Below are 72,089 nucleotides of genomic sequence, written 5' to 3'. Positions count from 1 at the left end.
TTTTTTTCAATTCCTCAAAAACGATGAAAAACGGCGTGCTATAGTATGCCATACGATATGGGCTATAGCCCATGGTCAAAAATGATGAAAAACGAGGTTACTTTTTTTTTTTTTTTTTCAAAAAACGATGGGCTATAACCCATGTTTTTTTTTTTTTCAAAACCTCAAAAATGATGAAAAATGGCGTGCTATAATATGCCATACGATATGGGCTATAGCCCATGGTCAAAAATGATGAAAAACGAGGATTTTTTTTTCTTCAAAAATTCAAAAAACGATGGGCTATAACCCAACTTTTTGAAATTTTGAATTTTTTTCAAATCCTCAAAAATGATGAAAAACGGCGTGCTATAATATGCCATACGATATGGGCTATAGCCCATGGTCAAAAATGATGAAAAACGAGGATTTTTTCTTTTTTTAAATTCAAAAAACGATGGGCTATAACCCAACTTTTTGAAATTTTGAATTTTTTTCAAATCCTCAAAAATGATGAAAAACGGCCTGTTATAGTATGCTATACGATATGGGCTATAGCCCATGGTCAACAATGATGAAAAACGAGGATTTTTTTTTTCTTCAAAAATTCAAAAAACGATGGGCTATAACCCAACTTTTTGAAAAAAATATTTTTTTTCAATTCCTCAAAAACGATGAAAAACGGCGTGCTATAGTATGCCATACGATATGGGCTATAGCCCATGGTCAAAAATGATGAAAAACGAGGTTACTTTTTTTTTTTTTTTTTTCAAAAAACGATGGGCTATAACCCATGTTTTTTTTTTTTTTCAAAACCTCAAAAATGATGAAAAACGGCGTGCTATAATATGCCATACGATATGGGCTATAGCCCATGGTCAAAAATGATGAAAAACGAGGATTTTTTTTTCTTCAAAAATTCAAAAAACGATGGGCTATAACCCATGTTTTTGAAATTTTGAATTTTTTTCAAATCCTCAAAAATGATGAAAAACGGCGTGCTATAGTATGCCATACGATATGGGCTATAGCCCATGGTCAAAAATGATGAAAAACGAGGATAAAACAAAATTCAAAAATTCAAAAAACGATGGGCTATAACCCAACTTTTTGAAATTTTGAATTTTTTTCAAATCCTCAAAAATGATGAAAAACGGCGTGCTATAGTATGCCATACGATATGGGCTATAGCCCATGGTCAACAATGATGAAAAACGAGGATAATTTTTTTTTCAAAAATTCAAAAAACGATGGGCTATAACCCAACTTTTTGAAATTTTGAATTTTTTTCAAATCCTCAAAAATGATGAAAAACGGCGTGCTATAGTATGCCATACGATATGGGCTATAGCCCATGGTCAAAAATGATGAAAAACGAGGATAAAACAAAATTCAAAAATTCAAAAAACGATGGGCTATAACCCAACTTTTTGAAATTTTGAATTTTTTTCAAATCCTCAAAAACGATGAAAAACGGCGTGCTATAGTATGCCATACGATATGGGCTATAGCCCATGGTCAAAAATGATGAAAAACAAGGATAATTTGTTTTTCAAAAATTCAAAAAACGATGGGCTATAACCCAACTTTTTGAAATTTTGAATTTTTTTCAAATCCTCAAAAATGATGAAAAACGGCCTGCTATAGTATGCCATACGATATGGGCTATAGCCCATGGTCAAAAATGATGAAAAACAAGGATTTTTTTTTTCTTTCAAAATTTCAAAAAACGATGGGCTATAACCCAACTTTTTGAAATTTTGAATTTTTTTCAATTCCTCAAAAACGATGAAAAACGGCGTGCTATAGTATGCCATACGATATGGGCTATAGCCCATGGTCAAAAATGATGAAAAACGAGGTTACTTTTTCTTTTGTTTTTTTTTCAAAAAACGATGGGCTATAACCCATGTTTTTTTTTTTTTTTTCATTCTTTTCAAAACCGCAAAAATGATGAAAAACGGCGTGCTATAATATGCCGTATGGTATGGGCTATAGCAAATGGTCAAAAATGATGAAATATTTTATTTTTATTTTTTTTTCAAAAAACGATGGGCACCATGTTTTTTTTTTTTTTTTAACCTAAAAAATGATGAAAAACGGCGTGCTATAGTATGCCGTACGGTAGGGGCTATAGCCCATGGTTTTATAGTTTCATAGTATGCAAACACAGTAAAGAACCTGGGGGTTATCATCTATGACAAGGCAACAGAATGAGCAGAAAATAAAAATGAACCATGTAAATCCAACAAATTGAGCAGAGCACTGCAGGGAATCGAACCCCATTCCGGTAAACCAGAAGTACCAACAATGATGAAAAACGAGGATTTTTTTTTTCTTCAAAAATTCAAAAAACGATGGGCTATAACCCAACTTTTTGAAAAAAATATTTTTTTTCAATTCCTCAAAAACGATGAAAAACGGCGTGCTATAGTATGCCATACGATATGGGCTATAGCCCATGGTCAAAAATGATGAAAAACGAGGTTACTTTTTTTTTTTTTTTTTTCAAAAAACGATGGGCTATAACCCATGTTTTTTTTTTTTTTCAAAACCTCAAAAATGATGAAAAACGGCGTGCTATAATATGCCATACGATATGGGCTATAGCCCATGGTCAAAAATGATGAAAAACGAGGATTTTTTTTTCTTCAAAAATTCAAAAAACGATGGGCTATAACCCATGTTTTTGAAATTTTGAATTTTTTTCAAATCCTCAAAAATGATGAAAAACGGCCTGTTATAGTATGCTATACGATATGGGCTATAGCCCATGGTCAACAATGATGAAAAACGAGGATTTTCTTTTTCTTCAAAAATTCAAAAAACGATGGGCTATAACCCAACTTTTTGAAAAAAATATTTTTTTTCAATTCCTCAAAAACGATGAAAAACGGCGTGCTATAGTATGCCATACGATATGGGCTATAGCCCATGGTCAAAAATGATGAAAAACGAGGTTACTTTTTTTTTTTTTTTTTTCAAAAAACGATGGGCTATAACCCATGTTTTTTTTTTTTTTCAAAACCTCAAAAATGATGAAAAACGGCGTGCTATAATATGCCATACGATATGGGCTATAGCCCATGGTCAAAAATGATGAAAAACGAGGATTTTTTTTTCTTCAAAAATTCAAAAAACGATGGGCTATAACCCATGTTTTTGAAATTTTGAATTTTTTTCAAATCCTCAAAAATGATGAAAAACGGCGTGCTATAGTATGCCATACGATATGGGCTATAGCCCATGGTCAAAAATGATGAAAAACGAGGATAAAACAAAATTCAAAAATTCAAAAAACGATGGGCTATAACCCAACTTTTTGAAATTTTGAATTTTTTTCAAATCCTCAAAAACGATGAAAAACGGCGTGCTATAGTATGCCATACGATATGGGCTATAGCCCATGGTCAAAAATGATGAAAAACAAGGATAATTTGTTTTTCAAAAATTCAAAAAACGATGGGCTATAACCCAACTTTTTGAAATTTTGAATTTTTTTCAAATCCTCAAAAATGATGAAAAACGGCCTGCTATAGTATGCCATACGATATGGGCTATAGCCCATGGTCAAAAATGATGAAAAACAAGGATTTTTTTTTTCTTTCAAAATTTCAAAAAACGATGGGCTATAACCCAACTTTTTGAAATTTTGAATTTTTTTCAATTCCTCAAAAACGATGAAAAACGGCGTGCTATAGTATGCCATACGATATGGGCTATAGCCCATGGTCAAAAATGATGAAAAACGAGGTTACTTTTTTTTTTTTTTTTTTCAAAAAACGATGGGCTATAACCCATGTTTTTTTTTTTTTTCAAAACCTCAAAAATGATGAAAAACGGCGTGCTATAATATGCCATACGATATGGGCTATAGCCCATGGTCAAAAATGATGAAAAACGAGGATTTTTTTTTCTTCAAAAATTCAAAAAACGATGGGCTATAACCCATGTTTTTGAAATTTTGAATTTTTTTCAAATCCTCAAAAATGATGAAAAACGGCGTGCTATAGTATGCCATACGATATGGGCTATAGCCCATGGTCAAAAATGATGAAAAACGAGGATAAAACAAAATTCAAAAATTCAAAAAACGATGGGCTATAACCCAACTTTTTGAAATTTTGAATTTTTTTCAAATCCTCAAAAATGATGAAAAACGGCGTGCTATAGTATGCCATACGATATGGGCTATAGCCCATGGTCAACAATGATGAAAAACGAGGATAATTTTTTTTTCAAAAATTCAAAAAACGATGGGCTATAACCCAACTTTTTGAAATTTTGAATTTTTTTCAAATCCTCAAAAATGATGAAAAACGGCGTGCTATAGTATGCCATACGATATGGGCTATAGCCCATGGTCAAAAATGATGAAAAACGAGGATAAAACAAAATTCAAAAATTCAAAAAACGATGGGCTATAACCCAACTTTTTGAAATTTTGAATTTTTTTCAAATCCTCAAAAACGATGAAAAACGGCGTGCTATAGTATGCCATACGATATGGGCTATAGCCCATGGTCAAAAATGATGAAAAACAAGGATAATTTGTTTTTCAAAAATTCAAAAAACGATGGGCTATAACCCAACTTTTTGAAATTTTGAATTTTTTTCAAATCCTCAAAAATGATGAAAAACGGCCTGCTATAGTATGCCATACGATATGGGCTATAGCCCATGGTCAAAAATGATGAAAAACAAGGATTTTTTTTTTCTTTCAAAATTTCAAAAAACGATGGGCTATAACCCAACTTTTTGAAATTTTGAATTTTTTTCAATTCCTCAAAAACGATGAAAAACGGCGTGCTATAGTATGCCATACGATATGGGCTATAGCCCATGGTCAAAAATGATGAAAAACGAGGTTACTTTTTTTTTTTTTTTTTTCAAAAAACGATGGGCTATAACCCATGTTTTTTTTTTTTTTCAAAACCTCAAAAATGATGAAAAACGGCGTGCTATAATATGCCATACGATATGGGCTATAGCCCATGGTCAAAAATGATGAAAAACGAGGATTTTTTTTTCTTCAAAAATTCAAAAAACGATGGGCTATAACCCATGTTTTTGAAATTTTGAATTTTTTTCAAATCCTCAAAAATGATGAAAAACGGCGTGCTATAGTATGCCATACGATATGGGCTATAGCCCATGGTCAAAAATGATGAAAAACGAGGATAAAACAAAATTCAAAAATTCAAAAAACGATGGGCTATAACCCAACTTTTTGAAATTTTGAATTTTTTTCAAATCCTCAAAAATGATGAAAAACGGCGTGCTATAGTATGCCATACGATATGGGCTATAGCCCATGGTCAACAATGATGAAAAACGAGGATAATTTTTTTTTCAAAAATTCAAAAAACGATGGGCTATAACCCAACTTTTTGAAATTTTGAATTTTTTTCAAATCCTCAAAAATGATGAAAAACGGCGTGCTATAGTATGCCATACGATATGGGCTATAGCCCATGGTCAAAAATGATGAAAAACGAGGATAAAACAAAATTCAAAAATTCAAAAAACGATGGGCTATAACCCAACTTTTTGAAATTTTGAATTTTTTTCAAATCCTCAAAAACGATGAAAAACGGCGTGCTATAGTATGCCATACGATATGGGCTATAGCCCATGGTCAAAAATGATGAAAAACAAGGATAATTTGTTTTTCAAAAATTCAAAAAACGATGGGCTATAACCCAACTTTTTGAAATTTTGAATTTTTTTCAAATCCTCAAAAATGATGAAAAACGGCCTGCTATAGTATGCCATACGATATGGGCTATAGCCCATGGTCAAAAATGATGAAAAACAAGGATTTTTTTTTTCTTTCAAAATTTCAAAAAACGATGGGCTATAACCAAACTTTTTGAAATTTTGAATTTTTTTCAATTCCTCAAAAACGATGAAAAACGGCGTGCTATAGTATGCCATACGATATGGGCTATAGCCCATGGTCAAAAATGATGAAAAACGAGGTTACTTTTTCTTTTGTTTTTTTTTCAAAAAACGATGGGCTATAACCCATGTTTTTTTTTTTTTTTTCATTCTTTTCAAAACCGCAAAAATGATGAAAAACGGCGTGCTATAATATGCCGTATGGTATGGGCTATAGCAAATGGTCAAAAATGATGAAATATTTTATTTTTATTTTTTTTTCAAAAAACGATGGGCACCATGTTTTTTTTTTTTTTTTAACCTCAAAAATGATGAAAAACGGCGTGCTATAGTATGCCGTACGGTAGGGGCTATAGCCCATGGTTTTATAGTTTCATAGTATGCAAACACAGTAAAGAACCTGGGGGTTATCATCTATGACAAGGCAACAGAATGAGCAGAAAATAAAAATGAACCATGTAAATCCAACAAATTGAGCAGAGCACTGCAGGGAATCGAACCCCATTCCGGTAAACCAGAAGTACCACAACCAGTGCCTTAGTTTTTGTTTTGTTGTACGAGGTCCATTCGTTGAGATGTAAATTTTGCATTTCAACAGTAAAGTAATTTCACAATTTACATTGTAGGCAATAATTAATAACGGTATGGCACCAGGCCAAAGCCATGGGGAGAGTGTGTGTGAGTCAGTTTGTTAACAGCTAATCTCCAGCACCATTAACCCGGTCGATGCCAAATTTTGCACACGCACTCCCTGGATGCCAACGATGAACCTCTGCCCCAAATTTTCGAGAACGGCCTGTATAGCACCACACATTTTTTTATGCCCTCCGAGACTATGGAGCAGAATAAATGACCTTCAATAAGACTAGTAAATTACCTTGACCAGTATAAATTACCTTGACAAGTACAAATGACCGTGACCAGTATATGACTGACCAGTATAAATTACCTTCATGAGACTAGTAAATGACCTTGACCAGTATAAATGACCTTCATAAGACTAGTAAATGATCTTCACCAGTATAAATGACCTTGACCAATATTCGGTCCGTGACCATGGACTAAAGCCTTTTGCTTTTCCTTGATTTTCACCTTTTTTTTAAATCCTCAACAATGATGAAGAATCGCGCACTATAGTGCGCCGCTCAATGACCTGAGACCATGGACCAATGAATGAAATACACCACATTGAGCAGGGCACTGCAGGGAGTTGAACCCCGTTCCGGTAAACCAGAAGTCCGACACCAGTGCCTTAGTTTTTGTGTTGTTGTTCATTTACAGGTCCAGGTGTGCATACGCATGTGTGCCTGTGCGTGTGTAGGTGCATGTGTGCATGTGTGTGTGCACGCTTCAATGACCACTGTTGGACCCCATGGGGATCAAGGACCTCAGGGATCCACCCATAATTCACAACGGTCACAGCGAACTCTGTTGCATCACAACTGGTGGCCAACAGTCGTAACCAACACCGCCGCCGACCCACAGGAGAGTACCATCGCACAGTGGTATCAGACCAACCACAATCAGCCAGCCCTCAAACTAAACCCTTCGACCTAGAATAACTCAAAACTGCAATGGGAAAGTTGAAACCCGGAAAAGCAGCAGGGATTGATGACATACTGGAAGAAATGATACAGCACCTGGGACCTAACGCAAAGACCTGGCTCGTGGGGATGCTGAATACATGCATGGCACAGAAAACCATCCCTTCTGTCTGGAGAAAGGCCAAAGTGGTTGCAATCCCCAAACCTGGCAAAGACCCATCATCCCCAAAGAGCTACCGACCCATTTCCCTCCTCTGCATCACCTACAAGAGAGGCTGCTACTCCAACGCCTCATGCCACTCAGACACCAAGCTGACTAAAGACCAAGCTGGTTTCCGTCCCGGCCGCTCCTGTGCTGGACAGAGCTCAACCTCACCCAACACATTGAGGATGGGTTTGAGGGAAAACAAATAACTGGAGCAGCATTCAGAGATCTCTCTGCTGCCTACGACACTGTCCAACACCGCACAATGGTCAGCACAAGCCTCCTCAACAACAGGCGCTTCTATGTCCAGTTAAATGACCAGAGGAGTAAATAGAAAGCCCAAAAAGAACGGCCTCCCACAAGGTAGCGTGCTCGCCCCCCTCCTTTTCAATATCTACACAAACGTCCAGACACTACCCAAAGTAGTAGTACTGGAATGAAATGATAGAGAACACCTCACACACACATAGTTTCCTTTCGTGGCTGTTTACATTCGAGGGTCGCCGGTCCTCTCGAACGGAACAGTTTAACGTCATGCCCAGGACGAAAAGATATAGAGAACACCAACATGACAAATAACAGCAGGAAGGCATTATAAAACATACTCTCCCCCCATGCCTTCGGCCTGGTGGAGACAATTACCTTCATGAGACTAGTAAATGACGTTGACCAGTATAAATGACCTTCATGAGACTAGTAAATGAACTTGACCAGTATAAATGACCTTCATAAGACTAGTAAATGATCTTCACCAGTATAAATTACCTTGACCAGTATGCAGTCCGTTACCATGGACTAACTATAGCCTTTTGCTTTTCCTTGATTTTCGCCTTTTTTTAAATCCTCAACAATGATGAAGAATCGCGCACTATAGCGCGCCGCTCAATGACCTCTGAGACCATGGACCAATGAATGAAATACAACACATTGAGCAGGGCACTGCAGGGAGTTGAACCCCGTTCCGGTAAACCAGAAGTCCGACACCAGTGCCTTAGTTTTTGTGTTGTTGTTCATTTAAAGGTCCAAGTGTGCATATGCATGTGCGCCTGTGCGTGTATAGGTGCATGTGTGCATGTGTGTGTGCACGCTTCAATGACCACTGTTGGACCCAATGGCGATCAAGGACCTCAGGGAGCCACCCAAAATTCACAACGGTCACAGCGAACTCTGTTGCATCACAACTGGTGGCCAACAGTCATAACCAACAACGCCGCCGACCCACAGGAGAATACCATCGCACAGTGGTATCAGACCAACCACAATCAGCCAGCCCTCAAACCAAACCCTTCGACCTAGAAGAACTCAAAACTGCAATGGGAAAGTTGAAACCCGGAATAGTAGCAGGGATTGATGACATACTGGCAGAAATTATACAGCACCTGGAACCTAACGCAAAGACCTGGCTCGTGGGGATGCTGAACACATGCATGGCACAGAAAACCATCCCTTCTGTCTGGAGAAAGGCCAAAGTGGTTGCAATCCCCAAACCTGGCAAAGACCCATCATCCTCAAAGAGCTACCGACCCATTTCCCTTCTCTGCATCACCTACAAGAGAGGCTGCTACTCCAACGCCTCATGCCACTCATAGACACCAAGCTGACTAAAGACCAAGCTGGTTTCCGTCCCGGCCTGTGCTGGACAGAGCTCAACCTCACCCAACACATTGAGGATGGGTTTGAGGGAAAACAAATAACTGGAGCAGAAACTGGAGGGCGAAGCAAGCACGCAGGCAGCTAGTGCCTGCCTGCCTTCCTGCCTGCCTTCCTCATGTGGAAGCTGCATAGTTGACTTTGTGTGTGTCTTTCTTTTTCTGTCTGTCTTTCTTAGGATGAAGATCAAGGTAGACGCCGTTGGAAGGCTCAACACAAGCCGATGCCCCTAGAGATCCATCCCAAAGCTTCCCTCAGGGAGCCCAGCAAGCCAGCTAGCCAGCAAGCCCGCCCAGTCAGCCAACGCAGCCAGCCAGCTCCGCCAGTCAGCCAGTGTAGAAAGTCAGGCTGACAAGCCAGAGCATATCAGCTCTTGCAGTCCGCCATTGCAGCCATACCAGCCTTGCTCAGTCAGCTCAGCCAGGCCTCTCTCGAGGCCTGGCTCTCTGTCTGCCTGGCCCGGTCTGCCCTGCCCTGCCTTGCAGCAACAGAACCAGCCTTGCTAGCAAGCCAGCCAGCTCAGAATACGAGCTCAGCAAGCCAGCGCAGCTGGCAAGCACGCAGTTAGTCTAAACCAGTTTCAGACCGGCAGGCCAAGGCAGACAGACAGGAAGACCGAGGCGCCTAGGCAGGCAGACAGGCCAGGAAGGCAACAAAGTGCAGGCAGGGGGACTATCCGGCCTAAGGCTGCGCTGCAAGGGTTGGAGCCTGGCCAGCTCCTGCTGGTCTGGGCTGAGTGGCTGTGGCTGCACAGTAAGGCTGCGGTAACCTAGTCTGGGCTTGCTGCTGCACTGGCTTGCTCAGCTCGCATTCTGAGCTGGCTGGCTTGCCAGAAAGGCTGGTTCTGTTGCTGCAAGGCAGGGCGGGGCAGACCGGGCCAGGCAGACAGAGAGCCAGGCCTCGAGAGAGGCCTGGCTGAGCTGACTGAGCAAGGCTGGTATGGCTGCAATGGCTGACTGCAAGGGCTGATATGCTCTGGCTTGGCAGCCTGACTTTCTACACTGGCTGACTGGCGGAGCTGACTGGCTACGTTGGCTGACTGGGCAGGCTTGCTGGCTAGATGGCTTGCTGGGCTCCCTGAGGGAAGCTTTGGGATGGATCTCTAGGGGCATCGGCTTGTGTTGAGCCTTCCAACGGCGTCTACCTTGATCTCCGTCCTAAGAAAGAAAGACAGAAAAAGAAAGACACACACAAACCCAACTATGCAGGTTTGAGGGAAAACAAATAACTGGAGCAGCATTCAGAGATCTCTCTGCTGCCTACGACACTGTCCAACACCGCACAATGGTCAGCACAAGCCTCCTCAACAACAGGCGCTTCTATGTCCAGTTAAATGACCAGAGGAGTAAATAGAAAGCCCAAAAAGAACGGCCTCCCACAAGGTAGCGTGCTCGCCCCCCTCCTTTTCAATATCTACACAAACGTCCAGACACTACCCAAAGTAGTAGTACTGGAATGAAATGATAGAGAACACCTCACACACACATAGTTTCCTTTCGTGGCTGTTTACATTCGAGGGTCGCCGGTCCTCTCGAACGGAACAGTTTAACGTCATGCCCAGGACGAAAAGATATAGAGAACACCAACATGACAAATAACAGCAGGAAGGCATTATAAATTACCTTCATGAGACTAGTAAATGACCTTGACCAGTATAAATTACCTTCATGAGACTAGTAAATGACCTTGACCAGTATAAATGACCTTCATAAGACTAGTAAATGATCTTCACCAGTATAAATGACCTTGACCAGTATGCAGTCCGTGACCATGGACTATAGCCTTTTGCTTTTCCTTGATTTTCGCCTTTTTTTAAATCCTCAACAATTATGAAGAATCGCGCACTATAGCGCGCCGCTCAATGACCTCTGAGACCATGGACCAATGAATGAAATACAACACATTGAGCAGGGCACTGCAGGGAGTTGAACCCCGTTCCGGTAAACCAGAAGTCCGACACCAGTGCCTTAGTTTTTGTGTTGTTGTTCATTTAAAGGTCCAGGTGTGCATACGCATGTGCGCCTGTGCGTGTGTAGGTGCATGTGTGCATGTGTGTGTGCACGCTTCAATGACCACTGTTGGACCCAATGGCGATCAAGGACCTCAGGGAGCCACCCAAAATTCACAACGGTCACAGCGAACTCTGTTGCATCACAACTGGTGGCCAACAGTCATAACCAACAACGCCGCCGACCCACAGGAGAATACCATCGCACAGTGGTATCAGACCAACCACAATCAGCCAGCCCTCAAACCAAACCCTTCGACCTAGAAGAACTCGAAACTGCAATGGGAAAGTTGAAACCCGGAAAAGCAGCAGGGATTGATGACATACTGGCAGAAATTATACAGCACCTGGAACCTAACGCAAAGACCTGGCTCGTGGGGATGCTGAACACATGCATGGCACAGAAAACCAACCCTTCTGTCTGGAGAAAGGCCAAAGTGGTTGCAATCCCCAAACCTGGCAAAGACCCATCATCCCCAAAGAGCTACCGACCCATTTCCCTTCTCTGCATCACCTACAAGAGAGGCTGCTACTCCAACGCCTCATGCCACTCATAGACACCAAGCTGACTAAAGACCAAGCTGGTTTCCGTCCCGGCCTGTGCTGGACAGAGCTCAACCTCACCCAACACATTGAGGATGGGTTTGAGGGAAAACAAATAACTGGAGCAGAAACTGGAGGGCGAAGCAAGCACGCAGGCAGCTAGTGCCTGCCTGCCTTCCTGCCTGCCTTCCTCATGTGGAAGCTGCATAGTTGACTTTGTGTGTGTCTTTCTTTTTCTGTCTGTCTTTCTTAGGATGAAGATCAAGGTAGACGCCGTTGGAAGGCTCAACACAAGCCGATGCCCCTAGAGATCCATCCCAAAGCTTCCCTCAGGGAGCCCAGCAAGCCAGCTAGCCAGCAAGCCCGCCCAGTCAGCAAACGCAGCCAGCCAGCTCCGCCAGTCAGCCAGTGTAGAAAGTCAGGCTGACAAGCCAGAGCATATCAGCTCTTGCAGTCCGCCATTGCAGCCATACCAGCCTTGCTCAGTCAGCTCAGCCAGGCCTCTCTCGAGGCCTGGCTCTCTGTCTGCCTGGCCCGGTCTGCCCTGCCCTGCCTTGCAGCAACAGAACCAGCCTTGCTAGCAAGCCAGCCAGCTCAGAATACGAGCTCAGCAAGCCAGCGCAGCTGGCAAGCACGCAGTTAGTCTAAACCAGTTTCAGACCGGCAGGCCAAGGCAGACAGACAGGAAGACCGAGGCGCCTAGGCAGGCAGACAGGCCAGGAAGGCAACAAAGTGCAGGCAGGGGGACTATCCGGCCTAAGGCTGCGCTGCAAGGGTTGGAGCCTGGCCAGCTCCTGCTGGTCTGGGCTGAGTGGCTGTGGCTGCACAGTAAGGCTGCGGTAACCTAGTCTGGGCTTGCTGCTGCACTGGCTTGCTCAGCTCGCATTCTGAGCTGGCTGGCTTGCCAGAAAGGCTGGTTCTGTTGCTGCAAGGCAGGGCGGGGCAGACCGGGCCAGGCAGACAGAGAGCCAGGCCTCGAGAGAGGCCTGGCTGAGCTGACTGAGCAAGGCTGGTATGGCTGCAATGGCTGACTGCAAGGGCTGATATGCTCTGGCTTGGCAGCCTGACTTTCTACACTGGCTGACTGGCGGAGCTGACTGGCTACGTTGGCTGACTGGGCAGGCTTGCTGGCTAGCTGGCTTGCTGGGCTCCCTGAGGGAACCTTTGGATGGATCTCTAGGGGCATCGGCTTGTGTTGAGCCTTCCAACGGCGTCTACCTTGATCTCCGTCCTAAGAAAGAAAGACAGAAAAAGAAAGACACACACAAACCCAACTATGCAGGTTTGAGGGAAAACAAATAACTGGAGCAGCATTCAGAGATCTCTCTGCTGCCTATGACACTGTCCAACACCGCACAATGGTCAGCACAAGCCTCCTCAACAACAGGCGCTTCTATGTCCAGTTAAATGACCAGAGGAGTAAATAGAAAGCCCAAAAAGAACGGCCTCCCACAAGGTAGCGTGCTCGCCCCCCTCCTTTTCAATATCTACACAAACGTCCAGACACTACCCAAAGTAGTAGTACTGGAATGAAATGATAGAGAACACCTCACACACACACATAGTTTCCTTTCGTGGCTGTTTACATTCGAGGGTCGCCGGTCCTCTCGAACGGAACAGTTTAACGTCATGCCCAGGACGAAAAGATATAGAGAACACCAACATGACAAATAACAGCAGGAAGGCATTATAAATTACCTTCATGAGACTAGTAAATGACCTTGACCAGTATAAATGACCTTCATGAGACTAGTAAATGACCTTGACCAGTATAAATGACCTTCATAAGACTAGTAAATGATCTTCACCAGTATAAATGACCTTGACCAGTATGCAGTCCGTGACCATGGACTATAGCCTTTTGCTTTTCCTTGATTTTCGCCTTTTTTTAAATCCTCAACAATGATGAAGAATCGCACACTATAGCGCGCCGCTCAATGACCTCTGAGACCATGGACCAATGAATGAAATACAACACATTGAGCAGGGCACTGCAGGGAGTTGAACCCCGTTCCGGTAAACCAGAAGTCCGACACCAGTGCCTTAGTTTTTGTGTTGTTGTTCATTTAAAGGTCCAGGTGTGCATACGCATGTGCGCCTGTGCGTGTGTAGGTGCATGTGTGCATGTGTGTGTGCACGCTTCAATGACCACTGTTGGACCCAATGGCGATCAAGGACCTCAGGGAGCCACCCAAAATTCACAACGGTCACAGCGAACTCTGTTGCATCACAACTGGTGGCCAACAGTCATAACCAACAACGCCGCCGACCCACAGGAGAATACCATCGCACAGTGGTATCAGACCAACCACAATCAGCCAGCCCTCAAACCAAACCCTTCGACCTAGAAGAACTCGAAACTGCAATGGGAAAGTTGAAACCCGGAAAAGCAGCAGGGATTGATGACATACTGGCAGAAATTATACAGCACCTGGAACCTAACGCAAAGACCTGGCTCGTGGGGATGCTGAACACATGCATGGCACAGAAAACCATCCCTTCTGTCTGGAGAAAGGCCAAAGTAATAATAATAAACTTTATTTGTATAGCACTTTTCATACATAAAATGCAGCTCAAAGTGCTTCACAGGGCAGGACACAAAAATAAAATACAATAGTGGTTGCAATCCCCAAACCTGGCAAAGACCCATCATCCCCAAAGAGCTACCGACCCATTTCCCTTCTCTGCATCACCTACAAGAGAGGCTGCTACTCCAACGCCTCGTGCCACTCATAGACACCAAGCTGACTAAAGACCAAGCTGGTTTCCGTCCCGGCCTGTGCTGGACAGAGCTCAACCTCACCCAACACATTGAGGATGGGTTTGAGGGAAAACAAATAACTGGAGCAGAAACTGGAGGGCGAAGCAAGCACGCAGGCAGCTAGTGCCTGCCTGCCTTCCTGCCTGCCTTCCTCATGTGGAAGCTGCATAGTTGACTTTGTGTGTGTCTTTCTTTTTCTGTCTGTCTTTCTTAGGATGAAGATCAAGGTAGACGCCGTTGGAAGGCTCAACACAAGCCGATGCCCCTAGAGATCCATCCCAAAGCTTCCCTCAGGGAGCCCAGCAAGCCAGCTAGCCAGCAAGCCCGCCCAGTCAGCCAACGCAGCCAGCCAGCTCCGCCAGTCAGCCAGTGTAGAAAGTCAGGCTGACAAGCCAGAGCATATCAGCTCTTGCAGTCCGCCATTGCAGCCATACCAGCCTTGCTCAGTCAGCTCAGCCAGGCCTCTCTCGAGGCCTGGCTCTCTGTCTGCCTGGCCCGGTCTGCCCTGCCCTGCCTTGCAGCAACAGAACCAGCCTTGCTAGCAAGCCAGCCAGCTCAGAATACGAGCTCAGCAAGCCAGCGCAGCTGGCAAGCACGCAGTTAGTCTAAACCAGTTTCAGACCGGCAGGCCAAGGCAGACAGACAGGAAGACCGAGGCGCCTAGGCAGGCAGACAGGCCAGGAAGGCAACAAAGTGCAGGCAGGGGGACTATCCGGCCTAAGGCTGCGCTGCAAGGGTTGGAGCCTGGCCAGCTCCTGCTGGTCTGGGCTGAGTGGCTGTGGCTGCACAGTAAGGCTGCGGTAACCTAGTCTGGGCTTGCTGCTGCACTGGCTTGCTCAGCTCGCATTCTGAGCTGGCTGGCTTGCCAGAAAGGCTGGTTCTGTTGCTGCAAGGCAGGGCGGGGCAGACCGGGCCAGGCAGACAGAGAGCCAGGCCTCGAGAGAGGCCTGGCTGAGCTGACTGAGCAAGGCTGGTATGGCTGCAATGGCTGACTGCAAGGGCTGATATGCTCTGGCTTGGCAGCCTGACTTTCTACACTGGCTGACTGGCGGAGCTGACTGGCTACGTTGGCTGACTGGGCAGGCTTGCTGGCTAGCTGGCTTGCTGGGCTCCCTGAGGGAAGCTTTGGGATGGATCTCTAGGGGCATCGGCTTGTGTTGAGCCTTCCAACGGCGTCTACCTTGATCTCCGTCCTAAGAAAGAAAGACAGAAAAAGAAAGACACACACAAACCCAACTATGCAGGTTTGAGGGAAAACAAATAACTGGAGCAGCATTCAGAGATCTCTCTGCTGCCTACGACACTGTCCAACACCGCACAATGGTCAGCACAAGCCTCCTCAACAACAGGCGCTTCTATGTCCAGTTAAATGACCAGAGGAGTAAATAGAAAGCCCAAAAAGAACGGCCTCCCACAAGGTAGCGTGCTCGCCCCCCTCCTTTTCAATATCTACACAAACGTCCAGACACTACCCAAAGTAGTAGTACTGGAATGAAATGATAGAGAACACCTCACACACACATAGTTTCCTTTCGTGGCTGTTTACATTCGAGGGTCGCCGGTCCTCTCGAACGGAACAGTTTAACGTCATGCCCAGGACGAAAAGATATAGAGAACACCAACATGACAAATAACAGCAGGAAGGCATTATAAATTACCTTCATGAGACTAGTAAATTACCTTGACCAGTATAAATTACCTTCATGAGACTAGTAAATGACCTTGACCAGTATAAATGACCTTCATAAGACTAGTAAATGATCTTCACCAGTATAAATGACCTTGACCAGTATGCAGTCCGTGACCATGGACTATAGCCTTTTGCTTTTCCTTGATTTTCGCCTTTTTTTAAATCCTCAACAATGATGAAGAATCGCGCACTATAGCGCGCCGCTCAATGACCTCTGAGACCATGGACCAATGAATGAAATACAACACATTGAGCAGGGCACTGCAGGGAGTTGAACCCCGTTCCGGTAAACCAGAAGTCCGACACCAGTGCCTTAGTTTTTGTGTTGTTGTTCATTTAAAGGTCCAGGTGTGCATACGCATGTGCGCCTGTGCGTGTGTAGGTGCATGTGTGCATGTGTGTGTGCACGCTTCAATGACCACTGTTGGACCCAATGGCGATCAAGGACCTCAGGGAGCCACCCAAAATTCACAACGGTCACAGCGAACTCTGTTGCATCACAACTGGTGGCCAACAGTCATAACCAACAACGCCGCCGACCCACAGGAGAATACCATCGCACAGTGGTATCAGACCAACCACAATCAGCCAGCCCTCAAACCAAACCCTTCGACCTAGAAGAACTCGAAACTGCAATGGGAAAGTTGAAACCCGGAAAAGCAGCAGGGATTGATGACATACTGGCAGAAATTATACAGCACCTGGAACCTAATGCAAAGACCTGGCTCGTGGGGATGCTGAACACATGCATTGCACAGAAAACCATCCCTTCTGTCTGGAGAAAGGCCAAAGTGGTTGCAATCCCCAAACCTGGCAAAGACCCATCATCCTCAAAGAGCTACCGACCCATTTCCCTTCTCTGCATCACCTACAAGAGAGGCTGCTACTCCAACGCCTCATGCCACTCATAGACACCAAGCTGACTAAAGACCAAGCTGGTTTCCGTCCCGGCCTGTGCTGGACAGAGCTCAACCTCACCCAACACATTGAGGATGGGTTTGAGGGAAAACAAATAACTGGAGCAGAAACTGGAGGGCGAAGCAAGCACGCAGGCAGCTAGTGCCTGCCTGCCTTCCTGCCTGCCTTCCTCATGTGGAAGCTGCATAGTTGACTTTGTGTGTGTCTTTCTTTTTCTGTCTGTCTTTCTTAGGATGAAGATCAAGGTAGACGCCGTTGGAAGGCTCAACACAAGCCGATGCCCCTAGAGATCCATCCCAAAGCTTCCCTCAGGGAGCCCAGCAAGCCAGCTAGCCAGCAAGCCCGCCCAGTCAGCCAACGCAGCCAGCCAGCTCCGCCAGTCAGCCAGTGTAGAAAGTCAGGCTGACAAGCCAGAGCATATCAGCTCTTGCAGTCCGCCATTGCAGCCATACCAGCCTTGCTCAGTCAGCTCAGCCAGGCCTCTCTCGAGGCCTGGCTCTCTGTCTGCCTGGCCCGGTCTGCCCTGCCCTGCCTTGCAGCAACAGAACCAGCCTTGCTAGCAAGCCAGCCAGCTCAGAATACGAGCTCAGCAAGCCAGCGCAGCTGGCAAGCACGCAGTTAGTCTAAACCAGTTTCAGACCGGCAGGCCAAGGCAGACAGACAGGAAGACCGAGGCGCCTAGGCAGGCAGACAGGCCAGGAAGGCAACAAAGTGCAGGCAGGGGGACTATCCGGCCTAAGGCTGCGCTGCAAGGGTTGGAGCCTGGCCAGCTCCTGCTGGTCTGGGCTGAGTGGCTGTGGCTGCACAGTAAGGCTGCGGTAACCTAGTCTGGGCTTGCTGCTGCACTGGCTTGCTCAGCTCGCATTCTGAGCTGGCTGGCTTGCCAGAAAGGCTGGTTCTGTTGCTGCAAGGCAGGGCGGGGCAGACCGGGCCAGGCAGACAGAGAGCCAGGCCTCGAGAGAGGCCTGGCTGAGCTGACTGAGCAAGGCTGGTATGGCTGCAATGGCTGACTGCAAGGGCTGATATGCTCTGGCTTGGCAGCCTGACTTTCTACACTGGCTGACTGGCGGAGCTGACTGGCTACGTTGGCTGACTGTGCAGGCTTGCTGGCTAGCTGGCTTGCTGGGCTCCCTGAGGGAAGCTTTGGGATGGATCTCTAGGGGCATCGGCTTGTGTTGAGCCTTCCAACGGCGTCTACCTTGATCTCCGTCCTAAGAAAGAAAGACAGAAAAAGAAAGACACACACAAACCCAACTATGCAGGTTTGAGGGAAAACAAATAACTGGAGCAGCATTCAGAGATCTCTCTGCTGCCTACGACACTGTCCAACACCGCACAATGGTCAGCACAAGCCTCCTCAACAACTGGCGCTTCTATGTCCAGTTAAATGACCAGAGGAGTAAATAGAAAGCCCAAAAAGAACGGCCTCCCACAAGGTAGCGTGCTCGCCCCCCTCCTTTTCAATATCTACACAAACGTCCAGACACTACCCAAAGTAGTAGTACTGGAATGAAATGATAGAGAACACCTCACACACACATAGTTTCCTTTCGTGGCTGTTTACATTCGAGGGTCGCCGGTCCTCTCGAACGGAACAGTTTAACGTCATGCCCAGGACGAAAAGATATAGAGAACACCAACATGACAAATAACAGCAGGAAGGCATTATAAAACATACTCTCCCCCCATGCCTTCGGCCTGGTGGAGACAATTACCTTCATGAGACTAGTAAATGACCTTGACCAGTATAAATGACCTTCATGAGACTAGTAAATGACCTTGACCAGTATAAATGACCTTCATAAGACTAGTAAATGATCTTCACCAGTATAAATGACCTTGACCAGTATGCAGTCCGTGACCATGGACTATAGCCTTTTGCTTTTCCTTGGTTTTCGCCTTTTTTTAAATCCTCAACAATGATGAAGAATCGCGCATTATAGCGCGCCGCTCAATGACCTCTAAGACCATGGACCAATGAATGAAATACAACACATTGAGCAGGGCACTGCAGGGAGTTGAACCCCGTTCCGGTAAACCAGAAGTCCGACACCAGTGCCTTAGTTTTTGTGTTGTTGTTCATTTAAAGGTCCAGGTGTGCATACGCATGTGCGCCTGTGCGTGTGTAGGTGCATGTGTGCATGTGTGTGTACACGCTTCAATGACCACTGTTGGACCCAATGGCGATCAAGGACCTCAGGGAGCCACCCAAAATTCACAACGGTCACAGCGAACTCTGTTGCATCACAACTGGTGGCCAACAGTCATAACCAACAACGCCGCCGACCCACAGGAGAATACCATCGCACAGTGGTATCAGACCAACCACAATCAGCCAGCCCTCAAACCAAACCCTTCGACCTAGAAGAACTCGAAACTGCAATGGGAAAGTTGAAACCCGGAAAAGCAGCAGGGATTGATGACATACTGGCAGAAATTATACAGCACCTGGAACCTAACGCAAAGACCTGGCTCGTGGGGATGCTGAACACATGCATGGCACAGAAAACCATCCCTTCTGTCTGGAAAAAGGTCAAAGTGGTTGCACACCGCACAATGGTCAGCACAAGCCTCCTCAACAACAGGCGCTTCTATGTCCAGTTAAATGACCAGAGGAGTAAATGGAAAGCCCAAAAGAACGGCCTCCCACAAGGTAGCGTGCTCGCCCCCCCTCCTTTTCAATATCTACACAAACGACCAGCCACTACCCACAGAATGCCAGCGTTTCATCTACGCCGACGACCTCTGCATTACCACCCAACAAGCAGACTTCCAGAAGATTGAGTCTGGCCTTGAAAGTGCCCTCCAAGAAATGTCAAGCTACTACAATACAACCACCTGAAACCCAACCCATCAAAAACCCAACTATGCAGCTTCCACCTGAGGAACCGAGACGCAAAAAAAGAATTGCGCATCACAAACTCTCAAACCATACCCACCCCATGTATCTTGGATTTACACTGGACAGGACACTCTTCTTCAAAAAACACCTGGAGAACACAAAAGCCACGGTCAACAACCACAATAACATCCTGTGAAAACTAGTGAACTCCATGTGGGGCGCAGACCCACAAACAATCCGTGCAACTGCCATGGCCCTGTCTTTCTCTACACCAGAGTATGCCTGCTCAAGCTGGAGCCGATCACGTCACACCAAATTGGTCGACACAGCCCTAAATGACACCTGCGGCATCATCACAGGATGCATCAAGACAACACCTGTCCCTGTCCCAACACCTGTTTACATTCGAGGGTCGCCGGTCCTCTCGAACGGAACAGTTTAACGTCATGCCCAGGACGAAAAGATATAGAGAACACCAACATGACAAATAACAGCAGGAAGGCATGGGCCACAATCCACCGTCTTGGCAAAGACCACAACACCCATAATTCACAACGGTCACAGCAAACTCTGTTGCATCACAACTGGTGTAGGTATTGGATGGAGCCCGCACACCACAGGTATAAGAAAGACGTGATGCAGAGGAGGTTAATGGGTCGGTAGCTCTTCGGGGATAATGGGTCTTTGCCAGGTTTAGGGATTGCAACCACTTTGGCCTTTTTCCAGACAGAAGGGGTGGTTTTCTGTGCTATGCATGTGTTCAGCATCCCCACAAGCCAGGTCTTTGTGTTAGGTCCCAGGTGCTGTATCATTTCTGCCAGTATGTCATCAATCCCTGCTGCTTTTCCGGGTTTCAACTTTCCCATTGCAGTTTCAAGTTCTTCTAGGTCGAAGGGTTTGGTTTCAGGGCTGGCTGATTGTGGTTGGTCTGATACCACTGTGCGATGGTATTCTATGTGGGTCGGTGGCGGTGTTGGTTATGACTGTTGGCCACCAGTTGTGACCAAGACCGCCACTGACCCACAGGAGAATACAATCGCACAGTGGTATCAGACCAACCACAATCAGCCAGCCCTTAAACCAAACCCTTCGACCTAGAAGAATTTGAAACTGCAATGGGAAAGTTGAAACCCGGAAAAGCAGCAGGGATTGATGACCTACTGGCAGAAATGATACAGCACCTGGGACCCAACGCAAAGACATGGCTTGTGGGGATGCTGAACACATGCATAGCACAGAAAACCATCCCTTCTGTCTGGAAAAAGGCCAAAGTGGTTGCAATCCCTAAACCTGGCAAAGACCCATTATCCCCAAAGAGCTACCGACCCATTTCCCTCATATGCATCACCTACAAGCTCTATGAGAGGCTGCTACTCCAACGCCTCGTTGCCACTCATAGATACCAAGCTGACTAAAGACCAAGCTGGTTTCCGTCCTGGCCGCTCCTGTGCTGGACAGAGCTCAACCTCACCCAACACATTGAGGATGGGTTTGAGGGAAAACAAATAACTGGAGCAGCATTCAGAGATCTCTCTGCTGCCTACGACACTCTCCAACACCGCACAATGGTCAGGAAAAGCCTCCTCAACAACAGGCGCTTCTATGTCCAGTTAAATGACCAGAGGAGTAAATGGAAAGCCCAAAAGAACGGCCTCCCACAAGGTAGCGTGCTCGCCCCCCCTCCTTTTCAATATCTACACAAACGTCCAGCCACTACCCACAGAATGCCAGCGTTTCATCTACGCCGACAATATCTGCATTACCACCCAACAAGCAGACTTCCAGAAGATTGAGTCTGTCCTTGAAAGTGCCCTCCAAGAAATGTCAAGCTACTACAATACAACCACCTGAAACCCAACCCATCAAAAACCCAACTATGCAGCTTCCACCTGAGGAACCGAGACGCAAAAAAAGAATTGCGCATCACAAACTCTCAAACCATACCCACCCCATGTATCTTGGATTTACACTGGACAGGACACTCTTCTTAAAAAAACACCTGGAGAACACAAAAGCCACGGTCAACAACCACAATAACATCCTGTGAAAACTAGTGAACTCCAAGTGGGGCGCAGACCCACAAACAATCCGTGCAACTGCCATGGCCCTGTCTTTCTCTACACCAGAGTATGCCTGCTCAAGCTGGAGCCGATCACGTCACACCAAATTGGTCGACACAGCCCTAAATGACACCTGTGGCATCATCACAGGATGCATTAAGACAACACCTGTCCCTGTCCCAACACCTGTTTACATTCGAGGGTCGCCGGTCCTCTCGAACGGAACAGTTTAACGTCATGCCCAGGACGAAAAGATATAGAGAACACCAACATGACAAATAACAGCAGGAAGGCATGGGCCACAATCCACCGTCTTGGCAAAGACCACAACACCCATAATTCACAACGGTCACAGCAAACTCTGTTGCATCACAACTGGTGTAGGTATTGGATGGAGCCCGCACACCACAGGTATAAGAAAGACGTGATGCAGAGGAGGTTAATGGGTCGGTAGCTCTTCGGGGATAATGGGTCTTTGCCAGGTTTAGGGATTGCAACCACTTTGGCCTTTTTCCAGACAGAAGGGGTGGTTTTCTGTGCTATGCATGTGTTCAGCATCCCCACAAGCCAGGTCTTTGTGTTAGGTCCCAGGTGCTGTATCATTTCTGCCAGTATGTCATCAATCCCTGCTGCTTTTCCGGGTTTCAACTTTCCCATTGCAGTTTCAAGTTCTTCTAGGTCGAAGGGTTTGGTTTCAGGGCTGGCTGATTGTGGTTGGTCTGATACCACTGTGCGATGGTATTCTATGTGGGTCGGTGGCGGTGTTGGTTATGACTGTTGGCCACCAGTTGTGACCAAGACCGCCACTGACCCACAGGAGAATACCATCGCACAGTGGTATCAGACCAACCACAATCAGCCAGCCCTTAAACCAAACCCTTCGACCTAGAAGAATTTGAAACTGCAATGGGAAAGCTGAAACCCGGAAAAGCAGCAGGGATTGATGACCTACTGGCAGAAATGATACAGCACCTGGGACCCAACGCAAAGACATGGCTTGTGGGGATGCTGAACACATGCATAGCACAGAAAACCATCCCTTCTGTCTGGAAAAAGGCCAAAGTGGTTGCAATCCCTAAACCTGGCAAAGACCCATTATCCCCAAAGAGCTACCGACCCATTTCCCTCATATGCATCACCTACAAGCTCTATGAGAGGCTGCTACTCCAACGCCTCGTTGCCACTCATAGATACCAAGCTGACTAAAGACCAAGCTGGTTTCCGTCCAGGCCGCTCCTGTGCTGGACATAGCTCAACCTCACCCAACACATTGAGGATGGGTTTGAGGGAAAACAAATAACTGGAGCAGCATTCAGAGATCTCTCTGCTGCCTACGACACTCTCCAACACCGCACAATGGTCAGGAAAAGCCTCCTCAACAACAGGCGCTTCTATGTCCAGTTAAATGACCAGAGGAGTAAATGGAAAGCCCAAAAGAACGGCCTCCCACAAGGTAGCGTGCTCGCCCCCCCTCCTTTTCAATATCTACACAAACGTCCAGCCACTACCCACAGAATGCCAGCGTTTCATCTACGCCGACAATATCTGCATTACCACCCAACAAGCAGACTTCCAGAAGATTGAGTCTGTCCTTGAAAGTGCCCTCCAAGAAATGTCAAGCTACTACAATACAACCACCTGAAACCCAACCCATCAAAAACCCAACTATGCAGCTTCCACCTGAGGAACCGAGACGCAAAAAAAGAATTGCGCATCACAAACTCTCAAACCATACCCACCCCATGTATCTTGGATTTACACTGGACAGGACACTCTTCTTCAAAAAACACCTGGAGAACACAAAAGCCACGGTCAACAACCACAATAACATCCTATGAAAACTAGTGAACTCCAAGTGGGGCGCAGACCCACAAACAATCCGTGCAACTGCCATGGCCCTGTCTTTCTCTACACCAGAGTATGCCTGCTCAAGCTGGAGCCGATCACGTCACACCAAATTGGTCGACACAGCCCTAAATGACACCTGTGGCATCATCACAGGATGCATTAAGACAACACCTGTCCCTGTCCCAACACCTGTTTACATTCGAGGGTCGCCGGTCCTCTCGAACGGAACAGTTTAACGTCATGCCCAGGACGAAAAGATATAGAGAACACCAACATGACAAATAACAGCAGGAAGGCATGGGCCACAATCCACCGTCTTGGCAAAGACCACAACACCCATAATTCACAACGGTCACAGCAAACTCTGTTGCATCACAACTGGTGTAGGTATTGGATGGAGCCCGCACACCACAGGTATAAGAAAGACGTGATGCAGAGGAGGGAAATGGGTCGGTAGCTCTTCGGGGATAATGGGTCTTTGCCAGGTTTAGGGATTGCAACCACTTTGGCCTTTTCCAGACAGAAGGGGTGGATTTCTGTGCTATGCATGTGTTCAGCATCCCCACAAGCCAGGTCTTTGTGTTAGGTCCCAGGTGCTGTATCATTTCTGCCAGTATGTCATCAATCCCTGCTGCTTTTCCGGGTTTCAACTTTCCCATTGCAGTTTCAAGTTCTTCTAGGTCGAAGGGTTTGGTTTCAGGGCTGGCTGATTGTGGTTGGTCTGATACCACTGTGCGATGGTATTCTATGTGGGTCGGTGGCGGTGTTGGTTATGACTGTTGGCCACCAGTTGTGACCAAGACCGCCACCGACCCACAGGAGAATACTATCGCACAGTGGTATCAGACCAACCACAATCAGCCAGCCCTTAAACCAAACCCTTCGACCTAGAAGAATTTGAAACTGCAATGGGAAAGTTGAAACCCGGAAAAGCAGCAGGGATTGATGACCTACTGGCAGAAATGATACAGCACCTGGGACCCAACGCAAAGACCTGGCTTGTGGGGATGCTGAACACATGCATAGCACAGAAAACCATCCCTTCTGTCTGGAAAAAGGCCAAAGTGGTTGCAATGCCTAAACCTGGCAAAGACCCATTATCCCCAAAGAGCTACCGACCCATTTCCCTCCTATGCATCACCTACAAGCTCTATGAGAGGCTGCTACTCCAACGCCTCGTTGCCACTCATAGATACCAAGCTGACTAAAGACCAAGCTGGTTTCCGTCCTGGCCGCTCCTGTGCTGGACATAGCTCAACCTCACCCAACACATTGAGGATGGGTTTGAGGGAAAACAAATAACTGGAGCAGCATTCAGAGATCTCTCTGCTGCCTACGACACTGTCCAACACCGCACAAACGTCAGGAAAAACCTCCTCAACAACAGGCGCTTCTATGTCCAGTTAAATGACCAGAGGAGTAAATGGAAAGCCCAAAAGAACGGCCTCCCACAAGGTAGCGTGCTCGCCCCCCCCTCCTTTTCAATATCTACACAAACGACCAGCCACTACCCAATGCCTAATGCCAGCGTTTCATCTGCGCCGACAACCTCTGCATTACCACCCAACAAGCAGACTTCCAGAAGATTGAGTCTGTCCTTGAAAGTGCCCTCCAAGAAATGTCAAGCTACTACAATACAACCACCTGAAACCCAACCCATCAAAAACCCAACTATGCAGCTTCCACCTGAGGAACCCAGACGGGGAAAAAGAACTGAGCGTCACTTGGGATGGTCACAAACTCTCCAACCATACCCACCCCATGTAACTTGGAGTTACACTGGACAGGACATTCTCCTTTAAATAAACATCTGGAGAACACAAAAGCCAAGGTCAACACCCACACCCGTGAAATAAATGTTTACACACCTCATTCAAGTTGCAGGCAGGCTAGCTGTCTACCTTGATCGCCGTCCTAAGAAAGAAAGACAGAAAAAGAAACACACACATTTAGAACGACTTAAACCCTCTATATTTAATAAAACAATTCTGGACAGGAATCCTGTATTGCAGGGGTGCCCACATTTACATTGTGATCTACCAGTAGATCACAAAGGCTGTGCAGTAGGGCCGGGACTAATTGCGATTAATTTAGATTAATTAACTACAGAAAAATTAATCGCGATTAACTACAGATAAATTAATCGCACCTTTTCTTTCACCGCGGAACGTTTCTCACTGGGCGCTTTTCTATAGTACTGAAAACTGGAAATAATAAAAAGTCACCCCATTTTGTGTTGCCTAGAACTGGAGGTCTGACAAAAAACAGTAACAATATGAAGTAAGTACAGCTTTGTGATGTCACTGAGATGTACTTGTTACTGTTACTATTTTTTTTTCAGACCTCCAGTTCTATAGGCAACACAGAATGGGGTGACTTTTATTATTATTTCCACAACAGGTATATTAATGACAGTAAAATGTTTAAAATGAGTGGTATCCTGTAGTCACTATTCATTGATTCACTGGGATACCAAAAAACATTAAAAAAAAAGGTTTCTCGCTGTTCTCGGGTTGAATATTGATATGCGATTAAAATGCGATTAATCTAGATGAATTCATCGCAAAGCCTCTGATTAATTAGATATAAAAAATTAATCGAGCCCAGCTCTACTGTGCAGGTATGGCATGCCCCTGTATATAATCTATCACTTGAATTAAGGTGACTTGATTGATTGACATAAAAAGGCCTGTCAGCTCAAATATTGCACACAAACATCAGTAGCATTACAAAGTTATTGTGACAGTAATAATTGCTATAGTGTGTGTTCAGTAACAGTGTTAAGTAACAGGAATATTCCTGTCTCTCCAGCTCTTTAATAAATAGAAAGGGGTTTTTAAATAAAAATCAGTTATATGTGACACATTTTCAGCCAATCAGGAGAAAGTAGCTATTTATGAGCTTAATGTTCCAGTTCTATTTGTGTCTGTTACATTACAATTCCACTTGTTTAATCTGTATCCTGACTGCGTTCCTGATTGGATAAAATTGCCGTTTCAGAAAAAGTTCTCTCTGTTACTGAACAAACACTATAGCAATGATTACTGTCACAATATAGAGCTATTTAATACTGTTACTGAACACATTCTAGCAATGATTACTGTCACACTATAGAATTATTTAACACGGTTACTGAACACACACTCTATAGCAATGATTACTGTAACAATATAGAGCTATTTAACACTGTTTCTGAACAGACTCTATAGCAATGATTACTGTCACAATATAGAGCTATTTAACACTGTTTCTGAACAGACTCTATAGCAATGATTACTGTCACACTATAAAGCTATTTAACACTGTTACTGAACACACTCTAGCAATGATTACTGTCACACTATAAAGCTATTTAACACTGTTACTGAACACACTCTAGCAATGATTACTGTCACACTATAGAATTATTTAACACTAACTGAACACACACTATAGCAATGATTACTGTCACACTATAGAATTATTTAACACTGTACTGAACACACGCTATAGCAATGATTACTGTCACAATATAGAGCAATTTAATTTAGGTAACCAAATGGACTCCAATAGTAGATCTTTACACTCTCAATAGTTTAATTGTTAAGCATCTGCTTAATTTCCCAAAAAAACAGAATGTAGAAGATTGCTTTTAATCCTTTGTTGTATGTATTACTGTAGGAGAGCGGTTAGTGACTGTGCCTTATTAACATTAGTGCCTGGGTTCTTTTCCGGCCAATTTCAAAGAATGTTTGTTTGCTTCCCGACAATTTACCAGAATGTTTTTTGCTTTTACCAACCAAACAAAACTCTTTTCTAACCTGATGCTGCCAGATGGGGGCGGTATTAAGCTGTGAAAAAAATTTGTGTAGCAAGCTTCTTGGATCTGGCAGCGTCAGGTCAGGTTAGCTCTTTTCACCTCTAGTCGATCATTTATTCAGCATTTGAGCCACGGACCACCATTGTGAGAGTCAAAATGGTAGTCCGTGGCTCAAACATGTCGCCTATGAAGTTACTTGTTGTGTTTATAAATGATACTACTACTTTACAAAACAGTGATCCAGTAGCCGAGTGGTTAAAATCGATGGTTAGTGAACGTAGGGGCCCGGGTTCACTTCCCAGTCGAGGACTGAGTTTGTTTTCTTCTTAACAAACAAAACTGTTTTTGCTTCAAGTCTAGGTCCTTTATTCATTCAGTATCTGAGCCACGGACCACCATTTGAGGCTCAAATACTGAATGAATAATGGACCTCGACGAGATGCTTAAAAAGAAGTGTTTTTTTACCGGTAAGAAAGAACAAAAACTCAGTCCTCGAGTGGGACTAGAACCCGGGCCCTTTGGTTCACTAACCCCCGACGCTAACCGTTCGGCTACTGGAACACGGTGTTACAGAGTAGTACGATCATAATATATAAACATCACAACAAGTAACATCATATAAAGTGATAACAGATGTTTGAACAACAACAACAACGTTTAAGTATTAAATAACATTTCATTGCTTACCTTGCTGCTGCGGACACGACGACGAGGCGGCGGACATGGTGACGTGGCAACTATCCAACAAACACTGACCAAACCCACCTCCACGTTTCTCTTCCGTATTTGAAGGGGGCCGTCACTTCCTTCCGGTGTGACGTGGCAACTATCCAACAAAGACTGACCAAACCCACCTCCACGTTTCTCTTCCGTATTTGAAGCAAGGAAGCTCTTAGAAGGAAGTGAAGTGGTCACGTGACTGGGCTGCGACATGACACTTCATGGACACTTTCATGGGAGCCAAACTCACACCGGTAGTGCAATGAATACATGGCAGTGAATGGAGCCGGCTGGACCAGCTCATAACAAACATTATTAATGAACGATTGCGAGCTTTGTCATATAATTGGTTCAGGAATATGAAAGAAGACAAGTGATATCACACGTTTTTTCCGAGTGGTTGTTTTTCGACTTAATAACTATTTATTTTTATTATAGAAGAGCACATAGTAAGTTTTCTGCCTGGGCTGCATATGCATCGCGAGACTGTCAACGGCCAAAACAGCTCACCAAAACAAACAACGCATGCTAGTCAACGAGTGACGTTCCACCCTCACTTTCTTGATCATAACAGTCCGTGTGTGGAACCGACCGGAGGCGGAGGAAAGCGTTCACTCTGAAGTCAACAAAGGGGTAAGGGGGTATTGTATTGAAATTAGATCATTTACGCATGAATGATAATAAATATAGCTTTGTGTGTTCCTAACGTTCCGAATACATTTGCAACTGCAAGATAGAAGCCATTAGTAAATTGGCATCATCATCAAGTGAGAACCTAGAAAGAAGTTATAATACTCTTAAGATATTCAGTAGTTAATTACATTAGTTACATTTAATGTGCCCTGACCCATTTAAACAGTGCTTGATTTAGCTGAACATTTAGCTGTCAAATTAGAGCTCTTCCTATAGAGCCCACATACCGTACATACTATAGAAACATACGTGTGGTTGACACAGACAGGAGACAGCATAGATTAAATGTTACACCGCTATGAATGTGCCCTACAGTTTTGACCAGCTGTCTGCAGTCATGCTGTCTTAACCGTTTGTCTCTCCCCCTCCTTTTTCCATCTATAGCCTACAAGAAAATAAGTCAGTGCTGGACAGACATCTAAGGAATGCTTCTATTTAACACTGAATCCAAGATATGAGGTAGGCCTACATGCCTATAAACATTAAGCCCAATTTATCAACTTCACATTACTGTCAGAACACAGGATGTTTGGTGCAAGATCCATGTTTATTATATTACACATAACATATTCATATGGTGCAGTATGTACATGTGGTTAAACATAAGGTGTATAGCAGCACTCACTGTACATGGTAGGCTGTTCAGGTGCAAAATAAATAAATATCAGCTCATTGTACATGATATTAAGGTGCAAAGAGTAACAACGCATTGTCAGGTTCAACCAAGTTGAAATGCCAAAACAAAGAGTAACAAACAAAGGAAAAATGCAGGCTTTTTTTTTACCTCTGCACTAGGGCTGGTCAATAAACTGAATATATCAAAATAATATTGCTTAACCATTTAAGCCCTGTATTACGTTATGTAATGGCATCATGCAAAAAAGGGAAAATAGACTACAAGGACAATGCATTGATTTTTTTTTTTTTAAGGCAGGAAAAAAAGAAAAAAAGACATCATTTAACAGATGTCGCTCTAAGGGCAGACTTGCTGTCATATTGCTGGATTTCACCAGACTGGCTCGTTTTCTGCTTTACGAGCATATGCAGCTTTAAAGTGGCCAGTCTTTTAATAATCTTTCTTGTCACATTGTGACACGGAGGGAGCCAGGTGGTGGTGGTGTCCATCCACCTCATGACGACATCTAAGGGCTTCTCCATTGTGAGGAGTGCCAGGTTTGCATCCATGAGGTGGTGGAGCCTCTCGTGCAGGTGATGCACATCTGAGGATGGGTGGACCAGTTTGCCTTTGCTCTTCACTGTAGTGAGTACTGCCTCTGACTCCACGGGGTGGAGGCTGTGGTAGCCGTGCTCGCTTAGAGCACTGCTTGAGAGGCAGTACTCACTACAGGCTTCACACCTAGTCTTTCGTAGTGCTGTGAACACGGCCCACCCTGAAAGGTAATACAGAACCTGCCCTTGTATCAAGGGCAGGGGTTGTTGCTCAACTGAGGCCTGAGCTGGCAAGTCTGGAATGTTGACTGGCTCTTCTGTTTTGGCCAAGGTGTCCATGTAGTCAACCATAGTGTATTCCGTTGAGGGGCCCTTAATGCCGTCATACTGTGAGAGGGCAATAGCCTTCAATCTCCCACGGCAGGTTTTGGCACTGGGGTGGATGACGTTGTCAGCCCTCAACTGTGAATGCAAATTTTCATTTGCATCGGTAGAGATGCGCCCAGTATAGAATCGGTCGAGGGCTGATCCTTGTCCTGTCATCTGTACCATCCAGACCCTGTTTGATGGCAGAAATGACGGGGGAATAGATGGCAGGTGCTGCTCCAGTTCCTCTGGGAAGAGAGCAGCACCTGCCATCACCAGCATGGTGGTGGTTGCCATTCTCACCCCAGTCTGAGATGGCTTCCAGGCTGTGAAAAAAAACAGATTAATTTAGTATTGTAAGTCCCATAACTGCTGCCATTAATTCTGCTTTTGGTTGTTTGTTTCAGGCACTTACGCTGCGTCCCCTTTCTTTTGTTGTGAAACAAGATTGCATTGTATGTTCCCATGAACTCCTGGAGCCTCTCCAACTTCCACTTTGCCCCGGCAGTGGCGTTAGGTGGATAAAGTGCTGCATAAATCAAACACATGTCATTAGTGTCAAACAGAAGGAGCAAGCACTGCCTGGGCTCAGTTGATTTCTCAAACAGGTGTTCTTCAGTGAAACGGGTAGGTATACTGTATATTTATAAATCCCCAAAGTTCAAGATAAGGTGTGTGTGTGTGTGTGTGTGTGTGTGTGTGTGTGTGTGTGTGTGCGGACCATAAAGGGGACCTCTCGATGTCATCAGGTCGAACCAGTCATTCACCATATCGATAAACCAGGCTGTGGTTAAGGCCTCATTTGGGAGTTTATCACAGTGCACCAGCATACGGATGGCACTTGCAGTGCTGTGTGAATAGACCTTACATGCAGGTAGGACCTGAAGAGAACATAAATGTTAAGTATGGAAATGACTGCACATACCCTATCTGTCTGTATCTAGATCTACCTGGTCAGTGTATGTCAGAGAAAGAGAAGACACTTGTAGTATTTGATACACTCAAGGCCAGATTTACCAAGCCTTTTGTACCTCATTTTAGATACTGTCTGCACTTAAACATTAATCATTGAATTTAAGGCCATTGTTCATGAATATGACCGTCAGTGTTTACAGTATACCAAAGTAACCAAACCGTAAATGTGTGTTGTTAGTGCAACATACTTTCATTTTCTCAAAGCTGTTGCCTGTCGATATGGCTCTATGTGTCAGACCAGGCACCAGTTTCTCTGCAGTGTCAGCCTGGACAGAGATAACTTTCTCAACTGCACATATGGACACCTGGAAAACATTTCAAGCAGAAGTAGGTAGATTTAGTAAAATTACACTTTTCAATAATTCAGTAAGTATATCTCATTTTGGGTGAACATTTATGAATGATGTTGCATGTCAAAATTATCATTAATTTGCCATTTGCTTTTTGGTATTTGGTAATTGATCAGAGTATCATCCAATCAGTAAATGTACTCACTGTATCACCAGGCAAACTATTGTTCCTGACAATGTCATCTGGTATGACAAAATCATGCTTACAGAGTGCCGTTTTCATGGCTTTTAGCAGGTGGGGGGTGTCAGGACAAAAGAAAAGGTATGCTCCCTCAAAATATGGATGGGATATATACGTCCTGTCCATTGATTGACCAACGTGAATGCCAGCCTCCCGCCACATCGCCTGGTTGGACGAGTCCATATCAGAACACTAGAAGGCGATATAGAAGGTAAGAACGTTCATTGACATAATTGTAATAGCAAAGCTGAGAATTAATCTTTACAAAGCCATTAACTGGTTTGTTCATATACAGTGGTGGTAAATTAAAGGCTAAAGCCTGAACGTACCACAGCAACGACCTGTATTCCCCGCTCTCCACATGCCACAATAATGGACTTCATGTAGGCCCAAAGATCTTTGCCTGGCACCGAAGGCCCAGTGTAGTCGTATGCCACAACCTGTTTGAAGTCCTTTGTTAAGGAGGCCAGAATGGTGGTCAGCACCTTTGTTGCTGTCATCTCCTTTCGGAGAGGCAAGGTCACTGTACCCAAAATAGATTTGCTCCCTGGGTCATACTGGATTTCCTTTTTGATGGCCATTTCATCAATCTATTACAAAAAAGATATATTCCATTAAAAGATAAAATGTGCAGATGAAACAATACGGTATAGGATATGGGAGTGAAACAAACTCTTGTCAATAAGCAACACGAGTGTAAGTTCAACAGTGTGCAGTCATGAGTCTGTATGTCTGTTCTGTAAGTGTCTTTTGGGAAATACTATACTGTATATTCTATACTGTATGCATTTGTTATCACACTAATGAAACTATACAAACAAACATTTTCATTTTAAGGCACCTTAAGGACAGCAAGACGGGCACTGGGAGGAAGATCCTGCAGTTTCAGTGCCATTAAATTCAAGATTTCCTGTTGGATTCCTGGTGAAAATGTTATGGCCTCCAGGCGCGCGCTGAGTGTCCGGTAGCATGGCATGGGCAAATTCATCTCTAGAGTGTGTAAAGATATATTAGCGAAGTTTGTACTTTGTAGTCTCTTACTCTCTTCGTTATTAGAAAAATGCAAATATGTTCTAACAAGTCTAGGGCTCATACCTTTTCTTAAATATTCATAACCACTGATCCCGGTGGCAACTCGGACTTTTAAGCATTTAGCTATGGTTGCAGATGACCATTTGTTAACCCTGTCTGCAGACTCTGCTGGTTGAAATCTACAGTATAACAGAAAAAGGAATTGAGAGAGACATGAACAGGCAAGCACTGGCAGCGACTGTTTGTTGACTGTATTGGTATGGTTGTATGGTTTAAATATTGTAATCCCATCTCCCAATCTTCCCCTATGTTCAGACCCCCGATATCTCAACTTGATCCATCCATGATCTTACGATTTCAGCATTACGATTTCAAGTATTGGAAATTCAATGTAAGTCACACAGTACACCACATGTAGCTTGTTGCTTGGCCCAGACAGGTCGAAATGTTCAACTAGAATGCACTACTGTCCACAACCTGATTATGATGTAAAAGTGATATTACATCATGTTTACTAGTTTTCTGAACTTTATAAGTGAACTTTATTGATGTTAGTCATACTCTGACATACACTGCATTTGAGCCAAAAATGTGTTGGGTAAAACTGCTTCTGCTACCACCTTGCCCTGTAGTACTGTAAGTAGTGATGTAGTGATTATCTCACCTGTTTTCAAGGCTCTGAATTTGGTCAGCGTTGAAGACCAGGCCAAGCATCTTATTCTGAAAGAGGAATAGTGAATGGTTATGAGTGAATGGTTATGGCAAAATAGGAGAAAGCATTTTGCATTAATGAAGCTTCTGAAACATTTGGAGATAAAGTATACATACCTTCATCTCTAGCTGAGCTTCAAGTTCAGCGATCCGTATGTCTTTGCCTTGAACACTCTCCTCTACAGGTTCTTCAACTAGTTCTACAATCAGTCCTGCAGGAAAGTGGACAGTGTCAGTGATAACCCAACCTCAGCATGGCTGTGATGGAAGGTGTCTGATGCATCCAAGTTTCAAAGACTATGATGGTGCTATTGCATATGTCACACTTTGACAGCGAATAATAATAATGTACATTAATGGTAACATCTTCACAATGCATACTATAGTTTATATGTTTATGGTTTACATTTAAAAAATAAGGAAATTCGTATTCCCACATTTAATTAACAGCTGCATGTTTTGGGAAATTATTGTCAGTAAATAATGTGACTTGTGTACAGCAGGCTAAACATGCAACGCTACTGGCATGGTCCTTTAATATACATGTATGATACATATTTATTTAAACATTAAGTTTTATGTTCATGCAGACTTAATTAAAAAAAGAAAAATGTTCTGCATGACTGCATCCCATGTCTCTTTACCAGTTGATTGCCTGCTATACGTGTGGTCAATGGCAGATCCCATGGGTGTGGAAGGGCCCTCAGTGGTGAAGATGCTGCTCTCACCGGGGAGGTTCAGTAGAACTGTAGGGAGAACACAGGCTTTTAAAACTGGGTGTCTGAAAAGTGATCTCTAATATGCTTTTTATGTTGCTGATTAAAATGTTGAGGATGAGAATATCATGTCTTTTGTATTACCAGTTGATTGCCTGCTATACGTGTGGTCAATGGCAGATCCCATGGGTGTTCTGTTGCCATTACTGGTGGAAGGTCCCTCAGTGGTGAAGATGCTGCTCTCACCGGGGGGGTTCAGTAGAACACTGACTGCTGTAGGGAGAACACAGGCTTTTAAAACTGATTATGTTCATCGTGATTACTCTTGATTAAAATGTTGATGAGATTATCATGTCTTTTTTATTTATTTATTTTTTACCAGTTGAGTGCTTGCTGTATGTGTGGTCCATGTGTGTATTGGTGTTACAGGGGTCCTCGCTCATGACATCAGGGACCGCATTGGGCAAAAGACGCCCATTATTCTCAAACTGGGCGCTTGAAAAGTGTTTCTAGTTTAGAATAAAGAAAAAATGAGTAGTGAACTGTGACATTTTTGACACTGAAATATCCTTGTGTGTTTGATGTACTATACTGTACCTTACAGAGCCTTGAGCCAGGTGTGGCTTTCCAAAGTGTGAAGCCATCTAGCCCAGCTCTTTCAATGGCTTTTACCCATTTTTGGCTTCTCACTGGGTCAGCAGGAAATCTATAAAATGAAGTGTTGCCTGTCCTGGACTTGCATTTTGGTGCTGCACAGCCAACCATTGTGACTATTGTGAAAAGACGCATTAGATGTGCCCAAGTAAAGCTCATAACATTGCATCTGAACTGCAATCTGACTGTATTATGACTTGATCATACTTCATAATTGTCATTTCTCTTTCCTCTGAACATTCCTAACCCAAATGACCAAAGTTCAGTGGCAAGTGCATTACTCAATGTTGTACATGAATCCATTTTTAAGGTACCTCTACTTGAGTAAAATATTGTACTTAGTACTCCACTCAAATTATTTGCAAATTAAATCAGTAGTAACTTAAACTGCAGTTTTAATTATTACAAAACAGACATTAGCCAAATGAGCCCTATAGTTTCTGCTTCATGTTCAAAATAGCTGATCTACAAGCCCATGTGTTGTGGGATTGTAGATATGCCCCTTTGAAAGGATTTAGACAAATGGTGAAAAGGTGAGTACTTTTAGTATGCCAATACTTAGTCCCCCCCCCCCCCCAGTATGTTTTTTATGCAACTTTGTTGTAACACCGTAAGATAGGCCTATATTTCTACATTGTGGTATTGATACAAGTTCAACTATAGGCCTAATACAATTGAGTAGCCTACTTAAATTCTTCCACCACTGCTGACCCATGTAGGCTGTGTGATTGTGGACTGCAATAGATTGAATAGTCACAATAACCAGTGCCACAGGGCAGGGCAGATCATAAATTAATTTCATGATATTTATACATTTATATTTATATTTCTATTTATTTATATATTTACAAATATTTAAATAACATGATTTATCATGGACTACTTACTTTGTTTCAGTTCAGTGTCACAAATAGGCTATATCACTAAAAAAAGTCAAGTATATATAGACTAATATCACTATAGAGCCACCAATCAGATATCAGGAGACAGATGGTGACAGGCTCTCACTGATTGGTAACTGCCTGTTAATCAGTGGATGTCTGTCACTCGTCACCCTGTCACTGTCAACACAGGTTGGCAGACGGATCATAGTTCTCGCGATGGCAACCCACACTGCCCAGTACCTGCAGTGAGACATCTCTCTGCTCTTAGAAAAAATAAATCACATTAAGTAGTATGCACATCAAAAAATAAGACAGCCTAAAATAACGTGTTATATATATTATTTTATTTTCCAGAAGCGATCACTTTACAAAAGGTCTCAGTCATTCATAAATAATGTTTGTTCATGAGCTGGTCACTGAGCTCTCATTGACTCCAATGCATTCTGCCGAACTTCCGGGTGTAGTTTGGCTCCCATGAAAGTGTCCATGAAGTGTCATGTCGCAGCCCAGTCACGTGACCACTTCACTTCCTTCTAAGAGCTTCCTTGATTTGAAGGGGGCCGTCACTTCCTTCCGGTGTGACGTGGGGCCACGCCCGCGAGTTTTTTGCCGCGAGTTTCTTGTAGTCACATTGTAGAATGTAGTCCTCTTACGTTACATCCGGGTCCCGTCCGCCTCTATAGCTACGGCCCAATCCCAATTGCCTCCCTCAAGCCCTGAGCCCTGTACCCTCATTGACTTTAATGACGTCAGCTGTAAGTGCTTGAGGGTGAGAGGCTGCAAGGGCTCCAAATTGTTGTGAAAGAAATGGGACAGCACTTTGAAGATGAGTCCGCCATTCATGACACTTTGCATCACTTTATACAAACTGTCCTCATTCACAGCCAGTGCCTACCTACATGCTTGGCCTATTTATACATGTCATGTCTATTTTAGTATTTAAGATGATCGTTTTATTATTAGTTTAATAAATACACTTTCCTGTGTGATATGAGTTGTAATATTCATATATAATAATATGCATTATACATTTCATTTCCATATTCTTTTACTTTGCTCATTAGTCATTTCTCATCATATTTCCCTTAATATTATTATTGTTATTAAATATACAGCCTATATCCTTCCATTCCGTCTCCTTTTGAGAACAGTGAGAAAGCACTATTGTGTTTGTTGACATTCTAATTGCGATACATAACTAATTTGCATACCTAAATGATTGACGTTCGGAGGATCCCCCTCATTCCACTGGTAACGCTATGAACTGTGGGTAATTTATTTGCCAAAGTCAGCCTAAAGTCAGCATCGACGCTGACTTTGGCAAAGGGCACATAAAGGGGCGGGGCTGAGCCCTCACTGACTTACCGATTTCAAATGGGACATCCCTCAAGCCCTCGCAGACTTCACATGAACGCGCAGCTAAGTCAGTGAGGGCTCATTGAGTCAGCAAGGGAGTGGATTGGGATTGGGCCTACATATGATTCTGAACGCGTGAATCTTTTTTATTTTTTTTATTTTTTACAATAACGTTATTTTTCAGAAAGGAAGCCATTGAGGGTTAAAATGGGTCTTAATGCTTCCAACTCGAGTAGAATTATTAATGTAACCGTAAAGTGTAAACAAGAAAATGTATGACGTGGAGCTTTCTTGAGTAAGACCCGGAAGCGGGTTACGTCACGGCTTAAATAGTCAATAGAGAACTTAGTCCCCTTCCAGCCAGCGTCCTCAGTAGTCTAGCTGTCTAGACACCCGACTTTTGAAAACGAACTTTATATAACTTCACGGGTTCAAACCCCTCTGATGTTTTTTCTCAATCATTGATTCACAATACCAGAATGCACGTTTATTTAATCATAAATACATGAAGCAGACAGCCCTGTGATTAAACCTTCAGCATTACACACTGCAACCAACCACACTGTGGCTGCCTTTTTATTCACAATGCAACGTTATTGTACTCCTAATAATATATCATGGTGTAGTCTATAGCTCTGGTCCATAGCTCTAATGGGCATTACAAGCTACGATTTATATGCTACAAGTTAAAACTACCTAAAAAGTTGTATTTTATATTATGTTTACAAGCTAAAAAGCACTATTTCTAACTATTTTAAGTAAACCTACCTGGTTTAAAAATGTAAGTAATACAGTTGCATTTTATATTATGTTAAATGTTATATAGGCAATTATATCGTTGCTGTCAGGCAGAAATATCTCATCAGTGGTTTTAAACCTTTCTCATATCAATATATAATCAATTGACATTATGAGGAATATGAGCCATGGACCACCTTTCAATTAAATCTAGCCTCTCAGACCCCAAAATAAAAAGAATATTTTGTTAAACATTTATTTTATGATATATGATATATTTACTAGGCCTAAATTGTTGTATATATAGGCCTAGGCCTACTATAAAAAATATTACTGCACTGTTTTGTTTTGTTTTTATTCATTAGTAATAAAATATCACTGATGGTGTTCGGTAGGCGGCATCACACTTGTATTTTATGGTAGTATGTATGTTATTCATTCAAGTCAAGCATCGTGTGTAAGTAATGTTTCATTATGTTTGTATCATCTCATTCACATCAATGTGAATCAGACTCAGATAGCATTTGATACAGACTTATAGCATGTTATGTAGACAGCACTATAATTGCATTGTATGACTGTAGTCATAGCACGTCATAGTACATTATGTATAGCATAGTATATATATATATATATATATATATATATATATATATATATATATATATATATATATATATATATATATATATATATGTATGTATAGTTTATATGTATAGTTTCATTATATAGATATTCCACTGTTACTTTCTTAGCTTACGAATGTTTCATGATAAATGCTTTTATGTGATGTATTCCCATGCTTTTTTGTTCTTGCTTAATGTAAGTCGCTCTGGATTAAGAGCGTCTGCTAAATGCCTACATTGTAAATTGTAATGTTGTCTTATCTGACATGCAATGAAAAACGAGTAAGCTATGTTATGTTACGCATTGTGCACTCTTTCCATGTGGCATATGCCGCATGGCTAATTTGCATACTAATTTAAATATATGTTAATTAGCCATGTGCTATCGTGGATCATTCGTGGTGTATAGGCTATATGCCCACTGCCACTGGCTGGCATTGTAGGCTACAAGTCGAGCATCGTTCGCTTTGATTATATATAGCCGCGTGCTGATTGTTGTTGACATTCTAATAAGGGCACATATTACGAAGGAGAGAGAGCTATATAGCTATAAAACAAACAATTAACGAGAGTAGCCTACACTTGAAAGAACGCATTGGACTGCTTGTCAGAAAGAAATCCAAGGATGCGCAACAAAATACTTTAAATATCTCATTCCGCAAAGACTGCTTTCATGTCATGTTAATTTTGGGGTGATACATAAAAGTATTATAGCTCTCGCTCTGAAATTATAGGCAACGCAAATTACGCAACGTTACGTGCATCATTGAAAGAGTGGATGTAAAAAACAGTCTAAAAATGAGGGGGGTTTTTAGCAGTCTAGGCTTAGATTAGTCAAAAAACGTCGTTTCCGTCTATATATAGACGTTGAAACGACGTTGTTTAATTAGAGTAGACGTTGTTTCAACTAATCTAAGCCTATATTTAGAGACTATTTCTACCCCCGTTTTTAGACAAATGTTTTAGCCATTTAGACGTCGGTTTTTTTGATTGATTGATTGAAATATTTATTAACAGTTTGTAGAATTTACAGTACATTTTAAGCACAAACTCAATACAAAGACTGTCAACTGTGAGTGGACGACCCAATTAAGCATTACACTTGTTTACAACAGGGTCCACATTGTTCAATTCATCAAAACATTTAAAGACATACAGACATTTAGAGACATACAAATAGACATTTCTATGTAGCTAAAGTACAGAACAGGAATTCATCATATGGGAAGCAAAAAAGGGAAAAGATACAATATACAGTGAGGGAAAATGGGGGGGGGGGGTGGGGGGGATTCAGATTTTACAGAGGCCAGTTTCGAATTGCAGCCATCCGTAGGTGCCCTTTGAGAGCGGTTTTGAAGGAGTCAAGGGATTCACATGTCTTAATGACTGTTGGTAGGGCGTTCCACATTTTGGTGGCATAGGAGCGAAAAGAATTTAGTCCCTTGTTTGTGCCGAATCTGGGTTGTACATGGTTTGTTGCACTCCCTCTGGTGTTGTGGGTGTGGACTTTGTTTACATTAAGGAAGTATTTAGACAGGTACATGGGTATCTTGGTGATGTATCGAATCTTGTGGACCAGACCCATTGCAAGATGCTGTACTCTGTCGTCGACCCTAAGCCATCCCAGCCTGTCAAAGTGGGCAGGGGTGAGGTGGGTTCGGGGGGTGAGGCCAAGTAGGAGCCTGACCAGTTTGTTTTGGGAGGTCTGGAGCCTTGTTTTAAGGGCCTTTGAGGTGCTGTGGTACCAAGAGGTGGATGCATAGTCAAAGAAACCTTGTACGAGGGCTCCTGTTAAGGTCTTCAAGGTGTTTTTGCTGACCAGTGAGGAGATCTTGTTCTTTGATTGACTTTTTTGATTACGTTGGTGGCCATTTTATCACCGGAAATCGTGTGATAATATTGTCACCCACTCTAACCTCAGAGAGCATGTTGACATGAATAGCTTAGTTAATAGCATCTCTGTGTTATAATTAATGGGTTTGATTGATTGATTAAATGAATATTTCATTAATAAATGTAGAACAGTAGCCTACAAGTAGGCCTACCGTCAAAACAAAATAATTCACATGCAAGTAAGGCATGGTGTTGCAGAGGCAAAAAAAAGCACTGGTAGTAGTAATATATATATATATATATATCAACAACAGACTTGAGTACAAGAATACTGCGTGGCATGATTCCGGGGGGAGTGGCCATATTATGGCACAAGAAACTAGACACACTTGTCAGTGTGATTAGACTGGAAGTGGACTGGTGCATAGGCATTAAAGTAGTGCATGATAAGAATGTTTTTATTATTTTAAATGTTTATACACCATACGAATGTCATAAAAATGAGGATGAATACCTTAATAGGCTTGCTTTTATTAGTAGGCCTACATATATTAAGGAAAATGCCTACACATGTATATATGTCCTGGGAGACTTAAATGCTGACATATCAGATGGCAACTCCATGTTTGGCCAACATCTAATGCAATTTTGTAATGACAATAAGGTTATTTTGTCCAGCAAGTTGCTGCTGCCAGTAGGCAGCTACACTTATATCAGTGAAGCATGGCATACAACATCCTGGCTGGATCACTGTATATCGACAGCCGACGCTCATGACAGTATAGAAAAGGTTGAGATCTTGTATGATCTGGCCACAGCAGATCACATGCCTTTCTCTATGACTATAAATATTAATGGTCTACCTGAGCTGGCCAGCAATGATAGTCCAGAACAAGCAGTCAAACTGGACTGGGCAAAACTCACTGAGGAGGACCTACAACAGTACAAGTCACTGACTGATGGGTACTTAAATACTATTACTATAGCCTACCTGTTGACGCCATTACATGTGGAAACATTAACTGTAAGGATGTAAGCCATTGTAGAGCCCTGTGTAATATGTATGACTCTATCGTCAAGTGTTTAATTAATGGAAGCAATCCTTTTAAAAGAAAAAAGAGTAAACATCATAACATGAGACCCGGATGGAATGTCCATGTCCATGATCTACATGTAGAGGCTAAAAGAGCTCTTAAATGCTGGGTCTTAGCTGGTAAACCTAGGCATGGCCCTGAGTGTGACCACAAGAAGCAGGCTAATGCTAGATTTAAATATGCTATACGCTATATTAAAAGAAATGAACAGGCCATGAGGGCAAATGCTATGGCTGAAAAGCTACAGAAAAATAATGTGTATGAGTTCTGGAAGGAAGTTAAGGTGGTAAATAACAGTAAGATGCCAATACCTTCTAGTGGTACTACAGGGTCAGAAAATATTGCTGAGCTGTGGAGAAGACATTATGAATGTATATCTTTAATTGTATCAAGAGCAATGTTTTTAATATTGGTGAGGTTACACACACTGATGGGGTGACTGTCACATATGACGAGGTGAACTATGCTATAGAAAAAATAGTTCTTAATAAAGCAAGTGGCAATGATCAGATTTCAGCAGAACATCTGAAGCATGCTGGTCATCGAGTATCAGTACTACTTGCAATATGTTTTTCAGGGTTGTTGTTGCATGGCCTGATTCCATGTTATCTGTCCTGTTAGTGCTAGTAGTCAAAAATAAAACTGGAAAGTTAACATCCATAGACAATTATAGGCCAATCGCACTGGCGAACATAATGTCTAAGGTGCTAGAAGTCATCCTCCTGGACAGGCTCAAGGAATACATAGCATCCACCGACAATCAATTCGGTTTTAAGAAAAATCATGGCACTGATCTATGTATCTATGCACTTAAGGAAATTGTAAGTCAGTATAGTAGATGCAACAGTACAGTATTTATGTGTTTCCTGGATGCGTCGCAGGCCTTTGACCGTATCCATCATGGTAAACTTTTTCTAAAACTACAAGAGCGAGGTGTCCCCTTATATCTGATAAGGATCCTGCAGTTTTGGTACTCACACCAAACCATGCAGGCTAGGTGGGGAACTAGTATATCCACACCCTTCCTAGTGTCCAATGGCGTGCGCCAGGGGGGAATTTTATCGCCTATATTATTTAATTTGTATTTGGATGACTTATCAAAACAGTTAAAAGAGTGTAAAACTGGCTGCATGGTGGGGGATCACCTTATTAATCACATGATTTATGCAGACGATTTGGTTGTACTCTCACCCTACAGTGCTGGCTTACAGCAGCTACTTAGGGTCTGTTCAAAATATGCCTTTTTGTATGATATTAAGTTCAACTCTAAAAAGAGTGTTGTTATGATCAGTAGATCAAAGGGAGACCAAAAGCTCACCTTTCCCTCCTTCTATCTGGCAGGTGAAGTCTTAGAGGTGGTAACAAAGTTTAAATACTTGGGGCACATAATCAGAGAAGATCTATGTGATGATGATGTGCAGTGCCAGTGCTGTAAACTTTATGGTCAAGCCAACATGCTGGCACGAAAGTTTCATATGTGTACAGACAATGTCAAAATAGCACTTTTTAAAACCTATTGCACTCCACTTTATACAGCTCACTTGTGGTGCCGATACAGCAAAGCAAAAATGAAAAAACTTCAGGTGGCATATAATGATGCTTTTCGAATATTCCTGAGACTCCCAAGATGGACCAGTGCAAGTGAAATGTTTGTGACCAGTAATGTACCCACCTTTCATGCTGTACTGAGGAATTTTATGTTTAGATTCATGTGTTTATATGTTTTTAATTGACAAGGACTGCCTGGAGTGAAAATAGCCTGATAAATAGGCTATCTCGGTGTTGTTGTTTTGTATTTACTGTCATGTCCCTGTTGTTTTGTTTGTATATGGACCCATTGTGTCTGAAATAAAGTTTTCAATCAATCAATCAAATATATATATATATATATATATATATATATATATATATATATATACACATACAAATTGATTTGCAATCCAGCTCAGTGCATTTAAAACAAAATACATAATACTCTATATAAAACACAAAATACAAACGCATATTGCACAGTAAGTCCTTTTAGTTCGAGTGTCAGAGTGTCGAGTGTCAGAGTTCAAGTGTCAGTGTTTAGAGCTATGACTGCTCTGGGGTAGAAACTGTCCTTCAGTCTGTTAGTCCTTGCCTTGATGACCCTATAGCGCCTCCCTGAGGGCATGATCTGCAGCAGGTGATGACCTGGGTGGGATGGGTCATTGAGGATACTGTTGGCTCTCCTGCTACAATGTCTTTTGTAGAGGTCCTCCAAAGATGGAAGGGGGCATGCCATGATACTCTGGGCAGTGTTTATGACCCCCTGAAGGGACTTTCTTTCTGCCGCCGTGCAGCTGCAAAACCACAGGGAGATGCCGTAGATCAGTATGGCACATCGGTAGAAGGACAGGACCACAATCTCCATTAGGTCCATTTTCCTCAGCACTCTGAGAAAGTACAGTCGCTGTTGACCTTTCTTCTGGAGCGCAGTGGTGTTAATTTTCCAGGTCATGTTGTCCGAGATGTTCATGCCCAGGAACTTGAAGTCTGAGACCCTTTCAACCTCCTCTCCCTTGATGTGGATAGGCTGGATAGGCTGAATATTCTTCCTCCTGAAGTCCACTATCAGCTCCTTGGTCTTGGAGGTGTTGAGAATGAGGTTGTTTTTCTCACACCATTCTGACAGCACTTTCACCTCTTCCCTGTACGCAGTCTCATCCCCTTCTGTAATGAGTCCCACCACTGTGGTGTCATCCGCAAATTTCATGATGGCATTATTAGGATGGATGGGAGTACAGTGGTGGGTGTAGAGTAGGGGGCTCAGCACACAGCCCTGTGGAGCACCAGTGCTGACGCTGAGTGCAAACGCAGCATCTATATACACTGTACTACTGCCATACAACATCTATTCTACACTCTAATGCTGCCATACAACATCTATTCTACACTCTAATACTGCCATACAACATCTATTCTACATTCTAATACTGCCATACAACATCTATTCTACACTCTAATGCTGCCATACAACATCTATTCTACACTCTAATGCTGCCATACAACATCTATTCTACACTCTAATGCTGCCATACAACATCTATTCTACACTAATGCTGCCATACAACATCTATTCTACACTCTAATGCTGCCATACAACATCTATTCTACATTCTAATGCTGCCATACAACATCTATTCTACACTCTAATGCTGCCATACAACATCTGTTATACACTCTAATGCTGCCATACAACATCTATTCTACACTCTAATGCTGCCATACAACATATATTCTACACTATAATGCTGCCATACAACATCTATTCTACACTATAATGCTGCCATACAACATCTATTCTACATTCTAATACTGCCATACAACATCTATTCTACACTATAATGCTGCCATACAACATCTATTCTACACTAATGCTGCCATACAACATCTATTCTACATTCTAATGATGCCATACAACATCTATTCTACACTCTAATGATGCCATACAACATCTATTCTACACTAATGCTGCCATACAACATCTATTCTACACTCTAATGCTGCCATACAACATCTGTTCTACACTAATGCTGCCATACAACATCTATTCTACACTCTAATGCTGCCATACAACATCTATTCTACACTATAATGCTGCCATACAACATCTATTCTACACTCTAATGCTGCCATACAACATATATTCTACACTCTAATGCTGCCATACAACATCTATTCTACACTCTAATGCTGCCATACAACATCTGTTATACACTCTAATGATGCCATACAACATCTGTTATACACTCTAATGCTGCCATACAACATCTGTTATACACTCTAATGCTGCCATACAACATCTATTCTACACTATAATACTGCCATACAACATCTATTCTACACACTTTTTTATGCGTATGCTCGGAGGTATATATACTGATTTTGAGTGTGATGTAATGAAGATATGTATCAATGCCGGGGTATAACTTTCGATGGTGACGTAATAAAGATGACATACTGTACATGCATGTATACATACAGACATTACCTTTAATTCACCAGACACTGAAACATAATTACGTCACCATCCACAGCCAACCCGACATTGAAACATATCTTAATTACGTCATCATCAACATCTAGTATATATACCTCCGAGCATAGTCGTGAAAAAGCCAGCACGACAACAATACTTTAATGAAAAATAGCATTGTAGCGTTATGGTGCACGACCACACCCGATTGCAAATGGAACCTTGCAGGTCCACACACACACACCTTGTGGGGCGCAAGGGGTACCGAATGAGACCTCGGACAATAGCGAAGATAGGCCCCGCTGTGTCTTGCTCAAGGGCACTAGGCTATGACAACTTTGACACTAAAAGAGGAGCCGGGGATCAAACCGCTCTACCTCCTGAGCCACTGCGGCCGTAGTTTCAGCCGATTCGAGTCCCACAGGTTTCCATTATAAAATATACGATTTAAATATTTGAAAAAATATTTCATATTAAACATGGAAAAAAGGGTGGAATCACAAGATATGTGGTGATGATCGGTTCAGTGAGATTAGCTCCGGATACACATTCACACAGAGACCAACCCCCTTATACACGGCTAGCCTACGAAGGCACGCTATTGATATTGAAACTGATACTGACACTAAACTATGTTTTTCATAAAGGACCACTTCACCACTTTTCAACCTATCTTCATATAATAGGTCCTCACTAATAATCATGATAACATGGCACGATTTCTTTCTACTCAGTCTGTGTCTCATAGGAGGGCTGTGGGCAGTTTAGAAACTGTCTTCCAGTGACATCATCATTAGGCAGATTATTTTTAAACAAGCTTTTTTTTTTACAAAAATGTTTAGATTTTCATTATCGTGAGAACGATGGCTTCCATGTTCGCATTGCAACTTTTCAGGACTAGAAAGCCTGCAGTTTTTATTAGCTTGTATTCCCTTGTATGTCACTGGAAGACGGTGTCTGAACTGCCCACGGCCCTCCTATGAGACAAGACAAGAGTAGAAAAAAATTGCGCCATTTTTTCATGATTATTAGTGAGGACCTATTATATGAAGATAGGTTGAAAAGTGGTGAAGTGGTCCTTTAACAAAAAAATTATAATTAATTGGAACTGGCAAACTGTGAATCTAAAATGAATTGTAAACCAAAATTAAAAATGAAATGAAGATAAAAAGGGAACAATACACATACATCATATCAGAGGAGCCCTTTGGAACCCACATTGCTCCCTCTGTGGGATCCTCCTGTTGGACTGGTAGCCATTCTTCTGGCTCTACGTCAACAGGCTCCGCCTCTTCTTCAGCCCCAGCTGGTAGTTCAGAGTTGGCGGCCGCCACAGACTCGTCCTCGACCTCTTGGAACCACGGCGGCTCTGACCGGCGCGCGTGTTCGTAGAAGGCTGCAGCGCCTGGATCGGGAGCGGGGTCTACATTCAGTTGCTCGACTGCGGGTTCCGCCGCATTCTCCGATCCAGGCCTCTCAGGCGGTTCAGGGTTTTCATTTGCCAGAGACGACGGGTCCTCATCTTCCTCCCGTCTGAAGCCAGAGCTATGTTTCCGTGCATGGGTTTGTGACCCACGTGGAAATCCCTCCCCTGCCAACTCGGTTCTCTCCTCCACGTTGAGATGCCAGATGCCACGGACAATTATGGGCCTCTTACTGAGTACCTTCTGTACCGGTTCAGAGTTGTCAAATACCACACAGCCAAAGTTAGGGAGCTTCCCGCCACTCGCGATATTGAGCTCCAGGACCACACCGAATTGCTCAAAGAACTCCGTGAGCTCAGCCTTGTCCACTTCATGAGGGATGTTTCCCACAACCAGTTCGTGGGCGTTGCATTTCCTGACCCGTGTCTCCCCTCGCCTCCCTTCCGACACTGGCCTGCGTCCTCTACGTATGGCTGGAGGGCATCCAGGTGGTCTCTGGCTTGGTGGGCCTCGTGGTACACCCTTTGCTGCTGACTTTGTCTCCGGCCCGTCTGGGCCAAAGAGCTCCAGGAAGTTGTCGAGAAATTCCCGCGAGTTCTCTTCCCACTTGAGGATGAGTTCGTGGCATTCCTCCTCCACCTTGTGGACAAGGTGCTTGGATTTCTCCTCCACCATTCGCACCGTCTCCTTCATCTTGTCCACCTGGTCCAGGAGCCGGTACTTGTTGTTATTAATAAATCCGACATTTAGTTCCTCGGGTGTGAATCCTCGCTGCAGGTTACGCCGCGCATAGAAGTCATAGTCTCGGACGATACGAGCGATCAGGTCGGACGTGGAGATGCCCTCTGTTCTCCTGGTGACCACGAACATTCCTGCTTCCTTGATGTGTTTATAGATATCCTCCGAGTCTCCGGAAGTGTACGGAATGTCGTCATGGGCCACAAAGTCGATCTTGTGCTTCTTGAGGAAGTCCGTGGTGATGGTCCAGGGAGCGTCACACAACACCTCGTCGACGTAGCGGCAGTGCCTCACCGCGTCGTAGCGCTCCGTCTCGTTCATCACCGTGAGGCCCTTGTACTTGTGAGTGAGTTCATCACTGCAGACTCCTACAATCAGGTGCGTGTTGGGAAATAGGTTTTTGGCCTGCATCAGAGCACGAGCGTGTCCCGAGTGGAAAAGGTCAAAGATTCCATCGGCGTACACCCGTACCGGCCGGTGCGCTGGAGTGCCCCTCTCCGCCTGGGCAATGGTGAGCTTGTCAAGGGGCACTTCCACTTCAAAGACTGAAGCCTTTGCAAAACTGGCCGGCTTCTTTATACTCATGACAATTGTTCCGGGTCCCTTTTTTATACTTACCTCTGCTGTGCCTTATTCCTATCAGTGCACTCAACTTTAAAAGCTCAACTTTATTGTAATCATTATCTGATGGTGTGGTGACTAATGACCCCGGTGGTAAATGTGGCAGGAAATCTGTCCTTGGCCTTCTTTCTAATCAGGTCCAACTCAAAGCACTTCCAGAGACCCATTATCATTGGGCAATCTATGATGTCAGTATACTATAATGTCAGACATCTCTATATTTGGGCGAAACTGACTGACAAGACAGAGAGATGGATATAGAAACAGATCTGTGTACCTTATACACACTCATCTATGACGTCAGTGGTCTCTACATACAGGTCTCTACAGAGACAGTCTTGTCTCTTCCGGATAAGTGCATTGTGGGGTGGCATTTCCAGCAGTGAATCTTCCCTTCCTGGGCCACATAAAGCTGCTCATACTGGGGGGGATCCTGAGGCGCTCCACGGCCGGCGTGGAGATATGCTCCCATCTGGTCCTTGTTTCACCCGGGCCCTCTCTGTCCATGTCCCGAGAAGATCCTCCCAAGGGAGACGACCAGGAGACATCCGTGGACATTCCTGTACAAGTATTTGATTGTAGATGGGCCTTGGTTGGTCGGTCTGTGTTGTTGTTTCCAACTATAAGTTAGAGCTGGTGATTTGCGTATTGCGACACGTTCTAATCTCAAGGTGGGACAAATTGAACCTAAGGGTCCATTTGGTACCCATACAGTAATGGGCACCTGTGGCCTAATGCACACCAAACTGGGTGTCCTTGAAATTAACCAATACTTTGGACTTGCTTTGTATGCGGAACGGCACATATAAAAGTAATATGACAGCACAGCAACAATATGATGTACTGGGATGCTGAACCATGATTTTCAATTTAAATGATTTTATGGAGCCTTTGAACTTTTCATCTCGAGACCCAGAAGATAGATTTGCTGTGTCCCCAGGGCCCAAACCTACAAAACCTACATTATCAAAGTGATGCATTGTGAGCTTGCAGATCTGCTATATTTTCACGTGTTTTAAATGCATGGCATCGTTTAGATATTTTTGAAAATGCCTGAAATTCTCAAAGTCAAAACATTTATTGGTAAACTTTTAAAATAACAATTTACATTACATAACTTTTTTAAATCGTTTTTTAAAAAGTGACGCAGCAAAAACAAAAATAAAAGGATATTTACTCATTGTTTAGGAAACACTTCTCTTCATAGGAGCCCCCCACTGCCCCTGGACTTCTGTCCAATCGAAGGACACTGGTTCTTTCGCTCCTCCCTAATTACCCCTAATCATTAGACAATTGACACTGGGTGTTTTTTGACAACATTAGACTCTAATGTAACCTTGGGCACTACACTCCCTCTGGCAACCTGGGGAGTGCAACGGTCTGACCTCATGCTTCCTTCAATGCATGAGGAGTCCAAGCCGCTTCTTTTCACCTTACATGGCGGTGTTTCTCCAGTTGGACGAAGCTTGTGGATGGAACACGTTATTCCAACCAGTTCCTTTTCCCTCCATCAGGTGCCCGGGTTGCCAGGGGGAGGCAGTATAGAGACCAGGATTACGGCATGTTTTTTTGTGAGGGTACCTACCCTAGGGGACACGGGGAGAACATGCAAACCCCGTCTAAACTAAGTATGAACCCCCATCTCATCACCCCTCTTTCCCTCAGAGAATCCAGAAACGTATGTAGAGGATGAGGGTAATGATGAAAACAGCAACGGCAGTTAGCTTGGCGTAGTTAGATCTCATGTTGAGGTATTTGGCATCGCTGCGGTACTTGTTTGACAGGGTGGACAGATTGCCGACCTTTGTGTCTAAGGCAGACAGAGACTCCCCACGTTGCAGAACCTCCTCGATGTTGTCCACCATGATTCTCTGGACATCCTTCAGCTCCATGTTAATGCTGCCGAGGTTCCTCCTCGCCCTGCTGTCGACGTAGGACTTCTTTGTCTTCTGGATGTACGTTTCAAACTCAATGAAAGAGTACGGCCGTGACACTGTAGGCACTCTCCCTCCGTACTTGTCATGAAACGCCGTTTGGAGGTCATCGAGGTACCCAAAGGCCATGCTCTTGGAAAACGTTGCTTCACATAAGGCCAAGTAGCACACACCTTCTTCTATCACGTAATGGAAGGCCATCACCCCGTCTTCCAGCGTGTTGTAGCGTTTGGAATTGTTGCCGTTGAGTTTACGGCAAAGCTGTTTGGCTTGATTCTGGTATTGCTGGAGGTCTCTTTCCGACTGCTGGTCCTCTTGCATGGATGCTGCAAGCGGCAGTCCATCCGCCACACGGGCTACCATCGTTAGAAAAATCATCTTTGTGTTTGAATGTTTAATTGATCAGGACTTTAAATTCAACTTATTATGGGACTGTGTTGAAGGGACCAGACACAGACTTGCAGACTCACAAGATAACTGATCACACAGGGAAGCAAAAAGGAAACTGACAGTGAAAGAAAATGAGCACACTTAGTAGTGCTATAGTCATCCACCGTTATGCACAATTATGTATTTCAACGTTCATAAAGCTGTATGCCCGCTCTGAACTTATATAGACGTCTGTGAAGTAATGACATCACTCTTAGACTCATCACCCTACATGTCACTCTATAACTTGCATGTCCCAGACTCTGTTCACTTCATGGGGCTTCAGTCCAATGGCCGCACATAGACTTCTATTGAGAATGGGCATAACAAACAGGGACAAGTCCTGGGCCGGAAGTAGGCAGAACTTAATTGGACTCAGGGCAACAGCCCGGCTTTAATGATCTTACAATCCCTTTAGTTTACATTGTTTTGTAGTAGTCGTACAACACAATACTATGTAGCGCCCCTCAAAAACCCATATGGTTGAGCGGAGTACATTCTATGTTGAGCTCCATATTTGGGCAACACTGACGTCGCATGAAATGACAGAGCATTTTATGCGGTTTGGCTTAAAAACTGAAATCCTTTTTTGAGAGTGATGGATACAGGATGTATGTCTAAGCTATACCGTCACCAGGCAGGGATATAATCATGGCGTACTCACTGTCACGTCTAGGCGTGGGACATATGTCCGCCATCAACTCAGCCGCAAAGAAAGTGTTCCCGAATCCCACCAGGTGCACCAGCAGCACATCGGCGGGGAGGCCGGCAGACGACCCTGGACAACGAAAAGACGGGCGGCAGCTCATCATCGCCACGGACGAGAAGCTGGACATCGCCGCGGTGACGGGCGTGCCAGAAGAGCACGTCGGAACGCGCAAGGTGCGCATCTTTGTGCCGACCAGGACGGCCATGCAGTCGGGAATCGACAACACCGGTCGGTGGCACGTGGACTTTGACACCCGGGAGCGCTGGGAGAACCCTCTGATGGGCTGGGCCTCCACGGCCGACCCCTTATCCAACATGCTCCTGACGTTCACGTCCAAGGAGGACGCCGTCGCCTTCGCCGAGAAGAATGGGTGGAGTTACGACGTGACGGAGAAAAGAACGCCAAAGCCCAGGGTGAAGTCCTACTCGGCGAACTTCTCCTGGGACAAGAGAACCAGGAGGTCTGCCAAGTAAACCGATGACGTTCTAATCTCGTCTATTAAGATTTGGCATGTCGTCTCAAACGTGACATCAGGATTTAATTGGCCAAGTTTCGCGCCACATACAGTATACAGCTCTAATCAGTGCTACTAGGTTTTTTTTAGACATACAGTCAAATAAATCGATGTATTTATGTAAACTGTATCTGTTTTCTGTTAACTATTTTATTGTTGCTTGGGCTGGGGAAATAACCGCAAGACCACAGTCAAGACACTGTCAGTAGAAATATCATTTTCAGTCCAGTACTTGAGTCAAAGTAGATATACTACGTACAAGCGGAAGTTGCTCAGTCAAATTTGTAATACCGTAGCTCAATAGTTTCTACAAGCTCACCACAAACTCTTAGCTTTATGATGCGACTTGTGAGTTTGCACGGTGCATGTTTGTTCCGACATATACTAACTCATTAATTAATAGCGTACTGCCAGGGTTTTATCGCGTGTAACACTTACTTTCAAGAGCAAAATATCCGTAATCGCATGTTACAGTGACAAACTGCTGTGTGTGGTGTCTTGACCGGTTGTTGTTCTCTCGGTCAGTGGTGGAAAAAACCACAGCGCCTGCTACAGGCCGTTGAAAACGCTTGTCCGGGACAGAGAAACGGCCCCTCAATGTCGTTTCTGAGATACAGAGCTTTAAATACAGGGCTTAGAATGGAAGTGGATGCACACACATTTTCAAAATGTCCTACTTGGTGTTGTGTTAGCAAGCGGTGGCTAACAATACAATCAGATCAAAACATGGATTAAATAATGTAAACCCTGGAACACGAGAGTCACAACGTGTCGCAGCGCTGCCCCTCTCTAACACTCTCCGCACGGCCCTGGTACTACCTCCAAACAGACCCCTCACAACCCCCAAGGATTGCTGGACCCAATGTTGGGAACCACTGTCTTAGATTTCAGTGCGTATGTTGGGGTATCTCTTCAGCAGTGCCGTTGCTTGCTGGGAGGACAAGCGCCGCCGTCCCCTGTGAGAGCCATCGACGTTCTGTTCCCAGTCGGGCCTTTTTCTGTGAGCCTGCAGCGCCTTCTCAACGCACACACGGAAGGCTTGCATCTCGGTGGCGCACAGAGCTTCCACAAAGTTGTTCTGCTTCCAGCAGACCAGCATGACGGACATCTCTGTGATGCAAGAGGCCTCTCCCCTTTCCGGCTTACGATCAGCGACGTGGTCTTTCAGGACCAGCGGCCGGTTGGGCTTCAGGACAGGCTTTTTATGCTGCCTGCTCAGCAACCGGCTGACCTTCTCCTGGAAGGCTTTGCCTCCTCCCTGCATGGCCATTTTACAACCCGTCAACACGGCAGATAGCAGGATACTAATACTGAATAATGACAAGTACAGATGGCCAATTTCCTCAGAAGATGCAATACATTTGTTACTCAAGGACACAACATTGTACTCGCCGGCTTTCAAGACAAGCCGGCAGTATCTTCTATTTGGAATGACATCAGTCAGTCATGTCATGTCAATTGACCTGATGTCAGTGTGGTTAAGACTGACATCATATTATTTGCCCAAATATGTTTGGGAAAGACTGACGTGTCATGTTGATGTCACAAGATTTGAGGCGCTCAGTTTAAAAATCATGAGTAGGCCTAAAGAGTAATAGCCTTTTCTGCAGTGTGGTTTACTGTTTTTTATGACAAACATGCTTTCCAGAGTTAATCAGATGAGTCGGAGCACGGCCAGCCTGTGTAGCCAAACACTACAGCAGTTCTCCGCCTCAAGGCAGAAGCACATGCTCCCCGACCTCACCTACGACTATGGGGCCTTGGAGCCGCACATCAGTGCCGAGATCATGCAACTCCACCACAGCAAGCACCACGCCACCTACGTCAACAACCTCAATGTCACAGAGGAGAAGTACCAGGAAGCGCTGGCGAAGGGCGACGTGACGGCACAGGTGGCCCTACAGCCTGCGCTCAGGTTCAACGGGGGAGGCCACGTCAACCACACCATCTTCTGGACAAACCTCTCGCCGAACGGCGGCGGGGAGCCACAGGGCCAGCTGATGGACGCCATCCAGAGGGACTTTGGCTCCTTCCAGAAGATGAGGGAGAAGATGTCCGCTGCCACTGTGGCAGTGCAGGGCTCGGGTTGGGGCTGGCTGGGCTACGACAAGGAGAGTGGCAGGCTCCGCATCGCCGCCTGTGCCAACCAGGACCCTGTGCAGGGAACGACGGGTCTGATTCCCCTCCTTGGTATGGATGTGTGGGAGCATGCCTACTATCTGCAGTACAAGAACGTCCGGCCCGACTACGTCAAAGCTCTCTGGAACGTCATCAACTGGGAGAACGTTAGCGAGCGTCTCCAGGCCTGCGGCAAGCTATAATATAATAGTTTTTGAACTGTTACTTAACAACACAAATCACACTCTGATTTCATACTTCACATTGTGAAGTGAGGGGCACTCTTATTCATCATACATCATCATACATCACATTCTGTGCTCAGCCAATAGCGAGCAGTACAGTACAGCAGGGGTTATCAAAAAAATAATATTTTTATAAATATATATATATATATATATATATATATATATATATATATTGCAACTGAAAATGGAAATGACGTGTTTACATATAGTACACATAGTACATGCATAGTAGTAGTAGCAGCCTTCAGTCTTGAGAGACCATGGCACAAGCGCACTTGGATTGGATCAGGTGGTGCTGAGGGAACAGTACTTTGTGTGTCTGACAGTCTGAGCAGCCCAACATGTGAGTGACAGTCTCTTTGGCGGTGATGGCATAGCTCTCCTTTCTGATGCTGCTTTGTTCAGCTCCGCTTTGCTCATCTGGATTCCAGTGGCCCAGGAAATGTTTCTCCATTCATTTTCTCCATAGGCTTTTCTTAAAGTATTTATTTAAAGACGGTTACGCCGCGGACAAAGCCAACTCGGATCGTGACAAATCATGACAATGAACACAATGTTTTGGGCCGATCAAATCATTTACAAGTAAGACGCGCAAACGCGGGAAGCGAACGCAGCTCGTGTGCGTGTGGTTGTGAGTGTGTGTGTGTGTGTGTGTGCTACAGCTGCGCCCTGTGTGTGTGTGTGTGTGTGTGTGTGTGTGTGCTACAGCTGCGCCCTCTGGTGGCGGGCGGGTGGTGTAACAGCGGGACAGACAGACACACAGACACACACACACACAGACATTCAGCCCTTGCTGTCATAGTAAGTGGCTCACTGCGTTCGCAATAAGAAGAAAAACCACAAAAAAAGTGTTGTAACCTGCCGTTTCTTTCTACTTTATAATTATTTGTTTGGCCCAAAACATTGTGTTTATTGTCATGATTTGTCACGACAAGAGTTGGCTTTGTCCGCGGCGTAAACGTCTTTAAATAAATACTTTCTGAAAAGTCTATGATGAAAATGAACGGCGATTTCTTTTCCGGGTCTCTCGAGGGGGAGGGACTGCGACGCTCTACACTATAGAGCGTCGCAGTCCCTCCCCCTTTCAGAACGACGAGTGGCCCAGGAAATGAATCGCAATGAATCGCATTTTTCCCATAGGCTTTTCTTAAAGTATTTATTTAAAGACGGTTACGCCGCGGACAAAGCCAACTCGGATCGTGACAAATCATGACAATGAACACAATGTTTTGGGCCGATCAAATAATTTATAAGAAGAAAAGCAAAATAGTGTTGTCTCCTGCCTTTATTTTCTTCTTTCTACTTTTCACTCATATGGATATGAAGCATCGACTGAAGGTGGAAATGTACAAATATACCCAAAGAGTAGCCTGAGCTAACGTGTTAGGTTTCTGGTCTAGAGGGGCGGGTCGCGGCTGAGATTTGCACACGCCCTGATTGGATCTCATCGATCTGTCCGTCATCCCCCGCCCCTCCTCTCCCCCCTAGTGCAGCGCTACGTCACATCATTTGGAGCGACGCCCACCCGGAAGGGTTGACTCCCACTTTTAGACCAGAGCGGCCAATGCGTTCCTCCAGGCTTTACATTTTTGCACCAACAAAAATGAAAGCCTGACGTATATTAGCGACATTGCCTTCATATGTAGTTTCAAGGCTTTTGCGGCCACATTAATTCCATTTTCTCCAGAAACTGGCTGTATCAAATATTAATGAACATCATTAACGACACAGAACAGCCACTCCCCTGACAGAAAGGCCGGTGGTCGGTTTATTTTTCAAACATAGTTCTTATATGAAGCGATCTAAAATCCCCCGATGGGGATTATAATGCAACTAAAAAAATACATGAACCTGTGTACTGGCGCCCTCTACTGAAAGTGACGTCAGACTTCGGTGGTCCAAATCTGTGAAAATTCAGCCTGTCTCTTTAAGAAGCTAGTGTGCGCGCTCGCCCATCCCATTCCCACTCTGTTATCTGCAGCTCTCTGCATCTGCGCTTAGAATCAGATAGAGGTGCTGCTGACAGAGAGAAAGAGACAGACAGAGAGAGCCTAAATACGTTCATATTTCCCTCTACCCAGGCCAGAACAGTGACAGTCACTGCAGTCAGAAGGTTTCTTTTAAATTAGCTTAGAGCAGTGATACTGTGGAGGATTTATTTTCAACGCAAATGTGTATTGCCTCGTTGGTATGCAAGCAGAACTCTGGCTACTAGCCTAGTAGCCGTTAGCTGCTGGATGCGTGCATGCTCCGGTCTGCCAGCCTCTACATTATCCTGCTCAACTCTACTGAATAGGCCTACTGATGTTAGAATGTAGAATATGGAACTTTCAGGGAAGACAGTGATAAACTACACAATGGTTCTTGTATTTATGGGCAGGGGCTGGATTGCTTAGAACAGACAGAGGCTAATGCATTTAGGCACAATGATAATTATGTCCCATGCACATTCATCTTCAAATATAATAACACTATAGTGCCCAGATGTCCAGACGTTGCTGGAAACTATAGTGCCCACTGCCCACCTATCGCTGTATCACATTTTAGTTGCCAAACCAATGGGTTATCGACTTAATTTACATTTGTTCTCACTTGCAACCTTATAATGCAAGGTGCATAATGAACTACTGAAGGCTACATGCCTATAAGTGTCTTCCTCTGGGTTTTTTTTTTTTTACTTGAACACTGTTGCTATGCACCATGTGGCTGTAAAGTCAAGCCCTACAGTAATTTCAATGAGTATTTATTGATTGGCCAGACTAGTAATATAATACAACTTATTTTGGCTTTAACCCCATAATTCTGCCATGGCCTCCCTTGCAAGTAACAAGAGATGTACATGATTGTACAAAGCAAAACCTATTCTAAACCAGAACTCGCTATATATGTTGCATTGCTCCCTCGTACTGCCATACATCAATTACTGTGTGGAGGTATGGGGGAACTACAAAACAACTATCGAGCCAATCTTTCTACTTAAAAAAAAGCCATAAGAATTGTCACCCAATCTGATTATTACGCACCAACCAACCCACTATTCATTCAACTAAACACCCTAAAACTGTCAAGATATAGTAGATCTAAATACTGCAATAACAATGTATAAGGCACACAATCACCTGCTCCCTAGCTGTATCCAAGAGCTGTTCTGGCCTAGAGAGACCCGCTACAACTTAAGGGGCACTGCCATGTTCAAACAAACAAATGCTAGAATAAACACCAAAGAGAAAATGGTATAGATCAAAAATAGTAGATACATAATATGTATCTACTATTTTTGATCTATACCATTTTCACAAAACTAAAAAACAAACAAAACAAAACAATTTCAATGTTCTATAGGCCTATTATAGAACATTGACATTATGTTTTGTTTTGTATTCTTTGTTTGTTTTCTAGTTTTGTTGTTTTTGTTCTGTCTTGTTCCTGTTAACTGTTTAGTCTTTCTTTGTTTTTCTTCTTTTGTTGTGTTTGCTTTGTTGTATTATTTCACCTTAGTAGTTGTCAAATATAGTGCAGTCACTTTAAGATAGCACACAACTCTGAGAAAACCCCTAAGCCTTTCCAGGCAATGGATAAAAACCTTTGGAAAATACCTTTAAAACAGTTAGAGGACGCAAGAATACAGACCACACCGGAAAATATAATATAGGGTAATTTTAGTCAAGATAATTAAATTTGCAAATAATGTATTGCCGATTCGGAAAGTAGAATCACATAATCCAAGTTTACAGAAATAATCCAATGTCCGAATAAAGTTCCTGGCATTGCACATTCTTTAAGATGGAGATGTCAGTTTGTTTTTCTATCGTGATTGGAGGCGAATAGTCCATATCCGGTGATGTCAGCTGACAAGGACCCACATGGAGAACGCTGGCGATGGTTGGCAGCCCCTGATTGGTCCGAGAAGCGATGATGTTGTGTCACAAGACGATGATGAAGTCATCAGAGGCTGTTCCCCTCTGGCTGTGAGGAGAATGGCGACAGAGATATCATAAATGATAGGGCCCCGACATATTTGTTATGAAGACTGTGGATGGAGACAAGGTCACAAACAGGGAATAGGCCAGAGTTAAAATGATTAGGGACCTATCTAACGGGACAAATATGACATGGAGAAATATCATTTCCATCAGTTACCTTGGTGATTGATCGAGGATTGTCACCAGAGGAGTTAAAGAATGGCACATGGGGGTAGAGAGAGGAGAAGCAGGGTAAATAACCTCCTGAACATACATTGCACCAACTCTATTAAATACCGTAGATAGGCCTAATGTTTACCCATCATAAGATTACAGAGTAGACATTTACATGAATAGTTTGCATAATTACATGAACGCTTACCTCTAAACTGGCAGTCTGTTAGCCTCACTTGAGTTAAATCTGTTGTCTGAATCTGATGAAAAGGTTTACCCCATTAAACTGGGTGCCTTTATTAGCTCTGCGCAAAATAGGCGCTTTGAGGGCTCTTGCTTTGTAGGCGAGCCTGCTGCTTCCAGCACTGAAACCCCAAGGTAGGAGTTACAGTAGGATAGTCCAAAACAACCACAAAGCCCAGAGCATGGGTTCTCCTTCATTGAGGTATTACAGGAAGGAGCTGCCGTATGTGTATTTCTTATTGAACTGTTTGTCCAGGTCCCAGCTTTCCACAAACTGTGCACATGGTCAATACTTTCTCAAACACATTCTTTGGCGATCCCCACATCACTGGCAGCATTTCAGTCGTCTTCATGAAACAAAACCTTGCTGCAGTGTAGCCAGAGTAAAATCATACTCCATCAAGCTCCTCTGCCTGTTCACCCAGCCAGTGTCAACTTCCGATCCCTGAGCTGCGCTCACAGAGTAGAAACAATAAGCATCACAAGTCTGGTTGACAGTAAAAACAATATTCAATTAAAAAAACATCCACAAAGAAAAAAGGAATTAAATTAATAATTAAAAGCACTGCACACATACCCTTTTCTTCTCCTTCTTGATCGCCTCAACTGGGACATGGTTCTTCAATGGAGTTTTAGTGCACAGCTCGTAGGAGCGTAGAATCTCACCAGTGTCCAACATGGAAGACTTCCTCAACGGCTTTTACCTTTGGGTTAAGGTTGATAACAGTGTATCGATACACAATAGATTAATGAATATGTACAGTCAATCAATGTTATTTTTTGTAATCTTGTGATCATGAAAGCGTGCATACCTTTTGAAGTCTGGCTTTGTCCTAGAATTTCTTCATGGGCCAAGAACGTCTGAAAACGAACAAATAGGCCTACACATAAAATACACAATGTTTTAAAGTTAATTAATACTTTTTTAATATTTGAAGTCAACAGGCTAGACCATATATGTCAAACTCAAGGCCCGGGGGCCAAATCAGGCCCGTGAATGAATTATCTTTGGCCCGCGGCATGATATTTAATTAGTATTAGAACTGGCCCTCTGGTATATTGCACGGACCACCAGAATACTACAAGTCCCACCATGCACTGCGAGTGCATTGTCACGTATCAGGGCCCGCAAGCGCAAGCATGCGTCTTCTCTTCACTATTGATCACCAGTGAAAGTATATCATTTGTGGTCGACTTTCAGCTACCCCTCTACAAAAAAATGGCCCCGTGTGTTGAAACACAGTCCGGCCCTCGACTTGTACCAATTTCTTTATTTTGGCCCACTGTGTATTTGAGTTTGACATCCCTGGGCTAGACTGTAGGTTACCTTAGCGATATGCCATTTTGTTCTTCTGCCAGTTTTTCATGGAAGTCAGACTGGTGTCTGCTCCTTGTGTGAACTCGTTTAGTCCTCTGCCTCCAATGTTTACACAGATCACACTGTAGTATTAGATTACATTAATATTACTGACCACCAATGGACTGTAATGCTTTTCTTTAAGTTTAATTTCCCTTAAGTTTCATTTTCCAGCCTCCATAACATGAGTCCATGTGCTCATAGAACAGAGCACCAAACAGTGTGCAAGCAAACGGTTTCTCCTGTCGTTTAAGCCATCGAGTTGTCATTTTACAGAAATGAATAGCCATCTGTCTAGCTGTTATCTGGATACACAATTGCAATTACATTTAATCAACCCGTTAATTTTGTCTCAAGTAACCATACCTCTCTGAAACAGTGATAAGCACATAAATTGAAGGCTTTCTCCACCAGACACATACTCAGCTCTTTGTGTTGTTCTTATCCAGCTGTTGATTTTGTCTCAAGTAAACAATCAACAATGTCATATAACATATAGCTTTATACCTGACCACCACCAGTCAGCAGCTGAGTCTGGCGGATCTGGGATGCCTTCTTTTTGGTCCACATTTTTATATCAGACCACTTCTTCTTGACCTAATGAACGGTAATTATTAATTAATGTGTGATTAAACAAAATACACAAGTTTAAACATGAGCCTGCATGCATAATACATGGATATTTACCTGTTAACTGACAGGCTGTTTGCTCTTCATTGGAGTCCAGTTGTCTGACTCCAAAGGGGGAAAAAAAGAATAGACGGCGATCTTCCAGTGTTGGGGAAATAGCGCTGAAACTCCCTGAAGGGGTTCGGGCAGGTGTTGGAATAGTCCAAACCGACCCCAAGCCCAGAGCCAATGTGGGCTCTCCTTCATTGAGGTGGTACAGGAAGGAGCCGCCGTACGCGTTTCTGTCCAGAGGCCAAACCACCGAATGCTCCACTCTGCCCGGCTGCCATTTCTCCTCATCAATCACCCACAAATCTTTCAGGCCGATGGCGTACGTCTGTGGTTCACAGCTCTCTTTCAGGCTGATTTTTTTATAGAGCTGTTTGGCCAGGTGTCCATGGCAAGTTGGAAACCCTCCTTGCATCCTACTTAGCGTGAAGCTCCATACCTCTCTCAAACACTTCCATTAGTGATAACCACATAAATAGCTGCTGTCATCATGAAACAAAACTTCGGCTGAAGCATAGCCAAATAGTTTGGATGGTTATTCATCGACAAACCAGGCAGTATGGTGACAGGGATCCTGTATTCATCTGTTCGGATGCTGAAGATGGTGTCTGGTAATAGTTGGTTTAGAGCCATGGTCTCCTTCTCCTACTGACAGTTTGGGCTGTGATATAGGAGGCTTTCTCCACCAGACATACTCAGCTCTTTGTGGTGTTCTTAGCCAGCGGTTTGAGTCGAATGGCTGCTGACAGGCCAGCTGGTCCTCCACCTTCAGTCACTGCTTTGGCTTCATCAACAAACTTCTGGTCAGAGGATCACAATGGAAATAAAATAAGCTCCCGATTTTTACGCAATTACATTTAATCAACCCGTTAATTTTGTCTCAAGTAAACAATCGACAATGTCATATAACATATAGCTTTATACCTGACCACCACCAGTCAGCAGCTGAGCCTGGCGGATCTGGGATGCCTTCTTTTTGGTCCACATTTTTATATCAGACCACTTCTACTTGACCTAATGAACGGTATACATTAGCGCTTTTCAAAGTCTAGGCTATCACATATGTATTTATTATTCAAATCTATATTCAAGTATATTCAAACATGTCAAACAAACCCTCTGCTGCTTGGCCAGGTGTCCATGGCAACCCTCGATGCATCCTACTTAGCATGAAGCTCCATACCTCTCTGAAACACTTCCGCTTCGGAATAGTTCCGCTTCTTTGCCGTCTTTGCTCCACCTCCGTAAGAGTGGTCTGGATCAGTCTGGTCTGGATCAGTGGTCTGGATCAGTGAGGTCAGAGGTCAGAGTGGTCTGGATCAGTCTGGTCAGAGGATCACAATGGAAATAAAATAAGCTCACCATTTCTAAGCAATTACATTTAATCAACCCGTTAATTTTGTCTCAAGTAACCATGCCTTTCTGAAACACTTCCATTAGTGATAACCACATAAAAAGTGGCAATTCCTTTCACGTAATACTAAATTACAGATGTCTTAATAATATATACATTGATTGCTTCATGCTTCAAGATTCTCGATATGCATTGACTGCAATTGGTTACATTACATGGAAATGTCACAATATAGAACTTAATTTCCACAAACATAGAAGCTTCTTGGACAAGGTGTCCATGGTTACCCTCCCCAAACCATATTACTCTAGCATGGAGCTCCTCAATACAGTATATGAGACACATGCTGCAAACTGACAAAACACAAGCAAACTCATGAAATACATAGCATTGTCTGGTGCATCAAGCCGAGAAACGGTTATATTGCACAATGACGGCCAGATGGTGCCTTGAAATTGCAAGTTCTCTCAGTCGATGTTCAATTTCAAAACGTATGATGGTTTGTGTGTGTGTGTGTGTGTGTGTGTGTGTGTGTGTGTGTGTGTGTGTGTGTGTGTGTGTGTGTGTGTGTGTGCGGGGTAACGGTTTGGATAGATAATGGTCTGGTGTAGCCAGTTACACAAGGATAACTAATAATTTAAAGTGGGAATAAGATAAATGATATATTGACTGCATACTGTATACACCAGACAATGTGCCAACCAAAGAAATTAGTCAGAACCAGGGATTAAAGGTTAACTGAAAATTATTATTAAACTTCAAACAGAAAATAAACAACTTTAGGAAAAACAAAAACAAAGGGGTGGTGACTTGGAGTCCCAGTTTCAGTTCACTTTCTATTCAGTTTCTTTCCTTTCTGAAGAACCATATTTCCTAGCATGTGTGCGGGGGGAAGGGGGGAAGGGGGGTTCAGAGTTCCGGGTCGGCCCACCAGGTACCATCCAGTACCAGAACCATCCAGGGGGAATCCTTTCAGAACACAAAAACCTGACTTGAAAGACCAGGTGTCCAAATCAGCTTTTGTTCTAAATCACTGTTGTACAACACAAATTGTTATCAAATAAACTATCAATTCATAAGTAAAGAACTTGATTTGATCAAGTTGTTTATACATGATTTCCATTAACCAAATCAGTTTCTAGCATGCATTTGTTTTAGAAAATAAAATACAAAAAGTACATTTCAAATCATTCCAAAAGTGTTAAGTTCAAACATAAATCAAATACTTCATCAAATGAAAATAACTGAAATTACTCTACAAACAGTCAACCAAATGATGCATTCACATTAAGACACCAGGCCTACATAACTCACCACTGAGTAAGAAGGGAATTGTGTAGAATTCAGTGTAGCATCAGCTGCTGCATGCTGCTGTCAAACATTTCGGCCATCTTGGACAGAGTGGAGGTGGGCGTGGAAAGTGTAGGACATGATGTCACCATAGACATATAAACGTAGGCTCTTCCGACTCTGGATAGCTTGTCAAAATTTAAGGCACAATTTTTCCAGAGATTCCTTGCGAAGCATGAGCGGAAGCTTGTCAAGCAATGCATGACATAAGTCCCAGAAAAGACGCACTGTGATTGGGCAGTAGTCACTTGAGTGATAGCAAGAGACATGGAGGAGTCACATAAGTGATGTCACTTGGGCAGCGACTCAGCGTGCCTTCAGCAAATGTCTTCAGCACTTCTATATAAGAAAGCTGCGAGAACTGTTGTTTTGTGTTCACTCTTTAATATTTTCTGCTAGTAATCCCCCTAGCTGGCTCTGATGCTGGAATAGTCCAAACCGACCTCGAAGCCCAGAGCCACCGTGGGTTCTCCTTCATTGAGGTGGTACAGGAAGGAGCCGCTGTATGTGTTTCTGTTCAGAGGCCAATTAACCCACCGAATGCTCCACTCTGCCCGGCCGCCATTTCTTCTCATTAATTATCCACAAATCTTTCAGGCCGATGGCGTACGTCTGTGGTTCACAGCTCTCTTTCAGGCTGAATTGTTTATAGAGCTGCTTGGCCAGGTGTCCATGGCAACCCTCCCCGCATCCTACTTTAGCGTGAAGCTCCATACCTCTCTGAAACACTTCCGCGATCCCCACATCACTGGTAGCATTTCTGTCGTCGGCATGAAACAAAACCTTGCTGCAGTGTAGTCAGAGTAAAATCATACTCCATCAAGCTCCTCTGCCTGTTCACCCAGCCAATGTCAACTTTCGATCCCTGAGCTGCGCTCACATAGAGGAGTAGAAACAATAAGTGTCAAAACTCACAGTAAAAACAATATTCAATTACAACAACAAAAAATTGTAATTAAATTAATGATTAGAAAAAAAGCATTGCACATACCCTTTTCTTCGCCTTCTTGATTGCCTCAACTGGGACATGGTTCTTCAATGGAGTTTTAGTGCACAGCTCGTAGGAGCGTAGAATCTCACCACAGTGTCCAGCATGGAAAACTTCCTCAACGGCTTTTACCTTTGGGTTAAGGTTGATAACAGTGTATCGATACACAATATATTAATGAACATGTACAGTCAATCAATGTTATTTTATGTAATCTCTTGTGATCATGAAAGCATGCATACCTTTTGAAGTCTGGCTTTGTCCTAGAATTTCTTCATGGGCCAAGAACGTCTGAAAACAAACAAATACACAAAATACAATAAATGTTTTAAAGTCAATACATCTTTGAAGTCAACAGGCTAGCCGCTAGACTGTAGGTTACCTTAGCCATATGCCATGTTGTTTAGTTTTTAATGGAAGTCAGACTGGGATTTGGGATTGCCCCTGTAAAAAAAATCTACTCGTTTATATGACTATGATGTTTTGTATTTGTCATTACATTTATCTCCACCAGACACATACTCTTTGTTGTGTTCTTAGCCAGCTGTTTGAGTCGAATGGCTGCTGACAGGCCAGCTGGTCCTCCACCTTCATTCACTGCTTTGGCTTCATCAACAAACTTCTCCATCTCTGTGCCCTCTATAGCTATCTTATCTCTGGGGATTGTAGTGTGTTCTAATGCGTTGCAACTGAAGAGATCCATATATAGCCTACAGAATTGTAGAATACTAAATTACAGTAAGGCTGTACCCTAGCCCTGTTTTTAGGACTCGAACATTTGCAGGAATTTCCGAGCGAACATCCGAACCATTTGGTTAATTGGTTCTAATTTATTTATTTCTCAGAGTGCTTTTAACCAGGCTGCAATTCATAAATAGATCCTCCGGGGCGACGTTGCATAGACTATCAGTGAAATAATGGTTAAGTTCATCAGGGGTTGGTGAGGGTTGCTACCGGGTTGGCCGACCGGGAAGGTGTGCATTTTGTGTGGATACAACCGTCTTTACTTTTAATACACGAAATGACAACACGAGATATCCGTCTTGAACATGATCAGAGCGCAGCGCGTCTCCCCCTCTCTCTCTCCCAACACACACGCGTGCGCGCGGGCACACACACACACACACACACACACACACACACAATACGTGAGATGGCTGATGGTTGAAGATGCTTGATATGCATTGACTGCAATTGGTTACAATACATGGAAATATCACAATATAGAACTTCATTTCCACAAACATAAACTGTCCATAGAGATGTGCACCCCCAAGTATTTGAACTCTCTGACCCTTTCCACTGCAGCACCCCCGATCTGGATGGAAGAGTGGTTGGTCTCCTGTAGTCCAAGATCAGCTCTTTTGTTTTGTCGAAGTTGAGAGCCAGGTTGTTCTCATTGATAATAAAATGTTCAATCAGTCAGAACAAACAAAGAGGTATAGGAGGGCACACCAATAGTCAATATAGCCATCAACAGATCAGGAGGGGGGGGGGGGGGGGGGAGAGGGAAATAAGTCCAACCCAAGTAGGCTACTGGACCTGAAGAAAGGTCCAGTAGCATAGAGAGGGTATTAGATGAAGTTCCATGTTGAGGCCATTAGGGGCTAAAGTATTCAAAGACTTCTACCCCTAAAGAAGAAAATACATTGCGAAGCTGTGGGTTAGATTTCAAAATGTGCCAGTGCTTGTTGAGAATGGGTTTAATACATTCAACAGCTCTGGAGTATTTTGTGATTAACAGTGGGACTGTTTTGCTTATTATTATTATTATTATTATTATTATTATTATTATTTTAGGGACCTCATTTAGAAAGGTTAAAGGTTTTTCTGTAAAACCTCGTCTGAATTTATCAACCATTGTACTGGAGTGTTTGGTAAAATCATTTGGGTCAAATGTGCATGTGTTTGAGCCTGCAAAGCTGACTGTAAGGCAGGCTATATTCTTCAATGTGGATGGCAGCCTGGCAGCTGTCTGCTCTGAGAAGGTTGTTCTGGTCAGTGGGTTCGGTGTATAATTCTGTGTAAAAGACGTCATCCTTACGGATTATCCAGGTGTCCAAAGAAAATAAACTTTATGAAGATCATAATTCACAGTAAACTTTAGATGTTCTGAGGAAGAGTTAAGAAAATTACAGAATTAATTTAAAAGGTCAACAGAGCCTTTAAAAAGGAAGAAATATATACTCAACATGCAATGAGCAGATTTGAAGAGAAAGGGTTGACAACACTGTTGAGGATTTTCATTTTCCCACAAAAAAATCATAGAAAGTGAGAAGTGGCGTTATATTGCGATTGAAAATAGAAGGTGTACCAAGCACTCGCTTGCAAAGGGCAGCAGCCACGGCCATGACAGAGGCAAAGTGGGGCAGTTTGGAGAATCCACGGAGAAGGACTTTCTGACTAATCTGACTCCGCCAGATTGAAGAAGAGCTTGCTTCACACTCGTTACACAAACTACTTCCATCTGGAATTGCTGTAGCCCACTCCCTGAAGAAGACGGGCTCTTTTTTTTCAAGCTACTTGGCAGGTCATTGGCAGATCCCGCCCGTAGCTGCTGCCGATTGGTCAGAACCGCGGCTAGTTCGGTTCATCACTACTGCGGCAGCGATTCCAGATGGAAGCTGTGTTGTGAACTTGTGAATCAATCTGACTGTGTCAGATGGGGTTACTTCGGAGAGCAACAAAGTGTTTCTGACACTCATGACATTCGAATAAGGAAGTCGTCGAGCGGTGTTAGAAACACTTTGAGGAATTCCTGAACCCAGTGAGATCAGACCCACCCTCCCAGACAGGAGCAGGGCTTGAGTATTGGGGAGTATGGGGTACCGGCGTCAAACTCCATGGTGGAAGTGACTGAGGTAGTTAAACAACTCCACAGTGCCAAAGACCCAGGGGTTGATGAGATCGTACCAGTAATGCTGAAGGCTCTCGGTGTTGAGGGGCTCTCTTGGTTGAGACGTCTTTTCAAGATTGCGTGGAAGTCTGGGACAGTACCTTTAAGCAAGGGGACCAGAGGGTGTGTGCCAACTCTAAGCATCACACTGCTCACTCTTCCTGGGAAAGTTTACACCACAACAAAGATATTATGCGTAGGGCATTCAATCTCTGTATGCCCAAAGCGAGAGCTGTGTCCGAGTGTTGGGCAGTATGTCGGATTTGGTTCCTGTCCCAATCTATAAATGTGAGCAGTTCTTCCCTGTTAGGGCCGATTCATACTCCTATTTTAGAGCCGAATAACAGTCGGTTCGGCGCTGTAGAGCCTACAATGTGACGTCATTTGAGGTTCGGGGGGGGGGGGGGGGGGGGGGGGGGTACCGTCCTAAAGTCGGCTCTTCGGTGCTACTGAAAATTTCTACAGCGCCGAAACAGCGGTAAAATAGGAGTATGAATCGGCCCTTATACCTTGAAGAAGGGATTTTGTTGCCAAAACGTTGGTCTAATAATACAAGTTTTTTGCATTGCGACTATGAGCTGTGCGACCTCTCCTTCGTTTTCAATCAATCAAACATGGCATCATGGGTGTGGAAACCAAACCTCTGTCATTGTACTGATGTCATAGTGCTGACATCATATAGACGGCAGTCGTCATAGACTGTTCACCAAGTACTCTGATAAAGAGAAATGCACAATACAGGCCAAAGTCTGGTCGACCGTGGCGGACACACAGAGTGTCATGTTTCTAGCCAGCAGATATCCAGTTCACGCCCACAGGTGTATTCGGACCCTGGAAGCGGTCATAGCCGGTCATGCCACTCCACAGCCGTCCACGCTTCTGCACAAACGGACCCGCTCTTCAGCCGCGACCCCTCCGCGCATTACGACACACCACACGATCCACCCCAGAGATGAAGACCCGCGATGGGAGGGCACGGAGATGGAGAGGTCTGCCGATACGTACGACGTGGTGGTCGTCGGCGGAGGACCCGCCGGCCTGTCGGCGGCCATCCGACTCAAACAGCTGGCCAAGGAACACGACAAGGAGCTGAGGGTGTGTCTGGTGGAGAAGGCCTCCCACATCGGAGCCCACACGCTGTCCGGAGCCTGTCTGGAGCCCACGGCGCTCCACCAACTGTTCCCCGACTGGAAGGAAAGGGGGGCTCCTTTACACACGCCCGTGACGGAGGACATCTTCAGCATCCTGACGGAGAAGTACAGGATCCCCGTTCCCATGCTGCCCGGTTTGCCCATGAACAACCACGGAAACTACGTCGTGAGGCTGGGGCACTTTGTGCGTTGGCTGGGCGAGCAGGCGGAGGAGCTGGGGGTGGAGCTGTACCCGGGCTACGCCGCCGCCGAGGTCTTGTTTCACGAGGACGGTAGCGTGAAAGGGGTCGCCACCAACGACGTGGGGATCGCCAAGGACGGCTCGCCGAAAAAAGACGTGTTCGCGAGAGGTATGGAGCTCTGCGCTAAAGTAACACTGTTCGGCGAGGGTTGCCACGGACACCTGGCCAAGCAGCTCTATGAAAGATTGGGCCTGAGAGAGAGCTGTGAACCACAGACGTACGCCATCGGCCTGAAAGAGCTGTGGGTGATCGATGAGGAGAAATGGCGGCCGGGCAGAGTGGAGCATTCGGTGGGTTGGCCCCTGGACAGAAACACGTACGGCGGCTCCTTCCTGTACCACCTCGACGAAGGAGAGCCCACGGTGGCTCTGGGCTTCGTGGTCGGTTTGGACTACTCCAACGCCTACCTGAACCCCTTCAGGGAGTTCCAGCGCTGGAAGCACCACCCGTCCGTCGCCCCGACGCTGGCGGGAGGCCGAAGGATCGGATACGGCGCCAGAGCCCTAAACGAGGGAGGGCTCCAGTCTCTGCCGAAGCTGTCCTTTCCCGGAGGGCTGCTGATCGGCTGCAGTCCCGGCTTCATGAACGTCCCAAAGATCAAAGGAACCCACACGGCCATGAAGAGCGGCATGCTCGCCGCCGAGGCCGTCTTCCCTAAAGTCGTCGCAGAGGACCTCCCGTCAGAGACGGCTGGACTCCACGTCGCGGAGTATTCCGACAACCTGCGGAAGTCGTGGGTGTGGAAGGAGCTGCACGCCGTGAGGAACATCAGGCCGTCCTTCCATAGCTACTTTGGTCTGTACGGAGGGATGATTTACACCGGGATCTTCTACTGGATGTTCAGAGGGAAAGAACCCTGGACACTCCACCACCGCGGTCTGGACGCCGCTCGGCTGAAAGCGGCTAAAGACTGCACCCCCGTGGAATACCCCCGGCCGGACGGGGCGCTCAGCTTTGACCTGCTGTCCTCCGTGGCTCTGAGCGGCACCGACCACGAGGCCGACCAGCCGCCCCACCTCACCCTGAAGGACGACAGCGTTCCAGTGGCCAGGAACCTGGCCATCTACGATGGACCCGAACAACGGTACTGTCCGGCGGGCGTCTACGAGTTTGTGCCCACCGAGACGGGCGGCGGCATGCGGCTGCAGATCAACGCTCAGAACTGTGTCCACTGCAAGACCTGTGACATCAAGGACCCCAGTCAGAACATCAACTGGGTCCCCCCGGAGGGCGGTGGAGGGCCGGCCTACGACGGGCTGTGATGTGGTGTTTTGAGATGCCGCTTTTTGTCCCCACACGTCTCAATATCTGCCATTGACAATGAAAGGAGAAATTAGGTCAAATGTCTGCCAAATATGACGTAAATTTAACCAACCAATCACATAAATTCAGTTCATAAGAGGATGATGATAAGTGCGCCACTCACTTCACACGGGTGTGATTTTGATATCATTCATATGACAAGGTATTTGTCATATGGGGTAGGACTATAGAGCGTCGCAGTCCCTCCCCCTTTCAGAACAACGAGTGGCCCAGGAAATGATTCTCCATTCATTTTCTCCATAGGCTTTTCAAAAAGTATTTATATACAGACGGTTACACCGCGGACAAAGCCAACTCGGATCGTAACAAATCATGACAACAAACAGGCGTCAACACTATTTGTTTTGTTTTTCTTCTTATAAATTATTTGATCGGCCCAAAACATTGTGTTCATTGTCATGATTTGTCACGATCCGAGTTGGCTTTGTCCGCGGCGTAACCGTCTTTATATAAATACTTTTTGAAAAGCCTATGGAGAAAATTAATGGAGAATCATTTCCTGGGCCACTCGTCGTTCTGAAAGGGGGCGGGACTGCGACGCTCTATAGAGGATGACCTTACCTGACCATTGTGGCCACATGAGATTGAATGAGCAGTGGTGGAAAGTACAATAATCCAATATTTGCCTCTGAGGTGTAGTAGAAGAACGTTTTGAAAATTGGTAATAAACCAGTAATACTTTTTTGTACTACATCTCAGAGGCAAATATTGTACTTTTACTACACTACAATGATTTGTTACTTTGTAGATTTGGATTATATACAGTATATATATATTAGGTATATGTTCAAGCTCACAATGCGTGGCACCATTGTGAGTTTGTAGATCAGCCATTTTCAATTATTTTATATTTCATACATTTGAAAACATTGCAATGGGACTTTATGCGTAATGAATAGGCTGCTATTCTTTGATATATATATATATATATATATATATATATATATATATCTTTGATATAAATATATATATATATATCAAAGAAGTCCCATTGCAATGTTTTCAAATATATATATATATATATATATATAAAATACTTTTATATTTTGATGCCAATGCTTTTGTAGTTTTACTCGATAACATTTTGAATACCAGACTTTCACTAGTATTTCTCCAGTGTGTTATATACTTTGATACTCTGTCTCAGGCCGCTCAAATTTTATATCACACACTAGATTTTCTCAAATCTTTGAATATACATTATTTCAGAGTTTCAGTTTTTAGCTCAAATCTTTACTTCCGGGGGGGGGGGGGGGGGGGTCCCTGGAACAACATATTTTCAGATGGGGTTCCGTGGCCAAATATATATATTTCTGGGGGTCCTTGACATGAAAAAAAACGTTGAGAACGTTTTGACTGAAATGACCGAATCTGTCCGTCGTCATTTCCGGTTAAACAGACGTAAACTTCCGCTAGCTTTCTGCACTGTGTTACACAGTTATCTGTCCCCGGTCCCGCATCCAGTCGTTGGATTATTTCATATCTAAGTCTAATCAAGCCCTGAGTATCGCATTTTGAGCAGCTATGCACATAAAGACCGCGTGACACCCACACAACAAGGCCACGGAGGGAGCTGGTTCCATCGGAGGGAGCTGGTTCCATCAGAGGGAGCTGGTTCCATCAGAGGGAGCTGGTTCCATCGGAGGGAGCTGGTTCCATCGGAGGGAGCTGGTTCCATCGGAGGGAGCTGGTTCCATCAGAGGGAGCTGGTTCCATCAGAGGGAGCTGGTTCCATCGGAGGGAGCTGGTTCCATGGAGGGAGCTGGTTCCATCGGAGGGAGCTGGT

General features: G+C 44.1%; 4 protein-coding genes across 4 annotated transcripts; 3 read left to right on the top strand and 1 right to left on the bottom strand.

Annotated features, from left to right (window-relative positions):
• Window positions 1-50,294: 50,294 nt before the first annotated feature.
• LOC310878359 (vesicle-trafficking protein SEC22b-like) lies at window positions 50,295-50,945 on the bottom strand (the record flags this gene model as incomplete). Its single annotated transcript, XM_083792670.1, has 1 exon — window positions 50,295-50,945. One exon carries the CDS (start codon window positions 50,943-50,945, stop codon window positions 50,295-50,297), a length of 651 nt encoding a protein of 216 aa, XP_083648796.1.
• A 702-nt stretch (window positions 50,946-51,647) lies between these two features.
• LOC310878433 (NADH dehydrogenase [ubiquinone] iron-sulfur protein 4, mitochondrial-like) lies at window positions 51,648-52,178 on the top strand (the record flags this gene model as incomplete). Its single annotated transcript, XM_083792764.1, has 1 exon — window positions 51,648-52,178. The coding sequence occupies one exon, from the start codon at window positions 51,648-51,650 to the stop codon at window positions 52,176-52,178; it is 531 nt and encodes a 176-aa protein (XP_083648890.1).
• A 1,678-nt stretch (window positions 52,179-53,856) lies between these two features.
• Window positions 53,857-54,540, top strand: LOC310878432 (superoxide dismutase [Mn], mitochondrial; the record flags this gene model as incomplete). Its single annotated transcript, XM_083792763.1, has 1 exon — window positions 53,857-54,540. The coding sequence occupies one exon, from the start codon at window positions 53,857-53,859 to the stop codon at window positions 54,538-54,540; it is 684 nt and encodes a 227-aa protein (XP_083648889.1).
• Window positions 54,541-68,367: 13,827 nt separating this feature from the next.
• Window positions 68,368-70,242, top strand: LOC310878355 (electron transfer flavoprotein-ubiquinone oxidoreductase, mitochondrial-like; the record flags this gene model as incomplete). Its single annotated transcript, XM_083792665.1, has 1 exon — window positions 68,368-70,242. One exon carries the CDS (start codon window positions 68,368-68,370, stop codon window positions 70,240-70,242), a length of 1,875 nt encoding a protein of 624 aa, XP_083648791.1.
• Between the last annotated feature and the right edge of the window lie 1,847 nt (window positions 70,243-72,089).

Source organism: Protomyctophum parallelum (assembly GCF_964188405.1).
Source record: "Protomyctophum parallelum genome assembly, chromosome: 20".
Classification (NCBI taxonomy): domain Eukaryota; kingdom Metazoa; phylum Chordata; class Actinopteri; order Myctophiformes; family Myctophidae; genus Protomyctophum; species Protomyctophum parallelum.
The sequence above is the reverse complement of the archived record's forward strand: the minus strand, read 5'-3'. Positions and strand labels throughout refer to the sequence as shown.